Source organism: Lolium perenne, chromosome 6 (assembly GCF_019359855.2).
Source record: "Lolium perenne isolate Kyuss_39 chromosome 6, Kyuss_2.0, whole genome shotgun sequence".
NCBI classification, from domain to species: domain Eukaryota; kingdom Viridiplantae; phylum Streptophyta; class Magnoliopsida; order Poales; family Poaceae; genus Lolium; species Lolium perenne.
In genome coordinates, this window is record NC_067249.2 from 41641213 (window position 1) to 41712015 (window position 70803).

General features: G+C 43.7%; 5 protein-coding genes and 2 long non-coding RNA genes across 7 annotated transcripts in view; 3 read left to right on the plus strand and 4 right to left on the minus strand.

Moving 5' to 3' along the window:
- The window catches only part of LOC127308263 (uncharacterized), a 1778-nt gene extending 261 nt beyond the window's left edge, over nt 1-1517 (plus strand). Inside the window, exons 1-3 of the long non-coding RNA XR_007856377.2 lie at nt 1-374; nt 619-680; nt 829-1517. The exon at nt 1-374 is cut by the window's left edge and continues 261 nt beyond it. This is a non-coding gene — a long non-coding RNA (uncharacterized lncRNA). The remainder of the gene's footprint in view (nt 375-618; nt 681-828) is intronic.
- A 914-nt stretch (nt 1518-2431) lies between these two features.
- On the minus strand, nt 2432-3507 carry LOC127308262 (uncharacterized). The gene has a single exon (XM_051339044.2). It carries the CDS (start codon nt 3313-3315, stop codon nt 2734-2736), a length of 582 nt encoding a protein of 193 aa, XP_051195004.1. The 5' UTR covers nt 3316-3507; the 3' UTR covers nt 2432-2733.
- A 558-nt stretch (nt 3508-4065) lies between these two features.
- LOC127308261 (EH domain-containing protein 1) lies at nt 4066-8721 on the minus strand. Its single transcript, XM_051339043.2, has 16 exons — nt 8522-8721; nt 8326-8405; nt 8169-8237; nt 8007-8064; nt 7798-7850; nt 7653-7695; nt 7519-7580; nt 7207-7326; nt 6988-7090; nt 6819-6868; nt 6033-6161; nt 5697-5948; nt 5260-5339; nt 4834-4960; nt 4608-4751; nt 4066-4447 (listed from the first exon to the last, which is right to left on the minus strand). Exons 1-16 carry the CDS (start codon nt 8607-8609, stop codon nt 4262-4264), a joined length of 1644 nt encoding a protein of 547 aa, XP_051195003.1. The 5' UTR covers nt 8610-8721; the 3' UTR covers nt 4066-4261.
- Nucleotides 8722-38981: 30260 nt separating this feature from the next.
- On the plus strand, nt 38982-40651 carry LOC127310555 (uncharacterized). The gene is made up of 8 exons (XM_051341219.1): nt 38982-39061; nt 39144-39184; nt 39273-39287; nt 39391-39549; nt 39667-39845; nt 39923-40040; nt 40146-40249; nt 40355-40651. Exons 1-8 carry the CDS (start codon nt 38982-38984, stop codon nt 40649-40651), a joined length of 993 nt encoding a protein of 330 aa, XP_051197179.1.
- Nucleotides 40652-43002: 2351 nt separating this feature from the next.
- On the plus strand, nt 43003-46368 carry LOC127308259 (probable arabinose 5-phosphate isomerase). Its single transcript, XM_051339041.2, has 3 exons — nt 43003-43806; nt 44702-44925; nt 45871-46368. The coding sequence occupies exons 1-3, from the start codon at nt 43135-43137 to the stop codon at nt 46025-46027; spliced, it is 1053 nt and encodes a 350-aa protein (XP_051195001.1). The 5' UTR covers nt 43003-43134; the 3' UTR covers nt 46028-46368.
- Nucleotides 46369-46443: 75 nt separating this feature from the next.
- On the minus strand, nt 46444-50949 carry LOC127308260 (single-stranded DNA-binding protein WHY2, mitochondrial). Its single transcript, XM_051339042.2, has 8 exons — nt 50800-50949; nt 49344-49429; nt 49156-49253; nt 48972-49064; nt 48292-48386; nt 48123-48196; nt 47242-47330; nt 46444-46763 (listed from the first exon to the last, which is right to left on the minus strand). Exons 1-8 carry the CDS (start codon nt 50835-50837, stop codon nt 46638-46640), a joined length of 699 nt encoding a protein of 232 aa, XP_051195002.1. The 5' UTR covers nt 50838-50949; the 3' UTR covers nt 46444-46637.
- Nucleotides 50950-55958: 5009 nt separating this feature from the next.
- LOC127308258 (uncharacterized) lies at nt 55959-58504 on the minus strand. The gene is made up of 2 exons (XR_007856376.2): nt 58112-58504; nt 55959-56108 (listed from the first exon to the last, which is right to left on the minus strand). It is a non-coding gene; the product is annotated as an uncharacterized lncRNA (long non-coding RNA).
- Nucleotides 58505-70803: the final 12299 nt, after the last annotated feature.

Sequence of the window (70803 nt, forward strand, 5' to 3'; positions counted from 1 at the left end):
TCGGGCCACCCCTCCATCGGCCAGATCTCACGGCCGCCCCTCCCTCCGGCGCTGAGCCAACCTGCCATCGGGCGCAAGGCTCCGGCTGCAGGTCGTCCCGCCTCCGGCGCCAAGCCACATCGCCATTGGCCGCAGGCGACCCCTACTCCGCCGCGTCCGCGGAAGCTGCGCTCGGGCTCCCGCCGTGCGCCTGGACCCACCCGCTTCCCTGGCTTCGCTCATCCTCACCCCCCGCTAGGCAATGGCGGGCGTCGGCGTTCCTTCAAAAGAGCTGCTCCCGCTCGTCTTGCAAGAGGATGGGGACATTCTCAGCAACCACTGTCGACATGGGCACACCAGCTTATCATTGACAATGTTCAACACCATTTAACAAGGTGCACTGATATACATACCATTTTTTCCTTTATCAATTAGTTGATTTGGAAAGTGTGACATTTTATGACCTGCAAATAAGAAAAGAAAAACAAGTCACTGAATGTAATAGGCAATGCTCCTGGTAGGCGTCCTTAATGTCTGTTCTATAGTTTAAAAGATATTATGACATCCTGTTCTATAGTTAATTTGAGATATATGATCACATAAAGCAATATTTTAACCCATTTTGCATCTATACTGCAGGAAATGACTTCTTCCACTGTTCTATTGGTATTACTTCCACAATAGCCTACTTATGCACCCAGGTTTGTTTTATCCATCTTCCTCAATAAGGTTCTATTTTGTGCCAGATTCGTGTTTATTTCAGTGGTATAATAGACACTACATTTTCAGTACAACTACTTGATCGTATATATCTTGCAATCTGAATATGCTATTCCTTCTGAGATGCAGGACGTGTAACTGCTAACAGGGGCTACTTCTGCGGTTCTATTTTCTCCCTCAACGTGCTGCTCATCATGATCGATTCTACCCAAAGAGGATCCGTGAAAGTTCTTTTAAGAGGAACCTGGCTAGTGAAGACGGCAGGCTTGGCGACGAAGGTCTTTTTACTCGATGGCGACTTTGGTCAGCGAGATGAAGAAGACGGCTGACAGCGACTTTGGTCAGCGCGATGAAGACGACGGTCAGCAGCGACCCTGGTTTTGGTCAGCGAGATGAAGAAGACGGCTGACAGCGACTTTGGTCAGCGCGATGAAGACGACGGTCAGCAGTGACCCTGGCTGACAGCGACTTTGGTCAGCGCGATGAAGACGACGGTCAGCAGCGACCCTGGTTGTGGTCAGCGTGATGAAGACGACAGTGCCATTTCAAATTTGGATGGCATGTTAGTTGAGAAATAGTAGGTGTTTGTTGTGCCATTTGAAATTTTGAAAAGCTACGCCTAATGCCTAATGGTGTGGAGTTGTTTGTTATCGACGGGCTGGTATTTCTCCTCTTAGGATAAAGGCGTGTTAGTTGAGAAATAGTAGGTGTTTGTTGTGCCATTTGAAATTTTGAACAGCTACGCCTAATGGTGTGGAGTTGTTTGTTATCCACGCCTAATAGTAGAGATTAGTAAGCGTGGATGGGTTCTTTTGTTAGTTGCTTTTTTTCTTTGTGATGTGGGGGGTATTATTGTCCATCCTGAAAATGTGACACCAGGCATTCACCAGTTTGCTCTTAATAGTAGAGATAAGCCTTCAGTTCTAACCTCATGTTTTAGCCACGCATAAATATTGCTTCACCCTACCAAAAATGTGCACTCCCATCGGACTCTCAAGCAAAGTTGTATGATTTCCTGCTGCAACGGTAGCTTATTGCCAATCCAGATGTGATTGCTAGCTATACCAGATTAGAACCTTGATCAAGGAGAAAATGCCCCATTGTGGGACTCCACTGAAGTTCCGTTAACAGTTACTGAGTGTGTGGATCATCACTATCCTCTCAGTACTTTCTCAAGCTTCGGTGCAGGTGCTGTCTTCCGCTCTAATTTTCATCCGCCAGAAATTACGCAAGGTGGGCACGCACCTACACTGTAAGAACATGTCTAAACTGACACCTTGGGCACGTCTAAACTGCACGAACCTGCACTATAAGAACATGTCTAAACTGACACCCTGGGCACGTCTAAACTGAACCGGGAAATACACAGAGAGAGATTCAGAGCAGAGGCGTGCATCTGCTGCTTCATTTTGACTTTGGGTACTTTCAGGTATGGTATGCTCAAGAACATGTATGCATCGGAGGAGCATCATGATCCAAATCCTTGATACATTCTTACGGTGATCCGTGTGTACCTCGTGTCAGGCCAGAAGAGGAGAAGAATGGTGCAGCGATCGCTCTTGACAGATGGTTCTTGGGGATTAAGCTAAAACAATGCTGTGATGGAGAAGAGGGAGTTGAGGACAGACACTTTCAGTTCAGCTTACGGGCACAAAATTAGAAGCCTAGACAAGCATATAAAATCACGAGCAAGCAATTACGGAAGCAAATGATGCGGCTAGCACAAGTCTCATGTAAAAATTTCTCTTGCTTTCTTCTTCCATTACATATCTGATTAGCTGATACTATCAACGTAATAGCAGCAGGCCGTGGAATACATGATGATGATGATAAACTTATTCACATTATCACATAGATATTCAGATCTTTCGTGGCAAAAACTAGACCAAAAAAAATATCAAAACCTATGGAGATGGATCGTAGTAGCAGTCGGTCGGCAGTACGCAGCGGCGGCATAGGCCCCGTCATGAGTCCAGGAGCAGGAAGCCGACCCAGGCAGGCAAGGCGGGCGGGCAGGCAGGTACCGGCTTTGAATCAGAGGCGGAGCAGCGTGTCGCAGCGCCAGTCCATCTCGTCGTCGTCGTCGTCTGCGGCCGCCTCGAGGTTCAGATCGAAGGGCAGGGACGTGGAGGGGAGTGGGGCGGCGGCCTCGGCGGAGGCGCCGTCCTCGCACAGCGCGGAGGAGGAGGACCCGCAGTAGCTGCGGCAGTCCTCCTCGACGGCCGGCGCGCCGATCGCGGGGGCGCGGACGAGGACGGGCGCGCCGCCGCCGCCGCTCCAGGACTCGATGGTGCTGCTGTGGCTGGACGTGGCGGCCACCACCACCATCGGCGGGGCGGGCGCGGGGACGGGGGGCGCGGGCGGGGTGGAGGAGGAGGAGGAGGGGAAGTTGGTGCGGGCGGCGGCGCCGCGGAGGTCGCGGGCGGCGGCGTCGTAGGCGCGGGCGGCGGCCTCGGCGGAGTCGAAGGTGCCGAGCCAGATCGGGGTCTTCTTGGCCGGGTCGCGGATCTCGGCGGCGTAGCGGCCGGAGGGGCGCCGGCGCACGCCGCGGTACTTGACGGCCTCGTCCCCGGCGGCGCCCGGCGCCGGAGCCGTGGGCGGCCTGGCGCGCCGCATCGCGGCAGTCTGCTCCTCACCTCCCTCGGCGGGGCGGGGCGGGGCGGGGCGGGGCGCGGCTGGGCTGTGTGTGTGTGTCCCACTCGTCCGTCCGTCCTCGGCGACTCCGTGCGGTGCGCGCCTTGTTTGTTTGGTCGGCAGCGGCAGCAGGCGTCTGACGAGGCGGGCCCGCCCACGACCGGGCGTCGCGTGGGTTCGCGTTGTTTATGATTCCGGCCGACCGCGTCCGGGTTGGGTGGTCTCCCCGGGTCGGGGTCCTCATCCGACGACGCGTTCGCGATGTTGGGTTGGGTTGGGTTGATGTGGATGTTTTCACGCTGCGGAATCGTCATGGAGCGCCGTGTCGACCACTAGCCAGGCATATTCCACCGGCTGCGTGTGCCGTGGCTTCCCCCGTGGGAGAGGACGAATCGTGCGGTTGGATCTTGCTTCTCTGCTCTTTTTGAGCGCACGATTTGTGGATGAGATTGTTGGAGTGCAGAACCTGACACGATTTGCGGTTGAGATTTCTCCAGAAATGAGTAAACCGGTCAAGAACTTTCAGTTCAAGTGGGTTTAAAAGAGGCTGTGTGTCCAAGCCTCAAGGGACATAATGTATTTTTTTACACAAAATAAATCTAGCAGTTCATGATTCTTTTTTGACTTATATCCTCTATTTTTTCCAATCTTACCAATTCATCTTGGATCCTCCCGGCAAGTATCTACTCCAAGCAATCAACAAGGCTTATATGTTCTACAGCAGTTCACCAGTGAAGAAGAAAGGAAACAGCCAGCAGCAATGCATCTCTGAACAATGTAACACAATCTCTCGCTTTTCGCACACAAGAGCAGACATGATGACGAGTACATGGGGATCTCTCAGGCTCTGGCCTTCCCTTCCTTCATCATCAGTCATGGCAGCCGAACAACACATACACACATAGCTGACGAGAGGTCAACAACAAGATCACTGGTAAGGGTTGCTGAAGTTCTTCAGGAGCTCCGGGATGTCGTACGCAAGCATGTCATCCACGGCTTGCACCATCTTCGGCTTGATCTTCTCGAACTTGTCGATGCTGTACGTGGCCAGCACCTCCTTGAAGTGCTCCACGTCGGGGAAGTCACCGGCCGGAAGATGGTACTCCCTCTGGACCTGTTTCCGACAGATTTACAGCATCATCAGCGCCACCTCATTGCACGGAATCGACAAGACGAAGAGAAACAGTTTGAATTCGGATGCGACCACAGGAAGATCATGTATCAGGAATCCATCTGCTTACACCTCGCAATAGAATTACACTCTACCGGCGTACCTTTGCAAATTCGTCTTGTAAGTTGTCAATTAGCCGCTGTTGAGCCTTGGCTTTCCCCATCATTGCAGGCATCTCCTTCTTCAGATGGCCCATTATGAGGGCATGGATCTTCGCAGCTCTAGCACGCTTGACAAACTCGTTGACCTACGCATGGAAGTGGTGTCATTCATATCTGACGATCTGCACTTTCTCAAGGGATTCAGATATATGAAGCATGGTAACTTACCCGCCGATCACAAGCTTTCTTAGGTATGTCTACCAGGTCAGCAAGGAGATCCTCTTGCTCTTTCTCAAACAGGTCCTTTCCAATTGGTCCAACAGCTGATTCGTTCACGGGCTTGTCATTGAATGACCTGCATATATTAGTCTGGAAGTGAATTTCAGGTTATAATAAAGAACAAAGACCACCCTGTGCTGGATTCACACAGTATTTAGGTCTTCAAAAATATTTAAAATATACTGCTCCCTCCGATCCATAATACGTGTCATGGTTTTAGGTTAAATTTGAACTAAAACCACGGCACTTATTATGGATCTGAGGGAGTAGTATTTATTGTTGGTCTGCTAGAGCTGTACAACCTTCAGTCTATAGAAGCAAGATTACTAAGCATTACAGAGAAAAGAGTGATTAAGAACAGAAGACAAGTATTACCCAATGTACACGCGCATAACCTCAGGTGTGTTCAGAACTTTCCCAAGGGACCACATTAGCGCACCATACACTCTCATAAGCTGCAGAATGAGTAAGGGGTAATTTTGATTCATATAGTCACATGTAAATGAACAACAAAATAATAGGAGCCTAGAAATACTCCCTCTATCCCAAAATAGGATGCCTATAATATTTGGATGAAGACAAACTTCTCAAAGTTTGATCAACTATATAGAAAAAAGTGTCAACATTTATAATCTTAAATTAATATTTTTAGAACCATCATGAAATATATTTTCATACTATGTGCATTTAAAATTTTAGATGTTGATATTTTTGGTATATAGTTGCTCAAACTTTCAAAAGTTTGACTTTTACTGAAAACTATGGGCATCCTAATTTGGGAAGGTGGGAGTAGTTCGGAATATAACATATACCTGCTGGGTGTCTACTTGGTCTGCCTTGTTCAGCACCACACGTATTTTATCCTCATTCCCACGTAAAGATGAAATGACACGCTTGAACTCATCACTGATATCAAGCTTGTGAGGATCAAACAGTAGAAGAATAAGGTCACACTTAGCAGCAAACCATGAAGTCACACCAGTGAAATCATAGCTACGCTGGGTCCTTTGCTTTTCACCAGAAAGAACGCCAGGAGTGTCGACCAAGGTGATATGTTCTAGTAGCTTTAGAAAATAATAAGACAGCTATCAGTTTATATTCTATAATTAATGTATCACTTGCATCAGTAACTTGACCAAAAAGCTTACAGGATGTGGCATCTGAGAGCATTCAAACTTTGACAGAAATGCGCCCCCAAATGTATTAAGGCCATTGAAAGGCATATCGGCTTGGACAGCAATTGTGTTGCCAGGAACAGTCCTTTCATCAGGTCCTGACTGATGTGGGGGAAAAAATGAGATATCAATGCCATAAATCTACAAGTACATTAACAATAGCGGCCAAAAGAGAATGCAAACTGACTAGATTTGATGTCAAATGTCAGCAGAAAATACTGTTTTAAAAATGCATCCAGAAATATTGTGGATTCAATTCTAGCCGATAAAGGACTTTTCTATAAAGAGTATAGTGCGATGATGAGTGGGTTCAATAGAACAGCACTTATTTTCTGTGTCCCAATGTATTTCAGCAAACTAAGCACACAATGCCATCATGATATAAGACTATTTCTCAAACTCCTGTGTTATTACTATATTGCAGGTTTATTACCCGCCGTCATCAGCTTATGCTTTTGCTGAAAGAAACAGAAGCAGTTATTAAACCCCCGAGTCATGCTACAAAACTGATGAAGGTGGATAGAACAAACTCCAGCATCAGTTGTTCATATCTTAATCCTGCAACTTAGAAGTAAGCATGTACAATGTATGACATCCTCATATATTACCGAGGAAGGAACTAATGTTTTCCAACCAACAACATAATTCAGCAAACAAAGAACAACTTCTAGCACTTCAAGTAAATAAGATCAGGTAATAACTATCTGGAAACGCCCTTATCTTTTCTGCATGTAAATTAAATATTCATGCAACACTTACCATGACAACTATAAATCTGTCAGTAGTTGGTTCTGGTCCGACATGAGCTCCTGAAATTGGAATGGCCAACTGAAGTTAAGGACTGATGCTATAGAGAAATGTACCACCAAGAGAGATGGTGTGGCTACCACTGAAACTTAGGTGTTCTGTATTGAATAAAGACCCAAACCTGGATAGCTTGTTTTCAGAAGATGCTTGATAAATGTTGTTTTCCCTGTAGAATATTGACCCAGGAGCATAACCGTTGGCTTTGCATCGAAGTCGCTATTCGTCTGAAAAAATGGAACAACAAATGCAATTGTGTCAAAGTACTGGCAAACGAAAATAATCCAGATGAGAGATCATCTCTAACTTGAAGGGAAACTAAGTTGTTAACGGAATTCTATACCAGCAATGGGGAGGCAAAATCATTGAACCGGCATGCAACTTCTAAAGGCTTGAGTTTTTCGATGTAGAGTCTTTTCAAGCCATCAATTACAGAAGTAACAGCTGTCAGAGGCGTCTGCATCTGCAAAGCACCAAACAAAGATACAAGCCATAATCAACTTGTTGTAAATGCATGCTCTAATTGGCAAAGACAATTTTATGATTCAGAAAAATTACAGGAGTTCAGTCACATACCCCAAAAAAGCAAATTAAGACGCAATGTAATGATATAATTAGTAAAAATGAAAAATCACACATAATTCAAATACTCTACCTTCTTTGCTGACTTTGAGCTGAACCAATTGTTTGTAGCAGGTGCTTGAACCTGAGAGGTGCCTGAGCACAACAGAAATCATTAGCATTCTACATGATTCACCATTGGGGAAGGTACAGTCGCATATAGATTACCATTCTTTTCTGGCCGGACTGCATTCACAATTGCCATTGATCTCTACAAGAGAAATATCCATTGCAAAGCATCATTTTAGTGTCTGAGATAGCAAGTGCACGCAAATGACACACCAATAAGCTGCAGATCAAAATAACGACTTACAGAAAGTAGTTCATCAAGACCTTTCATCACAGGCGGGTCGAAGCTAGTCAGGTCTGCAAGAAAACAGCACGGGCAATCCGCTTCAAACATCACATACAGATAAAGTCGCAGGAGAATAAGACGAAAAGCAGATCAAGCTATCCAGTTCACAGCCCACATTGGCGCATCGTACATAAACAAGGGACTCTAAACAAGGTAACAACAACAACCTTCACGCTTGAGGCTGTCCTGGGTGACCTCGTTCCCCGCTTGCGCCAGAGACACGAGCTGCAGATGGCAACACAGAAAACCGTCAACATATCACCGCCACATCTTTAATTACGAGCAGCATAGATTGGGGAACTAAACGGAGAGGGGGAGAGTTGGCAAACCTGCATCGCGGCCGCGAACTCGCCGAAGCCGAGGAACCCCTGCCGCTTGGAGTCACAGATGGCCCAAACCTTGACTCGATTGGCGAAGGAATTGTTAGGCCGCATTCATGAGCGGTAACTCGAGACACTCGGGGTGGCGGCAGGGCGGGTCGCTTACCTGCTTGAGGTCGGCGCGGGAGAGGCCCGACATGGCGAAGAACTTGATGGCGTCGGCGCCCGTGACGCGGCCGTCCCCATCTGCGGGAGGGAAACCGAGGGAATCAAGCACCGGGGAAGCAGCGACGGGCGTCCCTCCGAATCCTCGGATTTGGGGGGCGGGGTCGAGGGTGGAGTGGAGAGACGACGCAACGCACCTGGGTCGGCGAGGGCGAACCAGTCGGCGTAGATCCTCTGCTGCTCCTTGGAGCAGCCCACGGCGGCGGCGGACCGCGCGATCTCCATCCACGGCCTCCCTCTTCGCGGCGGCGGCGGCGGCGGCGGGCGCGAGCAGGAGCTTGCTGGATGCGGCTGCGTGTCGTCTGAGTCGTCCCCCTCTCGGAGTGGTGGAATGGGGAGGCATTTGAAATCGGGGGACCCCCACCCTGCCCTACCCGAGCACGCGCCCCCGTGAATTATTTTCAGTTTTTTAGTGGGGCTCGACGCTCCCCTTTTAGTTTGGGCTGGACCTCGGTGGTCGGAATTGTTTCGACGGAAAAAGTTAGCTCGGGCCCTATGAGCTCACAAGGCCCGTTAGGGTTAGCCCTCGCCTGAAAACAGAGTGTGGTCTCTAGAAGAAGAGCAGGTGAAAGAAACAGTGGCCCAACATGGCTAACACAGAAAAAAAAAAAACGAAACATCAAGCGCACCATAGAGTCATAGACGCACACACTCGAATATTCTTACGATTTCTAATGGAAACTAGAATCACCGGATCAATGAAATCATCATCTTGTTGCTCGCCAACCTCACCTTGGTGAGACGATCAAGACGCCAATCACCATATTTGCTCTTTGGATCTCCATCTTTTTTTTCGCGAAATGGTTCTCCATCAGCGCAACTCAAGAGAGATGCTAAACTACTCTGCGAAGTCGAAGATTCTAGTTGGTTAAATGAATGCTTTTCATCACTTCCCGTATACGATGCTCGATGCCGAGCACTTAACAGCGGGTTTTCTACTAGTGCAAGAGCACTCTCTATTCGGCCCCTCTCTTTGGTCGTATTTTTGACAATCAATACCACATATATGTATAGTAATAAATAGTACATGGTAGAGATACACGAGTTATTTTCAGTGATTATTAAAAAATAAAGTCTAAAAGATACTAGTAAATTTTCAAGGTCTTCAAACACTTTCTTCTTTTAAGACACAAATTTGTACTTTCACAAAGATAGACCCATAGACCTGTAAATATCAACGAATGTTCAATCATAATTTAAAATTGAACCGCAATACCAAGGTTGTATGTACACGCACAACAATTAAAGTAGTTAATCAACATCGACAAGAGGATCAACACTAATAATTTGGGGAATAATAACCGACCAGCCTTGTCGACGTCGCAAAAAGATATGGACTACACATACAGAAGCCAAAGCTCTTACTACCTTCACAACACCAACAAGAATAGGCTGGGTATCGCTCTCACCATAATTTTCACTGGTTGTGAAGTGTTCTCCTTGACTGTTTCCTCAATAACTAACTATTTCATAATTGAAAGAACGAGGTATTTCATTTGCATTTATGATCTTAGTTAATTTTTTGTATGTGGGTTGCTCTCCACGTTATTGCCATTCCATTCAACCGCAAACGTGACATATACCAGTTTTGCTAAACATGGATTCTGTTTGAACTTTGGTTACGCAATTTTCCTACATCAAAACACTTTGAACTTGAATTTTTATTACAAATATATTCAAATGTCTTGCCAAATAAAATAAGATGACCAATTTGGCACAACACCAGAAATAAAAAAAATTATTTAAATATCATAAATTTTGTGATTGCTAAATGTAAATACAACTGTTGTCCAGGAGGCCAAAGTGAAGAGTAAAGACATCAAGTTCTGGCATGTAATATGTGCGCTGAGCACCATTTTTTACAACTACTTCCTACATAAATTCCTAGTGGCATTACTCATCAAGCTGAAGAATTAAACGATAAGCGCACCATATACTTTATTCGGAGATACTTCTCTGCATATTTTTGTTCCATCGAAAAAGACTTCATTATTTATGCATTATTATGCAAGTACAGTAGCAAGATACATCAAATGGCCTCTTGTAGATTAGAAACATAGTGCATCAACACTAAGAGCATGTCTAACAGACCCCTTAAAAGGGCCAAACCCGTATAATAACCGCCGGAATACGGGTTTCGGCTCTACCCGGCCGTCTAGCATGCCCCGTAAAAATGGCCCCCGCTCCAATTTTTGCTGTTTTCGATTACGGGGCGGGTCTTCGCCCCCTACTTGTGCGGGGTGGGAGCGGGGATAGAGGGCCAAACCAGTATCGCATTTCCGAAACCGCGCGCGGACATTTCAGTTCCCCCCACCCGTTTTCCCCGCGCGCCGCTGCCGGAATCCGATAGATCCGCGCCCCTCCGCCGCCCGCCGAGCCGCGCCGAGCTGCGTCGACGCCCGCCGCACCTCCTCCGCACCCCCGCCGATGATCTGCGTCCCTCCGCGCGCGCCGCCGCACCCCCGTCGTGGTCTTCTCCGCCGTTTTCGCCGGTGAGTGTTCCGTTGCGTTCTTCTTTGTTCTCGCCGGTAAAATGGACGTGTTTGGGGCTGATGTATGCTTCACCGTGGTAGATGGCTTCGGAGGATGTGCACATGGCGGATCTGGACGATTCGTCGACCGATTGGTCCTCGTCGGATTCCGACGATTCGGACCTCGACGAGGTGCTCAACGACGACGAGGCGACGATTCTTCACAACATGATCATTGAAGATGAAAGAGGTTTGAACTTGCCATGTTTCTATGACAATGTTGGCACCCGAGTGCAGCCCGAGAGGAACCCTGATCGAATTGAAGCTTTTCTTGCAGCTCATCGAGGCATTGAAAATGCCGAGACTCATCACCAGCTCACCCAAGATCTGATTGAACACTGGCAGTTGCATGGCCAATGAGTTATTACATTCATTTCCTATTGTTGTATGTGTGAAACATTCATTTCCTATTGTTGTATGTGTGAAACATTTGTTATTTGTTTAATTCTTCCATTAGAACATTTGTTGACATTTCCGAAAAATAGTATTGTAATAATTATGACGATTATTGTGTGATGTAAAATATTTATTTTATGTGAATGTTGTCTTGGTTCTAATATCCAATTTGTCAAAAAAAAACTTGTTTTGAGGGGTTGAAAACTCGTTCGAGCTAGCAGACTCGACGAGTTTTTGGCCGGCGAAAAGTAAATACAGGACCCTCTACTCGCGTTTTAAGGGGCGAAAAAATACGGGGCTGTTAGACATGCTCTAATATGTACACAAAATTTCCAGCCTACCGGACTTCAAAAGTCATTTAGAAACTTCTAAGAGTATCATCAACAATTCATATAACGACTTATAGAAAATCATAAGAAGATAAGTCTGGGAGACAAACAAGTGTTTGAAATAGAGATGCTATATGTTGAGCTTGATGCTCCAATTAGTGGAATTCAGGAATTTCATTGCAAGTAATTGTCCGGAAGCACAACATACACAATCAGTCAGCTAGTTCCATGGAAGTGAAGTTGACCAACATGTGGCCTCCATCGGAAACAAAGAAGAAGGTGACGAAGGGACAAAGAGATGCCACCGCCGCGCCCTCTGCTCATGACCTGAAAAACTCTTATCTAGCTTGTGATGAGTTGAAGAAGGAGAACTCCAGCAAGGAGTCATCCGACGTAGATGATGCATTATGGGATTAGTATGTTTAATTTAGTGTTATGTAATAGGGAAATCGTTTTTGGCTCTCATAGGTGTAGATGCACTAGTTGTCTAAAAACATATTTTAAAATGTCTAAAAATTTGAAAAATATTTTGGGTGTACATCTTAATATTCTATGTACACACTAAGTTTCGAAATAAAATATTTTTTATTGGCCATGTCAAAAAAAATGGTGATCTAAAATAGCTTTTCACGTGACATGTTTTTATTTTTTTTACGTAGGCCACATAAAATGCTTTTTTACCACAAACTTCCGTGAGTGAACATAGAATGTGTATACCCAGATTTTGTTTTTCAGATTTTTTTGGCATTTTAGAATAAACGTAAAATGTATTTTTTTTCTTAACAGGTGCATTTTGTGAAGGTCAATTTGTGTTCATACGAGGCGCATCAACTTGTGAAGGTCAATTTTGTTGGTCTGGCATCAGCGATTTATAAGCATTGTTACCATTGTAGTACGATAGATTCAGCAGGACACGTGAGGTGAGCCCGGAAATCATACCGCGTGGATCGCGTTTCTGGACGTAAGTGTGCCAACCTACCAAACCACACTAAACCACACAAAATATGGGCCTCTTTTTTTTCTCCGGCGAAAGGTATGGGCTTGACGGTAGATCTCCCTCAACATGATAGGCCCGCTGGATATTTGTCCTGCGTATTTGATTGCGTGTGCAGCACGTGGTACGCGTGCAAGGAGGGAGATAGAAGAACACAGCTGCCTGCCTTCAAGCATGGCAAGAGAGAACAAGTAGTCTGAGAGTATCTGTACCAGAGTCCGTATTTTTCTGAACCGAAAATGTAGGGTTCGGTCTCTCCAACTGTTCAGTTTAGATGGTTTTAGTGACGGTGCAGATTACAAATCGAACTCAATTGAAAACCGAAAATCAAACGTCGCGGAAAATGTGTTGCGATGATCTTGCGAAATTGAACTCATTCTTGCTCCGATCGAGCTACATTATAATTTACATATAACTAGCCAAAATACGGGGGCAGTCGAGCTACATTCATTAATTTGATACCTAAACTACTAGATTAGGACCCGGATTGTCACCGGGGCCGTTATTGCGGCGGCGGAGGGTTTTTCCGCGCCGACGACTCCTACGTGACGACGAGCGCGACCACCTCGAACGCCGCTGCCGAGCTCCCGCAAATGAGTGGCGGCCCGTCTGCATCGTATTCATCGTTGCCGTCGTCGTGCGGGGGAAGCGCCGGCAGCGGTGGGCTGCACGAGCCGGCGGGGGGGCCTCCTCGCACGCTGCCTGGCGCGCCAAAGCACGCGGCCACTTCTGTGCCGCCCGCTTGTTATCACCAGATTTTAACCAAGTCAGGAGGTGGGCCGTGATTGAGATGGGCTTGGAGAATATACACGGGAAATATTCATGAATCGGCTCCGTGCAAGAGTTTGGGCTAGATTGCCCGTGTATCTGTAAATTATAGTAGGTTACGTGTCGGTTAGGATTAAAAGATAGAGTTTAGCTCATACACGGTTGGGATTATTCCCAAGTTAGAGAGTCTACGGACTATAAATATGTATCTAGGGTTATTGAGAAAGAAGACGATCACGTTCACAACAAACCAATCTAGGCGCATCGCCACCCCTTGTTTCGAGGGTTTCTTCCGGGTAAGCGCTATGCTGCCTAGATCGCATCTTGCGATCTAGGCAGTATCTTGTTTATTCGTTGTTCATGTGTTGCTCGTACTGAAGCCTTTTTGATGGCGAGCAACACCGTTATCATAGATATGTTAGGGTTAGCATCGGTACTTTCTTGATGTATTTGCTTAGTCATGCTACCCCTGGATATCTAGCTGCCCTTACACCCGTCATAGGTGTAAGGGTAGCACCTTGCTTAGTCTTTATTTAGTAGATTCGATCTGTTACGGTTGTTCCTTGTTCTTCAAGGATTAGTTTAATATCCATATGGTTAGGCCTTGCAAACGAGTTGAATGATCCAGTAGTGCGTAAGGTACGGTTTATTGATCCTAGAAGGGATGTTCCGAGGATCAACTCCATGTTGGTTTTTAGGCCTTTTCTAGGGTTGGTTTTCTGTTATCTTTCGCGTCTGCCAGGCTCAGTTACGTGTAAGACATTCCGGTTATGTGGTGAAAACCCTAAATCGTCGTAGATCGTTTTAGCTTAGTATTGATCAAGCAGGACCACCATGTTATCGTAGATCCAATACGAATCATGGGTGGATCGGCTCCATGAGCCGATTCACAGGATAACCTGAGAGCCGATCGAGGCTCGTATTTAATGTTTACGTGTATGCCATGCAGGAAACTAGTCGAAGCAATCCATCACCTTCCTGACCAGGTATAGGTCAGGTGGCACGCCCTTGCACCAGCATCGGACGTGCGTGCCGGAGCATTGCGGGCCGTCGCCCGAGGGACCAGGGCCCACCAGCAGTCCTGGGAGCCTCCCGGCTCTACGTGTTGCCCGTCGCTGCTCGCCGGTGGGTTTTGGTAGGCAACACATTCTGGCACGCCCGGTGGGACCTTCAACTACATCAACATCTGCATCAACATCTGCATCAGAGATGGCGGAAGACCCAGTCACGTACGAAGATCTGACTGAGGAGTATAAGAAGAAGTATGACGAGCTTAAAGCTCTCTTCAAAGCCGACCTCATCGGCTCTTTCCAGATGACCCGCACACACGGCATCAGGTGGAAAGGGTTCTCAGCTGAAGGCGCTCTCGATGAAGTGGATTTGTCTACTTCTTCAGAAGAACGCACCAGAGCTCTGCGCCAGGAAGTTAATTACATGGTAGCTCATTCGCTACACCGTCATTCCGAGAGCCTGGTGAACGCTTTCGAGCGCGTTGCACTTCGCGTGGTCCAGGAAATCATGAAGCATCAGTACTCTCCGTCAGGACCTACACTGGGGACTCACCAAGGAGAGATACCATTCCACACCAGACCGCAGTTGCCATTCTCGCTAGCAGCTCCGGAACCGCCGGGTTCACCGGCGTTCGTCGTCTACAAGATTGGAGGCGATCCTGCTGATTACCAGTTCATGCTGGAACCGCCCAAGGAAATCCTGCATGGATACACGTGCATGTATGTACCTGACTGCAATAACTTGGCGCGCACGAACCAGATTACAGCAGGAGGAATTTCTGGAGCCACAGGAGGAATTTCTGGAACAGCAGGAGGGGTTTCTGGAGTAGACGCCGATAAACAGGCGTGGCTGGCTAAATATGCCACCGCAACGAATCAGCAAAGTTCAGCCCCTGCAGCTAACACTGTGGACCAGATCAGTGCAATCTTGAGAGATCAGTTCGGCATGGTGCCAAAAGAGGAGGGCAATCGGCTATTCCAAGCCGTACCCCAACGAGTATGACTTGATACCACTGCCGCCCAAGTATCGGCTCCCTGAGTTCTCGAAGTTCAGTGGGTCAGAAGGCTCTAGTTCAATTGAGCATGTGAGCCGATATTTGGCACAGTTGGGCATGATCTCAAAGATCGCATCAGCCTACGCGTAAGGTTTTTTGCGCAGTCTCTCACAGGATCGGCTTTTGGGTGGTACACCTCGCTGCCACCAGATTCAATCCGGACGTGGAAGCAGATGGAAGAGCAGTTCCACATACAATATCACTCAGAGGCTTCCGAGGCTGGCATTGCCGATTTGGCACAAGTACGACAGAGGCGTGGAGAGACGGTGTCAGAATACATTCAGCGCTTCAGGACTGTAAGGAACCGATGTTATTCGGCTCGTTTGAATGAAAAAGAAGCAGTTGATCTGGCAGTGTTGGGTCTCGCGTCGCCGATCAAGGACATGGCTTCCCAAGCGGAGTACACTTCACTGGCGCATATGGTTCAGAAACTATCATTGTATGAACAGCGCCACCCAGAATTGTACCAGGACAAATTCAAACGCCCGGTAAGCCTGGTTGAGGCAGAAGAGGATGAAGACTCGCAGGAGACCAGAAGTAGCCGTGGCTGAATGGGCTCGGGGGGCAAACCCTGTGTCCTGCAAATGGGTTAAACCACAAGGTCCTGCAAAAGGGTTTGACTTCGACGTGAGCAAAGCTGAGCAGATTTTCGATCTTTTGCTTAAGGAGAAGCAGCTGAAGTTACCCGAAGGCCATAGAATCCCTACGGCGCAAGAGATGAACGGAAGGCCATACTGCAAGTGGCACCACTCGTTCACCCATACCACCAGCGACTGCAAAGTGTTGCGTCAGCAGATCCAAATGGCGATAGAACAAGGCCGTCTAATTTTCAGCCAGTATGCCATGAAAGTGGACACGCAACCGTTTCCCGCCGTTAACATGGTGGAATGCAATCACCCCGTGAGACGCCAGCCAGACTTCTCGTTCAGTATTAACATGGTAGGGCCTGTATACCACCCTGGCAGGGACAAAGAAGAGAGCAGTCGTTCTCGTGGTAAGGAAAAGGAGGAGGCCGGTTCACGCGACCGGCCCCGATATGATGACAAACGGCATGTCACCGAGGAACAAGTAAGAAGCGTGCGGTATCAACGACCACTCTCCGAGCACCTTCTTAATAAATATGAGCGTCAGTATGACCAACGCCGGCGGTATGACACAGCCAACGAAAGAGATCGTCGGCCTAACGTAAACGACAGAAAGTATCGTCGGTATGATAGAGACGACGAAGGATATGAGCGCCGCGCTAAGGGAAGGTCAGGGGAGCAAGAAGACATGGACCGACACTGGGATTGTCCTTTCTTTAAACACTGCTGGGATTCAGGAATGAGCCGATTGCCTACAATCGAAAGCTGCCCAGAATGTAGACAGAAGAAGAAGGACGCAGGAGACGTGTCAGTGTTCAAACGTCTAGGGCCTCTCCCATCTCGGAACAAACAAGCTGAGTCCTCTCGAGTGGAAGATCTCGAGGAGTTAGAAGATGAAGAAGAAGAAGAAGAAGAAGAAGAAGAAGAAGAAGAAGATAGGTACCACCGGCCAAGGTGGTGCCCTGATGGACTCAGTCACTCTCAAATGCGCAGGGTTCAGCGGCTACGTAGCTTGGAGGAAGCTGAGAGGTTATACCTGCATACGTTGAGGAAGGCGCGGCCCGATCTGGCCGCGAAAATTCAGCAAACTTTGGACGAGGAGGGTCGTCCACAGAAGAAAGAATGGCGCCCCAAACCAAAGAAAGCCGATGATAAGGCATCGGCTGGCACAAACATGGTGTTCATACTTCCGTCGGAGTTTTGTGCGCCAAGACCAGAAGAGGCATCTGTAGCACAACTTGACTGCGGCCCACGGCCAGTTATCTTTGAAAAGCCGCGAGAAAGGAGCTACAGACATCTGAAGGCCATGTACTTGAAAGGTTATATCAACGGGCAGCCTGTCAACAAGATGCTGGTTGACACGGGAGCGGCAGTCAATATAATGCCATACTCCATGCTACGTCGCCTGGGACGCTCTAGCGCGGATCTGATTAAAACCAATGTCACATTGAGCGATTTCAACGGCCAAGCATCAGAAGCGCAAGGGGTTCTGAGCGTGGATCTGACTGTAGGCCGAAAAACAATCCCCACGTCATTCTTCATCGTCGACAGCAAAAGCACCTACGCTGTCCTGCTAGGGAGGGATTGGATTCACGCCAACTGCTGCATTCCATCCACAATGCACCAATGCTTGATACAGTGGGATGGAGATGAAGTGGAGGTCGTCCATGCAGATGACTCAGCCGAAATCTCAACGGCTGGCATGAACATTTGGGACGCGGTAGACCAAGAGCCACTCTCTGGAGTCGGTTTGGACGGCTGTGAGCGCATCAAAGTGACAAAAAACGGGGTGAGGCTGGTCTTATCCACCGGCATGACAGTATAGCAAGAGCAAAGCCTTGAGACGCTGGAGTTGTCCATGGGTAGTGCTGGGTCCTGGCTCTTCACTAGCCCTGGAAGTAGCTGGTTCGATGGATTCAGGGTCGAACGTCAGCAAGCTTGAGAGGTCATAACCCTGACAGACAAACAAGAACAACGTCAGTATGCAGCAAAAGAAAAGGGTAGAGCCAAGGGACTGAAGTGTACCTCTCCTGAGACCGGAGGGACAGCCGATGTTGTGGTGATCGGCTTTTCTGTGGGCTTGGCTAAGTTGGCCACCTTGTCAGCCACGCTTTTTGAGGTTGCTAGATCCAGGGTGGCGGATGGCATCAGTACCTCCTCGACGTCCCCACTAGAGGTGTCATCAGTCTACAAAGGAAGTGGTTAGCCGATGCGAGTAACGATGGGTTAGTATGAAAAATGAGGCAGGGGGAATAATTACGTTTGAAACCTCCTGGCTTGGTGAAGAAGCTTGCGGTTCTTTGCGAGCTCGTTTGACGCATCGGCTCTTTGTGTGTAGCCCTGTTTTGATTGGAGCTTGGGAGGAAGCAGGTTCAGGAGCTGACCTTTTCTTGGAAGCCGACGGTGGTAAGTCTGGCTGGCTCTGCGTGGTGGTTTTCCCAGAGTTGCCCGAGCTCGAATTCTCTCGACTGGACTATGTCTCCTCGCTAGAGTTTTCTTCAGTAGAGGCCTGTGAAAGAAATACAAGCATGTTGCAGAAACCTGGAAGGATAGATGAAATTAACCAAGGCATGGATCAGCTTACGTGCAGACTTTCTTGAGCGGGAATAGGGTTTTGGCGCTTCAAGGTCTTCCTGGCAGCTACTTTCCTTACTGCTTTTCTCGCCTTGATTGAGGCTCGGGGGGCAGCTGGCCCAGAAGATGCTTTGCTCTTAGGAGCCGATTTTGGCGAAATCGGCTGACTCTGCATCACAACCTTCTTCAAGGGTGGTGAGCTCTTGCAGAAGAGAACCACTGGAGCTGGTGGGAGGAATTTGAAGGGGGAGCCGTCAGCTTGCGCAGGTTCTTGACCATCTTGTTGCTGCAAGGAAACAGAGCCAGGTTACAAACAATCATTATGAGCCGCTGCAAGGAATTTGTGAGTAGTGGTACCTGTTCTGCATGGATATCATATTCAGCATCAAGTTGTTTCAGCAACGGTCCCAGAGCTCTCCTGAAAGCGTGGGTCTTCCACATTGACCACCAGGTTTCAAAGCCATCGGTTGACGAGATGAAACGGAGGTTGTGAGGGATTGGAATGGCTAGAGCATCAAAGAAGGAGTAACACCTTTGGCCGGTGAGGACATCAGGCAACTCAGCTCTGCTTTCTGTCAAGTGGTGAAGGAAGAAGTGTGGAGACACCTGCCCAAGACCAAACTGCCGGGCTACTACGACCGGCTGGTAAGACTCATAACCAGGTTTGATGATCCTGTTAGAGGTGCTCATGCCAACCGGAAGGAAGCATGGACGGATCATAATGGACTACAAGTGCCGAGTGCTAGGGTCATCGGCAAAGCTGTCTAGCCTGAAGGAGACTGGATTTTCAAAATTTCCAGATTCGGTGTAAGGAAAGAACAGGGGATTGTCCAGGCCTTCGAAGAAAATCCTGAACCACTCTGATGCTTCCTTAGGGATCAGTTTGCTGCCTGGAAGGCTGTATAGAGCTTGGCCGTAGCTAGTGCATCGGATCTGCTTCCCATTAGCATCTGGGAAGGTGCAAGTGGCCTAAGGTGGAGAGTTTGGGATTTGGTTTTGGAAGTACAGCTGAGCCCATAGCTGAATAAACCACCAGGGGCCTCTGCTTTTAACCGTCTTTTGGGAGAACAGTTTGACAGACATCGCTTGGAGAGATCGATAGACCTCTCCAAGGAATAGTTTGCCGATGCCAAGTCGTAGTGCCTTTGGCAAGTTCATAGGCCAGGGAAAGGTAATTCTTGGTTGGGGCGAGTGAAGGGCCACAGAATATGAAGTGTTCCAACCAGAAGTTCAGGAAGGCCGTGTGTTCTTTCTCTGTCACAGGGCCTTTGGTTTTCATATAACGTCTAAGGTAGGCACCCCAGCTTGTACACTCTGTTTTGGAAGAGAGTGTGAAAGGAACCTTTGGCAGCATAAAGGCAGAGGGGCTTGGGGATGCAATGTCTAGACCTGTGATCATGGCCACATCTAGCAGAGTTGGTGTCATGGGGCCATGGCCAAACATGAAGCAATTCAGTGCATCAGACCAAAAGTAGCCGATGGTTTTCAGAAGATTCTCACATCTTCTACAGGGAAGACAATGATAATGACAAAGCATCGGCTATCCCTATAGTTTCCCATGTGGCATGGTGAGTTTTGGATACTCTACTGTACCATGACACCCAACCCTCAGGAGGATTAGGCCAGGCTCGTAGGCAGTCGGCCCAAGAAGTCAGATCTAAATTCTGGTTTACGAAGGGAATTCTATTGGCCTCGCATGAAATTAAATGAGCAGGACTCTCGGAAGAACGGGGGCCAAGACAAAGAGAATTTGGGAGAGAAGGATGCGGCAGCAGAATGTCTGATACCTAAAATTAATAACGGAATAGGACATTAATTCAGATGTTTGTTGTTAATCCTAACACTTACTCGGATGGCGAGGAGCGGTTGAGGATTACCTTCAGACCGGAGACTGTAGCATTGGCGTTGGATGATTCCGCCATTGGATTCGCTGCGGAGTTGATTTGGCGCGGTTGAGATGTGATGTTCGTGTGGCCGTGAGTTGGATCTATTCGAGCGGCGATTTGGGGATCTGAGTTTACTCTTTCAGACGAGGGTTGCAGGTTACCGTTTGAATAGGCAACTGATTTGGCCTTACTCGCGTTTTATGGTAAAGGACGATGCGCTGCCATTGGCTCTTTGAGCGTTGACTGACTTTGACTATCGGCAAAATCGAGTGAAAATATTTTCTTCATTGATAGAAGGGGGATTTCTTACAGAGAAGAGCCGATTGCTCGAGAGAGGAAGAACAAAAGAGAGGTCTATTGACCAATCTACTACTACTACTAGTCCTATACTAGTAGATGCTACTCTATGGGCTGTTGCTGCCCTCGTCGTCGCCGTCGTAGCTGCCGTCGGCGCTGCTGCCAGCGACGTCCTCTTCGCTGCTGCCGTAACCCTCGGCAGGGGCTTCTTCCTCTTCATCATCATCGTCGTCGTCGTCCTCCGACCTGACGCAAAAGCGTTTTGCCGGCGGCTCGTCGGAGGAGGTGTCGTCCTCCTCTTCTTCCTCCTCATCGTAGGAGGAGAAGCTCGCCCAGGAGAAGAGGTCGTCCTCGCTCTCCGCCTCCAGTTCCCCGTCGACGAGGAACCGGAGGTCCGCCTCCCCGTCGGTCAGGGACAAGTCGTCATCTGACCCGACGATGGTCAGGGGTGCGTCGTTCACCCTGACGGTGAAGTCCCACTCCTCATCGTCCCAATGCTCGGGAGCCTCCTTCTCGTACTGCGCCATTAGATCGTCTTCTGGTATCGGCTCGCTGGAGGAGGAGGACTGGAAGGAGAGACCCGATGAGGCAGAGGAGGAGGAGGAGGAAGACATGGCTACAGAGGAAGGGGGGTTTTTTGCCGATGGCTAGTACGGAGAAAGAGGATGAAGAGGCGAACTGCTCGGCGCGGTTAAATAAAGGGGATATAGTGGAGATTTAATGCTACAGCGGTTTCCGAGGAAGTGGTGCCAAAAAACTGTCAAATCGGGCAGAGAAGTTGAGAAGGCAAGGCATCATGATGAAAGGATATTGCGACGGTTCTGCTCTGCCACGACATGACCCTACGAAGAAAAAACAGAGTGGTTTTGGAATTATCATTGCCAAAACCAGGGGGGCATGTGTTATCACCAGATTTTAACCAAGTCAGGAGGTGGGCCGTGATTGAGATGGGCTTGGAGAATATACACGGGAAATATTCATGAATCGTCCTCGTGCAAGAGTTTGGGCTAGATTGCCCGTGTATCTGTAAATTATAGTAGGTTACGTGTCGGTTAGGATTAAAAGATAGAGTTTAGCTCGTACACGGTTGGGATTATTCCCAAGTTAGAGAGTCTACGGACTATAAATATGTATCTAGGGTTATTGAGAAAGAAGACGATCACGTTCACAATAAACCAATCTAGGCGCATCGCCACCCCTAGTTTCGAGGGTTTCTTCCGGTAGCAGAGGTCGCCTAGATCGCATCTTGCGATCTAGGCAGTATCTTGTTTATTCGTTGTTCATGTGTTGCTCGTACTGAAGCCTTTTTGATGGCGAGCAACACCGTTATCATAGATATGTTAGGGTTAGCATCGGTACTTTCTTGATGTATTTGCTTAGTCATGCTACCCCTGGATATCTAGCTACCCTTACACCCATCATAGGTGTAAGGGCAGCACCTTGCTTAGTCTTTATTTAGTAGATTCGATCTGTTACGGTTGTTCCTTGTTCTTCAAGGATTAGTTTAATATCCATATGGTTAGGCCTTGCAAACGAGTTGAATGATCCAGTAGTGCGTAAGGTACGGTTTATTGATCCTAGAAGGGATGTTCCGAGGATCAACTCCATGTTGGTTTTTAGGCCTTTTCTAGGGTTGGTTTTCTGTTATCTTTCGCGTCTGCCAGGATCAATTACGTGTAAGACGTTCCGGTTATGTGGTGAAAACCCTAAATCGTCGTAGATCGTTTTAGCTTAGTATTGATCAAGCAGGACCACCATGTTATCGTAGATCCAATACGAATCATGGGTGGATCGGCTCCATGAGCCGATTCACAGGATAACCTGAGAGCCGATCGAGGCTCGTATTTAATGTTTACGTGTATGCCATGCAGGAAACTAGTCGAAGCAATCCATCACCTTCCTGACCAGGTATAGGTCAGGTGGCACGCCCTTGCACCAGCATCGGACGTGCGTGCCGGAGCATTGCGGGCCGTTGCCCGAGGGACCAGGGCCCACCAGCAGTCCTGGGAGCCTCCCGGCTCTATGTGTTGCCCGTTGCTGCTCGCCGGTGGGTTTTGGTAGGCAACACCGCTTCCAAACGCCGTCGGAGCACACCCGCCTCGCGCGGTCCGCCTCCGACCGTACACCCGGCGGACGCGAAGCTGGCTTCCCGCCGCTGATTCGGCCCCCTCACGTACCTACGCGTCTTGCGCGGCCCATTGCGGACAGAGGGGTGGTGGCGGCAGCGGCGGCAGAATTGCTCGCCGGAGAGGAGGGGAGCGGCGGCGGAGGAAGTGGTAGCGGCGGAGGGGAGTAGGTTTTGGAAACCGAACTCCTCTCTGCGGCCCCTTTTAATATGGGCCGGCCGCCGAGTTTCTCGGGCCCCCGAACTCGTTTTACGGGCTAGGCCACGAGTTCGGGATCCATTCTGGCCCACTTTTGGCCTGAACCCGTAAAGTCGCCGGACTTTTTCGGTTTCAGCCCGTTTTATAGGCTCTGTTAGAGTTGCTCTAACGGGGCGGCCTATCCTGTTTCTACCCAGTTTGAAATGGTCCGCGCCGACAGACGGACAAGGAGCGCACACTCCAGCAGGGTGACCAAAATGGACTAAATCGCGCATACCGATCCATCTGTTCACTAAATTTGGGTCATGGATGCCTCAGGCCAGACAACATGCGCGTCCTCCTGCGTCCTCCCGGGGCCTCCCTCCAATGGCCAGCGTGTCCTCCACTTGCCCACCCTGGGTCCTCCCAAAGAGGCTAGAACGGACCGAATGGGTTACGCTGTTAGGGGCATTGGCCTGGTAGGCCGAACATCAACCTAATTTATGTCCGCGGCGCGACCAAACCGGACAGAATTCAGAATTGATTTGGAAGCGCCGAACGATTCAAAAAACAAATGACTCCAAAAATCCATTTGCATGGAGTTTCTTCATGCGTTCCTTTCTAACATGACCTAAATGGCGGTTTCACAAATAAGTGGAATTCACATCATTTTCCTTCTGGCATTTTAGCATTAGTGTTATGCTTGTGTGTTTCACCATAAAGATTTATAATAACTTATCCATCGTACATGGAATACTGTCATAATTTGAACAACTCATTGTTTTCATTTGACCAGAACAAAACAACAATTATAAGGTTCTTTATTATAAATCTGAATGGCTAGGTAGAATGCCAACGACGAACATAATAACTCTTTATTTTTGTTCCAGACGTGCATTATCACCATATTCCTTATCAGTCACTTAGGCCATAATATTCTTTTATTGCGTTGTGTTGTATGACATCTCGTACCAACCAATATGGTACAAATACCCAAGAATTTCATTATGTGACCAAATAAAGAATACATTCATAACATGTATATCATCTATATACACCTGAGTTAGACTTTCTAGTCTTTTCTTTCTTTATGCCAAAAACTTTTGTAGTTTCTCTTTTGGCTTTCCTCATTTTTCAGAAAACACTTCAACATCAATAGCTTCTAGGTTTGTTGGTCAAATACCAATAACCTTGAGGTTCTTACTTTGAAGTTGATCATCACATGACAAGTGTTCTGGATTTCACTATTAGTAATTTTTTAATTGATGAAAAATTTCACTCATAATTTTTATCCATCAAATCATGATGACTTTCCAAGACCATGTTTGTACATTCTAGGCTCGTAAAGTTTAACCTTAGTATTCGCATGTGCAAATCTGGCTTGCACCCGTTGTATGCACACGTAGAATCTATAACACCCGATCATCACGTGATGCTTCGAAACGATAAGTCTTAGCAACGGTGCATACTAAGGACAATCACTTCATGGATATGCAAATATCGTTAGTGCCCAACTAGTTGGAGGATCGGGACGCCTAGCGTCTTCAACCTTCGTACATTCCCATAAAACTTATGAGTTTATGTAGTCTCACTAAATTATATTCTATCATCTTGCAATAAGGTCTTAGATATCACATATATCTCACACCGAATGAAGCTCGGTGATCACATGGGTACGCGAACACGCATCCAATGATCGACACGTGTCTAATGGCGTTGCTCGTCCATGAAGTGATAACACAGCACGTGATCCTTAAAAAAAGTTCATTCGTACTGATAGGCTTGTGTTTTGTCCGTGTCCCGCGCCGGTTACAGGAAAAGGTACAACTAATCCTGTGTCTCCTAATCGCTACCACTTAGTATTGATATTGAAAAAATATCTAGTCACTATGTGGTTTGTCATACTGATACGTCTCCAACGTATCGATAATTTCTTATGTTCCATGCTACTTTTATGATGATACTCACATGTTTTATACATATTTTATGTCATATTTATGCATTTTACGGCACTAACCTATTAACGAGATGCCGAAGAGCCAGTTGCTATTTTCTGCTGTTTTTGGTTTCAGAAATCCTAGTAAGGAAATATTCTCGGAATTGGACGAAATCAACGCCCAGCATCTTAGAATCCCACGAAGCTTCCAGAACACCCGAGAGCCACCAGAGGGGAGCCCTGTGGGCCCTAGATGACAGGCCGGCGTCCAGGGGGTGGGCCGCGCCCCCCTACTGTGTCACCGCCTCGTCGACCTTCCGACTCCGCCTCTTCGCCTATTTAAAGGTCCCTGACCTAAAACATCGATACGAAAAAGCCACGGTACGAGAAACCTTCCAGAGCCGCCGCCATCGCGAAGCCAAGATCTGGGGGACAGGACTCTCTGTTCCGGCACGCCGCCAGGACGGGGAAGTGCCCCCGGAAGGCTTCTCCATCGACACCGCTGCCATCTCCACCGCCATCTTCATCAACGCTGCTGTCTCCCATGAGGAGGGAGTAGTTCTCCATCGAGGCTAAGGGGCTGTACCGGTAGCTATGTGGTTAATCTCTCTCCCTATGTACTTCAATACAATAATCTCATGAGCTGCCTTACATGATTGAGATTCATATGATGATGCTTGTAATCTAGATGTCGTTATGCTAGTCAAGTGGATTTTACTTATGTAATCTCCGGAGACTCCTTGTCCCACGTGTGTAAAGGTGACAGTGTGTGCACCGTGTGGGTCTCTTAGGCTATATTTCACAGAATACTTATTCACTGTTATGAATAGCATAGTGAAGTGCTTATTTATATCCCTTTATGATTGCAATGTGTTTTGTATCACAATTAATCTATGTGCTACTCTAGTGATGTTATTAAAGTAGTCTATTCCTCCTCCACGGTGTAATGGTGACAGTGTGTGCATCGTGTAGTACTTGGCGTAGGTTATGATTGTGATCTCTTGTAGATTATGAAGTTAATTATTGCTATGATAGTATTGATGTGATCTATGCCTCCTTCATAGTGTGATGGTGACAGTGTGCATGCTATGTTAGTACTTGGTGTAATTGCAATGATCTATCATGCACTCTAAGGTTATTTAAATATGAATATCGAATATTGTGGAGCTTGTTAACTCCGGCATTGAGGGTTCGTGTAATCCTACACAATTAGTGGTGTTCATCATCCAACAACAGAGTGTAGAGTGGTTTTATTATGTGATCAATGTTGAGAGTGTCCACTAGTGAAAGTATGATCCCTAGGCCTTGTTTCCAAATACTGCTATCGCTGCTTGTTTACTGTTCTACTGCATCTGTACTGCCTGCAATATCACCACCATCAACCACACGCCAGTCGTAGCATCAAGCTATTTTCTGGTGCCATTACTACTGCTCATATATATTTATACCACCTGTATTTCACTATCTCTTCGCCGAACTAGTGCACCTATACATCTGACAAGTGTATTAGGTGTGTTGGGGACACAAGAGACTTCTTGCTTTGTGGTTGCAGGGTTGCTTGAGAGGGATATCTTTGACCTCTTCCTCCCTGAGTTCGATAAACCTTGGGTGATCCACTTAAGGGAAACTTGCTGCTGTTCTACAAACCTCTTCTCTTGGAGGCCCAACACTGTCTGCAAGAATAGAAGCACCCGTAGACATCAAGCACTTTTCTGGCGCCGTTGCTGGGGAGGAAAGGTAAAAGGTACTCACACTCCGGATCTCGGCTACTAAGCTATTTTCCGGCTCCGTTGTAAGTACTCGAAGCTATTTCCTTTAGATCCTGCAATTGCATCTTTTTGTTTCTTGTTTTACACTAGTTTGGCATAATGGAAAGCAACATGGAGCTTTTTATTCTTTTTCCTGAGTTAAAACATGGATGGTTTGATACGAAAATTAAAAAACCCATGGAACATATTAGTATGAACACTTTGAACACCATTGTTGCTAATGATATGGAAAATTCTAAGCTTGGGGAAGCTGGTTTTGATGAGCATGATCTTTTTAGTCCCCCAAGCATTGAGGAGAAAATTTACTTTGATGATATTTTACCTCCTATTTATGATGATTATAATGATAGTGGTCTTTTGGTGCCGCCTACTATGGAGAGTACATTTTATGATGATTATACTATGCCTCCTACACTTGATGAGAATAATAATGATAGCTACTTTGTTGAATTTGCTCCCACTACAACTAATAAAATTGATTATGCTTATGTTGGGAGTAGTAATAATTTTATGCATGGGACTCATGATAAGAATGCTTTATGTGATAGTTATATTGTTGAGTTTGCTCATGATGCTACTGGATATTATTATGAGAGAGGAAAATATGGTTGTAGAAATTTTCATGTTACTATAACACCTCCCTATATGCTGAAAATCTTGAAGCTGCACTTGTTTTATCTTTCTATGCTTGTTGCATTATGCTTCATGAACTTGTTTATTTACAAGATTCCTATGCATAGGAAGCATGTTAGACTTAAATGTGTTTTGAATTTACCTCTTGATGCTCTCTTTTGCTTCAACGCTTATTTCTTGCGAGTGCATCATTGAAATTACTAAGCCCATCTTAATGGCTATAAAGAAAGAACTTCTTGGGAGATAACCCATGTGTTTATTTTACTACAGTAATTTTGTTTAATATTTGTGTCTTGGAAGTTGTTACTACTGTAGCAACCTCTCCTTATCTTAGTTTTGTTGCATTGTTGTGCCAAGTAAAGTCTTTGATAGTAAGGTTCATACTAGATTTGGATTACTGCGCAGAAACAGATTTCTTGCTGTCACGAATCTGGGCCTAATTCTCTGCAGGTAACTCAGAAAATTATGCCAATTTACGTGAGTGATCCTCAGATATGTACGCAACTTTCATTCAATTTGAGCATTTTCATTTGAGCAAGTCTGGTGCCTCTTAGAAATTAATCTTTACGGACTGTTCTGTTTTGACAGATTCTGCCTTTTATTTCGCATTGCTTCTTTTGCTATGTGGGATGGATTTCTTTGTTCCATTAACTTCCAGTAGCTTTGACCAATGTCCAGAAGTGTTAAGAATGATTGTGTAACCTCTGAACATGTGAATTTTTGATTATGCACTAACCCTCTAATGAGTTGTTTTGAGTTTGGTGTGGAGGAAGTTTTCAAGGATCAAGAGAGGGAGATGATACAATATGATCAAGGAGAGTGAAAGCTCTAAGCTTGGGGATGCCCCGGTGGTTCATCCCTGCATATTTCAAGAAGACTCAAGCATCTAAGCTTGGGGATGCCCAAGGCATCCCCTTCTTCATCGACAAAACTATCAGGTCACCTCCCTTGAAACTATATTTTTATTCGGTCACATCTTATGTACTTTACTTGGAGCGTCTGTTTGTTTTTGTTTTTGTTTTTGTTTGAATAAATGCTTGTGTGGGAGAGAGACACGCTCCGCTGGTTCATATGAACACATGTGTTCTTAGCTTTTAATTTTCATGGCGAAGGTTGAAACTGCTTCGTTAATTGTTATATGGTTGGAAACAGAAAATGCTACATGTAGTAATTGGTATGATGTCTTGAATAACTTGATACTTGGCAATTGTTGTGCTCATGATTAAGCTCTTGCATCATATACTTTGCACCTATTAGTGAAGAAATACATAAAGCTTGCTAACATTTGGTTTGCATGATTGGTCTCTCTAAGGTCTAGATATTTTCTAGTAAGGTGTTTGAACAACAAGGAAGACGATGTAGAGTCTTATAATGCTTGCAATATGTTCTTATGTAAGTTTTGCTGTACTAGTTCATACTTGTGTTTGCTTCAAATAACCTTGCTTGCCTAAACCTTGTATCGAGAGGGAATACTTCTCATGCATCCAAAATCCTTGAGCCAACTACTATGCCATTTGTGTCCACCATACCTATCTACTACATGGTATTTCTCCGCCATTCCAAAGTAAATTGCTTGAGTGCTACCTTTAAAATTTCCATTCTTTATCTTTGCAATATATAGCTCATGGGACAAATAGCCTAAAAACTATTGTGGTATTGAATATGTACTTATGCACTTTATCTCTTATTAAGTTGCTTGTTGTGCGATAACCATGTTCCTGGGGACGCCATCAACTAATCTTTGTTGAATATCATGTGAGTTGCTATGCATGTCCGTCTTGTCTGAAGTAAGGGCGATTTACCATGAGTTGAATGGTTTGAGCATGCATACTGTTAGAGAAGAACATTGGGCCGCTAACTAAAGCCATGATCCATGGTGGAAGTTTCAGTTTTGGACAAATATCCTCAATCTCATATGAGAATATTAATTGTTTCTAAATGCTTAAGCATTAAAGAGGAGTCCATTATCTGTTGTCTATGTTGTCCCGGTATGGATGTCTAAGTTGAGAATAATCAAAAGCGAGAAATCCAATGCGAGCTTTCTCCTTAGACCTTTGTACAGGCAGCATAGAGGTACCCCTTTGTGACACTTAGTTAAAACATATGTTATGCGGTGATAATCCAGGTAATCCGAGCTAATTAGGACAAGGTGCGGGCACTATTAGTATACTATGCATGAGGCTTGCAACTTGTAGGATATAATTTACATGATACATATGCTTTATTACTACCGTTGACAAAATTGTTTCTTGTTTTCAAAATCAAAGCTCTAGCACAAACATAGCAATCAATGCTTCCCTCTGCGAAGGGCCTTTCTTTTACTTATATGTTGAGTCAGTTCACCTATTTCTCTCCATCTCAAGAAGCAAACACTTGTGTGAACTGTGCATTGATTCCTACATACTTGCATATTGCACTTATTATATTACTTTATGTTGACAATATCCATGAGATATACATGTTACAAGTTGAAAGCAACCGCTGAAACTTAATCTTCCTTTGTGTTGCTTCAATGCCTTTACTTTGAAATATTGCTTTATGAGTTAACTCTTATGCAAGACTTATTGATGCTTGTCTTGAAAGTACTATTCATGAAAAGTCTTTGCTATATGATTCAGTTGTTTAATCATTGTCTTTACCATTGCTTTGAATCGCTGCATTCATCTCATATGCTTTACAATAGTATGATCAAGATTATGTAAGTAGCATGTCACTTCAGAAATTATCTTTGTTATCGTTTACCTACTCGAGGACGAGTAGGAACTAAGCTTGGGGATGCTGATACGTCTCTGACGTATCTATAATTTCTTATGTTCCATGCTTGTTTTATGACAATACCTACATGTTTTGTTCACACTTTATGATGATTTTATGCGTTTTCCGGAACTAACCTATTGACAAGATGACGAAGTGCCAGTTCCTGTTTTCTGCTGTTTTTGGTTTCAGAAATCCTAGTAAGGAAATATTCTCGGAATTGGACGAAATCAACGCCCAGCATCTTAGAATCCCACGAAGCTTCCAGAATACCCGAGAGCCACCAGAGGGGAGCCCTGTGGGCCCCAGATGACAGGCCGGCGCGGCCAGGGGGTGGGCCGCGCCCCCCTACTGTGTCACCGCCTCGTCGACCTTCCGACTCCGCCTCTTCGCCTATTTAAAGGTCCCTGACCTAAAACATCGATACGAAAAAGCCACGGTACGAGAAACCTTCCAGAGCCGCCGCCATCGCGAAGCCAAGATCTGGGGGACAGGACTCTCTGTTCCGGCACGCCGCCGGGACGGGGAAGTGCCCCCGGAAGGCTTCTCCATCGACACCGCTGCCATCTCCACCGCCATCTTCATCAACGCTGCTGTCTCCCATGAGGAGGGAGTAGTTCTCCATCGAGGCTAAGGGGCTGTACCGGTAGCTATGTGGTTAATCTCTCTCCCTATGTACTTCAATACAATAATCTCATGAGTTGCCTTACATGATTGAGATTCATATGATGATGCTTGTAATCTAGATGTCGTTATGCTAGTCAAGTGGATTTTACTTATGTGATCTCCGGAGACTCCTTGTCCCACGTGTGTAAAGGTGACAGTGTGTGCACCGTGTGGGTCTCTTAGGCTATATTTCACAGAATACTTATTCACTGTTATGAATAGCATAGTGAAGTGCTTATTTATATCCCTTTATGATTGCAATATGTTTTGTATCACAATTCATCTATGTGCTACTCTAGTGATGTTATTAAAGTAGTCTATTCCTCCTCCACGGTGTAATGGTGACAGTGTGTGCATCGTGTAGTACTTGGCGTAGGTTATGATTATGATCTCTTGTAGATTATGAAGTTAATTATTGTTATGATAGTATTGATGTGATCTATGCCTCCTTCATAGTGTGATGGTGACAGTGTGCATGCTATGTTAGTACTTGGTGTAATTGCAATGATCTATCATGCACTCTAAGGTTATTTAAATATGAATATCAAATATTGTGGAGCTTGTTAACTCCGGCATTGAGGGTTCGTGTAATCCTACACAATTAGTGGTGTTCATCATCCAACAACAGAGTGTAGAGTGGTTTTATTATGTGATCAATGTTGAGAGTGTCCACTAGTGAAAGTATGATCCCTAGGCCTTGTTTCCAAATACTGCTATCGCTGCTTGTTTACTGTTCTACTGCATCCGTATCGCCCGCAATATCACCACCATCAACCACACGCCGCCGTAGCATCAAGCTATTTTCCTGGTGCCGTTACTATCGCTCATATATATTCATACCACCTGTATTTCACTATCTCTTCGCCGAACTAGTGCACCTATACATCTGACAAGTGTATTAGGTGTGTTGGGGACACAAGAGACTTCTTGCTTTGTGGTTGCAGGGTTGCTTGAGAGGGATATCTTTGACCTCTTCCTCCCTGAGTTCGATAAACCTTGGGTGATCCACTTAAGGGAAACTTGCTGCTATTCTACAAACCTCTGCTCTTGGAGGCCCAACACTGTCTACAAGAATAGAAGCACCCGTAGACATCAGGCGACGAGGCGCCGTCACTTCAGAAATTATCTTTGTTATCGTTTACCTACTTGGGACGAGTAGGAACTAAGCTTGGGGATGCTGATACGTCTCCAACGTATCGATGATTTCTTATGTTCCATGCTACTTTTATGATGATACTCACATGTTTTATACATACTTTATGTCATATTTATGCATTTTCTGGCACTAACCTATTAACGAGATGCCGAAGAGCCAGCTTGTCATTTCGCTGTTTTTGGTTTCAGAAATCCTAGTAAGGAAATATTCTCGGAATTGGATGAAATCAACGCCCAGGGGCCTATTTGTCCACGAAGCTTCCAGAACACCGAAAGGGAACCGAAGTGGGGCGACGAGGCACCGCCACACTAGGGCGGCGCGGCCCAGGAGGGGCCCGCGCGACCCTAGCGTGTGGGGCCCCCGTCAACCCTCCGACTCCGCCCTTCCACCTACTTAAAGTCTTCGTCGCGAATACCCCAGTACCGAGAGCCACGATACGGAAAACCTTCCAGAGACGCCGCCGCCGCCAATCCCATCTCGGGGGATTCAGGAGATCGCCTCCGGCACCCTGCCGGAGAGGGGAATCATCTCCCGGAAGACTCTTCACCGCCATGGTCGCCTCCGGAGTGATGTGTGAGTAGTTCACCCCTGGACTATGGGTCCATAGCAGTAGCTAGATGGTTGTCTTCTCCTAATTGTGCTATCATTGTCGGATCTTGTGAGCTGCCTAACATGATCAAGATCATCTATTTGTAATGCTACATGTTGCGTTTGTTGGGATCCGATGAATATGAAATACTATGCTATGTTGATTATCTATGTGTTGTTTATGATCTTGCATGCTCTCCGTTATTAGTAGAGGTTGTGGCCAAGTCGTTACTTGTAACTCCAAGAGGGAGTATTTATGCTCGATAGTGGGTTCATGCCACCATTAAATCTGGGACAGTGACAGAAAGTTCTAAGGTTGTGGATATGCTGTTGCCACTAGGGATAAAACATCAATGCTATGTCTAAGGATGTATTTGTTGATTACATTACGCACCATACTTAATGCAATTGTCTGTTGTTTGCAACTTAATACTGGAGGGGGTTCGGATGATAACCTGAAGGTGGACTTTTTAGGCATAGATGCATGCTGGATAGCGGTCTATGTACTTTGTCGTAATGCCCAATTAAATCTCACACTACTCATCATAACATGTATGTGCATGGTCATGCCCTCTTTATTTGTCAATTGCCCAACTGTAATTTATTCACCCAACATGTTATTTCTTATGGGAGAGACACCACTAGTGAACTGTGGACCCCGGTCCATTCTTTACATCGAATACAATCAACTGCAATACTCGTTCTACTGTTTTCTGCAAACATCATCATCCACACTATACATCTAATCCTTTGTTACAGCAAGCCGGTGAGATTGACAACCTCACTGTCACGTTGGGGCAAAGTAATTTGGTTGTGTTGTGCAGGTTCCACATTGGCGCCGGAATCCCTGGTGTTGCGCCGCACTACACTCCGCCGCCATCAACCTTCAACGTGCTTCTTGGCTCCTACTGGTTCGATAAACCTTGGTTTCTTACTGAGGGAAAACTTGCTGCTATACGCATCACACCTTCCTCTTGGGGTTCCCAACGGACGCGTGCTGTACGCGTATCACATACTCATGGGAAATTCAAATTATAAATGTTCATTAATTATCTTTAGTTGAATTTTATTTGCCTATTTGTTGGAAATATTTTTTTAGCACATTATGGGAGAGTAATATGATTTTTGCATATCACAAACCTAGAAAATGTCAACATATGAGGTAGTGCCACTAAGAGTTCATACTTCTATTTATCTTATTCCTAGGTGGCATGTTTTCTTAAACAAGCTCCACGTTTATTAAAGCTTTTATTGATCATATTATTGGATCTTTGTTTGAGTAAGAGATTCTTGGTGCAGTTTTTTTCTTCTCAAATACACATCTCTATATCTTATTTGGGAAACAGTTTGCTTAAAGTTATCGTAATAATTGCTTTGGATGGTTGTGTATATCAAGAAACTCTATTTTGTGCATGGTTCTTAATTCATATCTTTTATCATATGCCTCTTGTGAAGTTGATCATAAAAATTCTAGCAATATACCACTGGAAATAGTTCCAATATGTTCATTGTACTTGACAATTGATATCCTTGTATGTGGTAGCTCTTGTGAATCATCTTCACTTTGGATTGCCTCTTATTGCCTTATTCTTCTTGTCAAGAAATCCTTGTTTCTCCCATGTGTCTTCCTTGACTCTTTAAAAATATCTTTGATAAAATGTCTTGACTTATATCAAGTTTTCATTCTTGGAAGACAAACCTTTTATTTTTGGTACTTTGTGCCATTGTGAAAGTGTATAGATTTTTGGTTTCTTTGTTGGAATTTTGCTCTTTTGGGATTTTTCTATCTCATTCTTTTTATTTACATGAATGGGATAATCATTGGGCCCATACTTGACAATTATATACTAATGTTTTCATTGAGTATTTGGTTGAAGGAATAGCCCGTACGTTTTGCTTGAAGACCATATGTTGGATTCAATATAGTTGATGTCAAGAGAGAAGCTTTGGCTCGAAGTCGGTGTCACAATCCTCCAGGACTCATGAGCTGAACTATTGGTGACGAAAACTTAGGACATGCAATCAATTTAGGTGTTCCGGCTTGAATGAAGCATGAGCGTTGCCATCAAGCTCAAGCGAAACACGGTTAATTCTCTCTCCCTCTTATGGTGTCGGATCACGATGTGAAAAGGGAGAGGAAGAGCGCTACAAGGCAACTCGAAGACGCAGTTCGGAAGAGCGTGACAAATAAAATCAAATACGGAGTTCGGAAGAGCGCAACAAGGTAGTCTCCCTTTTTTGGTTTTTCTTGAGTATAGGACCCCACAATATTAAGAGGGGATCAAAGCTTTTATTTGGTACTTGGCTCAAATCATTTTCTCTCTACTTCCATCAAAGTTTTCCGTATTTTTCATCAATGATTTCCACATACATCTTGGTGTTTCTCTGTGTGAGGTTCTTGAGCTTGTTTCTAGCTTTTCAACAAGCTCAATTTCATAGAAAATGGAATCCGCATGCATATTCTATTGCGATTTCGAGTTTGGAGTTTTATCGGTTTATCATTTTAGTTAGGTAAAATATTTCTTATTTATGTTATTACTACGTGGTTGGACTATTATTTTTGTACAACCTATTCACCCCCTCTAGGTTACCGACATTGAACTTTCACGAGTAATCCACCTCGTCGTTGGCGGGGAGGATTGACTCACTCTCGTTGGTAGGTTTGGCAGTGCCAGAGCCAGATCCAAGATAGCCAACGAAGTGGTTTTGCTCTGAGTCGATAGCTTCAACTAGTAAGGCAGACTGAGATCAACCATCCATCTCGTTCTCCGATGCACGAATGGGTAGGTAGAATTTTTGTAGATCTAGAACTCAACCACCTCCGTGGAAAGGGTGGATCTTGATCTGGCTTTTACCGTGATCTCCATTGCAAGGATAGGTAAAGTGTTGCCAGAGTTGTGGTCGGCCTCCTCGCCGGTCCAGCCAATGAAGACGTGGAACCGCCAAATGAGACCACCGTTTAGGCGGTAGGGTTGATGGAAGCTGGAATCCAAGTCTCATTAGCTGACACGAAGGGTGTGTTCCCGTAGTTCATGGCACGACTAATTGCGATGTTGTCACCTATGCCGCCAACAATAATCCGGCCCCCAAAAATCGGCTAAGGACTTTTAGGCGATGAAATGCGTGAGCGCCTGAAGTTGGCTGGATTTTACATGGGGGTGGATTATCCGCCTGCTTCGAGGGCCAGAATATCTACCCCAAGGAAAGACCAACGGCTCTATTTCCCGGAGGGGTATAAATACCCCCTCCCTTCATCACCCTCACGCTGCTCGTTTTTCCCAAGAAGAAACCCTAATGTTGAGCCACCAAACCACTAGATCTCCCCCCTCATACATCCGAAGCTCTTCATCTTTGGAGAATCGAAGGAGAAGACCAAGATCTACATCCTCGCCTAAGCGATATGAATTTCCCCCTCATTTAGTTGAGGGCCCATTGGCTAGTGTTTCCTTTGGAAACCTAGTTGTTGTTTACTCCATTGATAACTTGTTATTGTGTTCTGATAGCCTTGATTGGGAGCCTCCAATTCGGATGTGGGTGCGTGAAGAACCTTGTAAAGGCCCGGTTTCCACCTAGAGGAAATCCCTTAGTGGACAAGTGAGCTAGGACTTTGTGCCAGTGCTCACCGGAGAATAGGACGAGGCCTTTGTGGCGTTGGTATGGCCTTCGTGGCAACCACACCCCTCCAACGCACACGTACTTCCCCTCAAAAGGAAGGAACTACATGAATCATCCCTTGTGTCTCCGCTTGCTCCACTCTCGGTTACTTCTATCCTTTGTGGCCTTTATTGCATTTTGCTTAGGGGTAGCTTGCTTAGATGTGTAGCTTGTCATCTAGGTAATTTCACTTAGTTGCATATCTAGAGATTTTACCTTTTGTGTCAAGCCTAAATTGAAAATGAACTAAAAATTTGTAGCACCTATCCACCCTCTCTTTAGGTGCGCCATACGATCCTTTAGTTTTCAATCTGACGTTACATCTCAGAAAAATCTTGGACCTGGACCAGGTTCCTTTGGATTTCATGCAGTTGCCACCGCTGTCGAAGAAATTTTCCAAGTCCATGTCAAACCTGGCTTACTCATACCAAAAGCGCTCCTAGTGTTTTTGGATGTTGGATGAGCTTCACATATGTTGACCAGGAAGGATACATGTCGTCGGCAAGATAATATCCCATAGTATAGTCACGGTGTTTGGCGGTATACTTACAAGATAGAGCATCTCCACTAGCAAGCGTAGCAAATAGATGAGATCTGTGCAAAGCGTTCATGTCATGAGAGATTCGGGCGGCCTAAAAAAACAATACCAAATACACGAGTTATCTCAGGCCACAGCTTCAACCACAATAGCTGAATCACGATGGTGTATTGTCCGTGCCAAGCAGCAGGGCAGTTCTTTAACCTCCGCACTGCACGCTCCCAGGCATGCCCGTCCATACTATTTCTTATTGTGCCATCAACCTTTTTTTATCCTCCTCATTGGGAGCTCAAAGGTGTTGGGACCCCAAACCCCGGATTAAAACTTTGGCAAACAACCGTACACGCTTGAGCGATGTATCTTCTCCAATGAAAATATACTCATCGATGTAATAATTTTTAATGTCGTAGGCAATCATCCTCATTGTGGCCCAGGGGCGGAGCTCCCCTTTGGGCAAGGTATGGCATCTGCCCTACCTTGAATTTTTGCAAAAAATCGCATATATATATATGCATCTATACCTATACAAACAGTTTTGTACAAGCTGTGTTCGTTTCTGAAGAAAAAACGAAAGGAAAAAAAGGAAATGGGCTCAACGGACGCGAACTGGGCTGCTGCTACCTAGCTGGGCCGGACGTGTGATCGCTGCCGGGACGTGCGATCGCTGCCAGGACGTGCCATCTGGTCATCTGGCCATATACGATACATCGATACGGAACGAGATCGCTCCAGCCTGCAGGAAACCAGTCGCGTCTCGCGTGCCTCGAGGGAACAGCCGGCCGCCGCGTCTTCGTCTTCGTCTCTTCGACCCGATCACCGGATCAGGCGAGTACCGAGTACGCCGCAGGATACTGGATACAACACTCCGGGTTTCCGACTCTCTGTCCTTCTCGACGTTTTTCATTTCGCCTCCGTCCGCACGTCCCTAACCGTCTACCGCTGTTCTGCTGCAGGCTACAGAATACGGATCACCCGGCGCTTCTGTAGGTATCTACGAGATTTTGCAGTTCAAAGTTTGAACAGTTTATCGCTGTGATTTTGTGGTCGAGGTTCGAGAAGAACCAAGATGGACAGGAAAGGGAAGAACGCTGCAGCTAAAGGGGAGGTATAATTGTAGATGTTTTTATCAATTGGATAAAATTTCAATTTGTGAATTGTGAGCTCGGTAACATGGCCAAACTAATATATTATATGTTTTCAAATTTCAATTGCAGATTTGAAGAGATATTTTGTGTCCATTGCTAGTAGTAGCCAATCTAAACCAAACACCCATGAGGAAATTGCAAATGTTATCCCAAATCAAGCTGAAGAGTAAGTGGAAGAAAGGACCGAAAATAGCTCTAACCCGAGCACCCATGAAAGTGATATAGCACACCAAGAACAAGAGCAAGAACAAGAACTGGAAGGAGGACAGGGGACTTCGGAGCATGTGTTTATAGAAGATGGAGGTATAACTGATTTCGTAGAGTATATAAAACTTGATCCCGGACTTCGCATTCAAGTTGATGAATTCGCTCCTAATGTTAGAGAAGATGTTGGATTTGCTTATCTTAAGAATGGTCCAACACAACCATCTCAGCATAATTTCCCCCCAAATAGAGATAAGAGATCCTTTCTACCAAAATGGTTTAAGCAATATGATTGGTTGGAATATAGTGTGGACAAGAATAAGGCTTATTGCTTCTATTGCTATCTTTTCAAACATATTGGGCATGAAAATTTGGGGCATGATGTCTTCAACAAGTTGGGGTATGATAATTGGAAAAATGCGACGGAAGCATTCCATAAACATGTCGGTGGGCCATGTAGCATCCATAATATTTCAAGGGCAGCATGTGATGATTTTAAGAATCAAAAGGCAAGTGTGAAAAGCAAAGTAACAACTTATACCAGTGAGTCACTTGTAAAGTATGAAACTCGTGTGGATACTTCTTTGGGTATTGTTAGCTATCTAGCATTGCAAGGTGAACCATTCCATGGACATGATGAATCTGCTTCTTCTTTAAACAAAGGAAATTTCTTGGAGATGCTTGATTGGTATAAAGAAAGAAATAGGGAAGTGAAGCTTGCATTTGATGAGCTATGTCCTAAAAATGCCAAAATGACTTCCTCAACTATTCAGAAAATACTTGCGAGACATTGTGCGCAGGCGGTCACAATATTCATCAAAGAAGAGATGGATGGTTGTCTTTTCTCTGTTCTTATAGATGAATCCCGTGATATATCCGTGAAAGAGCAAATGGCCGTGGTTGTGAGGTAAGTGTCGAAATATGTTATTTTTGTCTTTACTTATTTTCTATGTAGTGTCATTAAACTGATTTGTAACATTTTTTTGTAGGTATGTGAACAAAAGTGGAGATATTATTGAAAGATTTTTGGGTATTCAACATGTCCCAAACACAACATCACTAGCTTTAAAGAAAGCACTTTTGGAGGTTTTCGCTAAACATGATCTACTTATTGCAAGACTACGAGGGCAAGGGTATGATGGAGCATCTAATATGAGGGGAGAATTTAATGGACTTCAGAAATTAATCTGTGATGAAAACCCAAATGCTTTTTACGTTCATTGCTTTGCTCACCAGTTGCAGCTGATTGTTGTTGCTTTATCGAGATGCTGCAAGGTCTTGAGGATTTCTTTGATGATGTGAAAGAGATTGCCAATCTCTCTAGTTCATCTTGTAGGGGGAAGGATATATTGCTTCATAAGCACAAAGAGATTCTTCTATCTAAGGTCAAGAAAGGTGAAATGCCCACAGGAAGGGGGAAAAATCAAGAAACATCTTTGTGCCGTCCTGGAGATACAAGGTGGGGTTCTCACTACACAACTTTATGTCGTATTGAATCAATGTGGGATGCAGCGATAGAAATTTTGAGCATTGTTGAGTATGATTCTCGTAATCCAACTAAGGCGGGTGGATATGTTCATAAAATGGAGACTTTTAGTTTTGTGTTCCACATGAAGATGATGTTAAGATTACTTCGTATGACAAATGATGTATCTCTTCTATTGCAAAACAAGGATCAGAATATTGTGCAGGTATGCGATAATGTTTAGTTGTTCTACTTTCCCGATGTATATTTTTTTGAATTAAACTTCTATTTGTATCATTTCAGGCCATATCTTTGGTTACGGATGTGAGAGCACTTTTGGTCAATTGGAGAGATCATGGTTGGGATTCACTCTTGGAAGATGTCAAATCATTTTGCATTGAAAATGAGATCATAATCCCAAGTATGGATACCATGGTAACAAAATGGGGTAGAACAAGAAAACGGGGAAATTACGCGGTCACCACTGATCATTTTTATCGTGTTGACACCTTTTATGTTGCCATAGACTCTATTATCACAGAGTTTGATCATCGATTTAATGAGGCATCTTCAGAGGTTATTCAGAATTTCTCTTGTGTTGATCCGAGAGACTCATTTCCTAGGTTCAATGTGAGTAAGCTTGCTCGTCTTACAGAGATTTTTCGTGATGATTTCTCGGATTATGAGCGAGATCATATAGAAGATTCCCTTAAGTTATTCCTTGTTCATATGAAGAGAGTTGAAGATTTCAGAGTTTGTATTGACATTGCAAGCCTAGCTAAAAAGATGGTTGAACTTGAAAGGCACATCATGTTTCCTACAGTTTACCGCCTTATTGAGTTGGCAATGCTTTTGCCGGTGGGGACGGCAACAGTTGAAAGTGCATTCTCAGCTATGAAGATTATCAAGACAGAGTTGCGCAACAAGATGTCTGATGGTTGGCTTAATGATTTGATGGTGTGCTACATCGAGCGAGGGATATTCAAAAGTCTTGATCTTGGTGAAATTAAAAGATTTTCAAAAGGAAGGTAGAGCTTTGCCATTGCCTGGAACTTCTAGACGGCAGTAAAGCTTCATTATCGGTATGTCTGTAGGTTCTACTTATATTTGAACATGTTGCTATTACCATATTACTGAGAGACTATGCTTACCATCATATAAACTATTAATGTGTCAAAACAGTTTATTCTTTTGCGTCATTTTTTTAACGATTTAAAATTTTGCCCGACCTCAAATTTTTTTCGTCCTTCGCCACTGTTGTGGCCGATATCTTTTGACACAGACTAAATCCTAGGAGACCGGCAACATTTCTCCAGCGAGTGAAATACTGGGAATTTTCACAATTTTGAGAAAATAACGCCTACAATAGATGAGCCAGGTAGGTGCATACCTCGGTGAAGTAGTCTCCCATGAGCATGGAATGGCCGAGAACTCGATTGCGAGGAATGCTAATTAAGGCATCCAGCCGTCGAGCCTCAACGCTTGTTCGCGCACACGGCGAATCGGGGCAAATCAACAGCCGGGCCAATTCTAGCTAAGAGCGTCGTCATGGACGGTGGCGGTGGCACCCCCTTGATTCAAGCATTGTGGTTCGCCTCGGTGTTTTCTATGGAGCTCGGTGATAGGCCCATGGTGGCGACGCGGTTTTTTTCTACGGAAAGCCATCATGGCGGATTTTGTTACTAGGGCATCAAAGATACATCATGTGTTATTACATCCACAATAAAATCAAGAGGGTCATCAGTCCAGACAATTGATTGAAACCCCTCCGAATGACTAGCTAAAACATGTACTGCCATATTGGCTTCCCTAGGACAATGAAGAAATAAAACACCCATCTGCTTGGATCTTTTTTTTTAATAAAAAACACCCATAACTCGCGTTTAGTTTTCAGGCAGGGCGGCCGATACCGCTAGAGTTGGGACAAGAATTTGGTGCACATGAGTGCCAGTGCTCCCTCCACTTTCAGTTTTTTTTTAATTTAAAATCTCACATTTTATGTTTCTTAAAATTATGGCATAAAATTATGGCATTAAATATGTAGATAGATATGTTCATGAGAAGTGTATACAAAAAAGTCCCGGTAAAAAATACTTTAAATTTTGGGAAATACAAAAAACAAATTTCTAACAAAAGGATACACTATTATAATACTATTTTACTACCATTAACTGTCAGAAATTTGTATTTTTATAGTGTTCAAAATACAAAATATTTTTTAACGGGACTTTTTTGCACACACCCCACCCGTATATAATCTAGCTATATATTTAATATCATAATTTTTTGAGATTTAGAAACGTGAGATTTTAAAATTTTCAAAAAATCTAAAAATGAGGAGAGTACTGGTGCCCATGTGTCAAAGACACTTTCCGCTAGAGTTGCACCTAGAGCTGATGCAGCTGCTCCTGTATATCCGCGTCAAAATCCCCCAATTCGTTCGTGATCATCACGCGAACCGTTTCGCCTCTCTCCTCTCCCAGGCGACAGGGCAGGCGATCTAGATCCCATGTACAACAACGCCGGCGCTGGCCCCCTTCCCCTCCGCTTGCCGCTCCGGCGACAGGAGGGGGAGGGGAGCTCGTTCCTCCGTTCTGTAGTTAGGGCTTGTCTGCTATGGTGCGTCGTTGGGGTGGTGGGAGCGGCGCCCGGGCAAATAAATCTGCCGCAACTCTACTCCCACACCGGCGGCCATCTTTACGGTGGCGTCTCGGAGTTGTTGGCAACATGTGCTTGTCGATCCTTCAGATCGGCGGCTTGGTCTTCTCGTCGATCTTCAGATCTGGCGAGATTAGTTTCTCGGCGTGTCGGCGGCGTTAAATGCGTTTTCTACGGCGGCGCCAGGGGCCGGGGCGAGATGGATGCTCTGGAGCGAGGATGTTGGCCCGGAGGTGGTGGGTCTATCGCATTTCCCCGACTTCATCGGTGGGATGCGGTGGATCTTGGTTCAAGGAAGCACGGGGACGTCCCCCGGTCAACGTGCCACAACGATATGTGCCTTGCTGCTCGCAGCGGGCCTGTTCATTGACTCACAAAGCCTCTTTGGCAATGGTGCTTATTTGGATCTGGCAATGGTGGAGGTTCGGCGTCTCTTCTAACGTATGTCTAGGCGGCGTTGGAGTTTGGCTACGTCATTGCTTCGCGAGTGTGAAACCCTAAGAATGATTATGTATTTTTTTTAGGGTTTTACTTGTAAAGTTTTCAGGACAACTGTTTTCTCCTGGTCTATCTTTCAGTTTCCACATTTGTGTGTTCATGTAACTTGATTTTCAATAATTGAAATATATGTGGTTGCTCTCGAAAAAAAAAATCGTTCGTGATCACATCACATCACGCGCACGCCACTGTCCCTGAATAAATAGCGCCCATACGAACACGAGCAGGCTCATCATTCTTTCCTTCCTTCCTTCCTTCCCCGGTTAATCCCACATCGCCCGCAAACACCCTCCCGTCTCTCCCGCACACAAATCCTCCTCCCATCGCCGCCGCCCAATTTCCGCGCGCTGCTCGCCGCCATGGGCTCGCTCCCGGTGCTCTCCTCCTCGCCGGAATGCGCACCCGATGCGCAGGTGCCCCACCGCGTGAAGGTGGCGGCGTCGGACCTGGCCCCGCTCTTCGACGCGCAGCGCCGCCACCTGGACCACTTCTTCGACCGCCTGGACCTCACGCAGGCGGCGGCGTTCGCGCAGGCGCTGCTCGACGCCCCGGGGGCCGTCTTCTTCACGGGGGTGGGCAAGTCGGGCATCGTGGCCCTCAAGCTCGCGCAGACGCTGGCCTCCCTCGGCTTCGCGCGCGCGGGGTTCCTGTCCCCGGTCGACGCGCTCCACGGCGACATCGGCTCCCTCTTCCCCGGGGACCTCCTCGTGCTGCTCTCCAAGTCCGGCGCCTCCGACGAGCTGCTCGCGCTCGCGCCCTGCGCGCGCGCCAAGGGCGCCCACCTCATCTCCCTCACCTCCGCGGCCTCCGGCGCCGACTGCCCGCTCGCCGCCGCCTGCGACCTCAACGTGCACCTCCCGCTCCAGGGGGAGGTCTGCCCCTTCGGCCTCGCGCCCGTCACCTCCACCGCCATACAGATGGTCTTCGGCGACACCGTCGTCGCCGCCATCATGGAGGCGCGACGCCTCACCAGGGACCAGTACGCGTCCAACCACCCCGCAGGAAAGATCGGCAAGACACTCATCTTCAAGGTATAGTATATACATTCCTTCACAAACAAGCTACTACCCTGCATTGCCAACACTAGCAAATTGGGAGTAATTCTATCTGAAAGTTCCCCTAATCTATGGGCAAACTGAACATGGGGATCCTCTTTTTTCGACAACACCGAACATGGGGATCAGATCTTACCATTACTAAATTTCACTTCACACAATTTCATGTCAGTGTCAGTGTGTCTTGTTATGATTACACATGAGTACAGGGCACATGCTCGTTATGATTTGGGAATTTGGTCACTATCCAACAAACATTTTTGTTTCTCTTTGTGGTTACCTCTGTCCCTTTCATGAGACCTCGTGGAATTAAACTATTCTGTCCGTTGTTGGTAGGTCATTTTCGCCTTATGTTCAGCCGACCGGGAAAAATACTTAGTGCTCATATTTCGCGCAATAATATAGTCTTGCTAAAAAATGACGAATATACTAGTACTATTATTCTTGTCATTTCTGTTAGTGTGGAAACACAATGTACCAATCAAATGTTGTTATGTCAACATATTTAGCTGATCAATCTTCATGTAATAAGTTGAAACTGTCACCGTTGTCTCCATTGAGTTTTACCAAAATAAAGTTTTTCGGGAAATCAAGCTACATGATTACACAAGTGAAAGACTCCACTTGTTCTATCATTAGAAGTTATACTCCCTCCGCCTCATGAAAGTTGCCTTGGATTTTTCTAAATTTGGATGTATCTACTCACTATTTAGTGTCTAGATACATCCAAAATTTGACAAATCTAAGAAAATTTTCATGAGACGGAGGGAGTACTATCCTTCAATTATCAAATCAATTGGTTCTTTCCTTGTACCTTTGGAATGTTCTCAGTAAACAGTGTAAAATCATAACTTAAAACACTACCTTGCAGGTTAAGGATGTCATGAAGAAACAAAATGAGCTTCCATTGTGCAAGGAGGGGGATATGATAATGGATCAACTTACTGAGCTCACTAGTAAAGGTTGTGGCTGCCTTCTTGTGGTTGATGATGAGTATCATTTGATTGGAACTTTCACTGATGGTGACCTCCGGCGTACACTCAAGGCAAGCGGGCCAGCTATTTTCAATCTCACAGTTGGGGAGATGTGCAACAGGTTTGTCGGTGCTCAGTCTTTGTGTTGTCTTAGGCCTGTAACTATAATTAATTTTTTTTGTAGAACCTTTTTTTTTGGAAAAGCTTTCTAGAATGATACTCTGGAAAATGGTTAACTGGACCATACCATCCATGGGTGCTTTGGTTTGAAAAAAGAGAACAACATCCATGGCTGGCAAAGGCACCTTTGAAAATAATATGAAGTAGCACACATGTTAAAAATAAAACCAGTCATGACAAGACAACTTTCTTTAATTCTTCAATACAGATAGTTTGTGATCCCAACACCCTCATATTTCCAACAAATTGATTCGAAATGTGCTTTAAGACAGCTTGCCTTAGATCTAGTGACCCTCAGAAGTTGTCGTATGCACTAGATCGGCAACACCATAATGTACCTCTTGTTAATTGCCATGTGGTGCTATACGATCTGGTGACAGAGTTCTGTCAGTCCTTGAACAGTTATGTTGTCGTAATAATGGAACACTGCTCCCATGAGGCAGTGTTGATATGTGTCGGTGACAACAGGAGTATGATAGTTGCATGTAGCCTGAGTTGAGATGTTTTCAGCTGTCACTGCCAAGGTAGTGATGCGCCTTGGAGAATCCAGGATTGCTCACATGCCCAACTGTCAGTGCTTGTTCGTGTACCTGGTGCAGTGAAGTTCAGTGAGTGCTGTTATGCAGATACCTTGAGATTTCTTCCAAAATCCGAAGTACAGAGAATATAAGTTCGAAGTTATTACAGATTTAGGCAAGAAATCATTGTGTTATCAAACTGGGTTCTGGCACCTTGCCTGCTTTTTCCTTCTGATTTCTTAGTTGAAATTACTGATTTCATTCAGTTTCTTGCAAGCCATCTTTATACTTGTGATTTCATCTGTGCTGTGTAGCCAGTTTTGATTATGATCTACAGCCGTCTCTGACACCCCTGCTTGATGTCCCAGGAATCCCAGGACAATAACTGCAGATGCAATGGCAGTTGAAGCCATGGAGAAGATGGAGTCACCCCCTTCACCCGTGCAGTTTTTGCCTGTCGTCGACCACAAAAACATCGTGTCTGGGATCATCACATTACATGGGTTGGTCTCTGCTGGATTATAAGCAAGCCTTCACATATCGGCTGCCCAGTTCTTTCTAATATGTTATGCCCTAGCTGGTTTTTTCTGATTCTTTACACCTGCTTGGTCATCTGAGAGATTACACTGGAGAAGTTCTCGTGACAACATTTCATCGCTGTAGAAGCATCTGTAGCCTGGACACTTGAGAGATTATGTGGAGACACCACCGGTGTCCCCAATTTGTAGTGTCAATAATATGTTTCATTCTCTTTGTTGTGCCAATGTGACGTGCTTGTGCGTCCATACAAGGATGTAATATGGTCAATATGTATCAAGCACTAGAGAATAATTCTGTTATTTTGCAAATAAACATTAGATCACGTATGCATCAGATTTGCACCGCAGTAGACAGCAAGCACAGGATACCACACTCAAATAATGGAGGGTAGAGGCATGCACTGAACAAACGTAAAGGTTTGATGGTGCTTGGTCCTAACTTCAGTCCCTTCAATACCATAAAATCCGATACAAACGTTACACTAAGTTGATCATGAAGGAAACACAAGTAAAGCATTCCATATTTCCGTACGATCTAGTGGCGACTTTGCAGTGGTGTTCGAAACCCTACGCCGATCTGGTGCTACGAGGAAGCTTCACCTGTCCCATTCGGAATCTGGGTTTGGGCGCTCCACCCTGGGCCTGCTAGCTGGAGCTGATGAGGGGCTTTGAGGGTGGCTCGTTAGGGCCTGATCCCAGCCCATGATGTGCGGCAATGCAAACTGCACAAATACATATACAAGTTGTCAAAACACAGTGCAAGTGAAGATCTAATCCTCTAAAAAAAATCAGCATGTATATTGTAGAGAAGCAATATGATTAAGAAACAAGTTGCTTGTGACTGGTTATTACTACTCTGTCGTCATTACAGTATGATATACTACTAGAAAAGTAAACCTACTTACAAAATAACAGGAATGAGCATCATGGGCCAATGACAAAGAACTTCGTGGAAGAGAATGAACCCATGCAGTATGACACAAACATGATGCTAAAAAATAGAATGCCCTTAGATAGAACTATAAAAGCTCAGCAACACCATATGATTCATAGTTACACATCAGAGGTATGTCGGTTATTAGGGCTAAATAATATGTCAGCGATTCAATCTATCACCAGGATTTAGATTAGTTGGACAAGATAACCTGACGGCGACTAAGACAGGATCGATAGATGAGAAATGGCAACATGGAAACTTACACTCAATGCTGTGCGCATAACTGCAAATTCAGCTTTTGTTATAGGGACTGACATGCGTTCATTTGTCTTCTGCCCATTGTTCATAACAGCTGAAAAGAAGAATCGTCATGCATCTCTTGAAAATAAGTCATTCAGGGACAACAGAAGGAAAGTATTAGCAGAATAACATGATATATAGAAACAATACGAACCAAAGAGAATATATTAATATAATATGTACAGTGTTGGATAAATATGGTAGATATGATGATAACTATAGAGCAGACATATTTCTCTTTTTCCAGCCAGGGATATTAAGAGATAAGACATAAATCTCTCACAAGCCAAATTAATGCAACAGGCTGTAACCATAGCATGCAGGCAATGCACCAGTATAAGTTTTCACAAGTTGACTAACTCCCAGGATTCATTGAGCATTATAGATATAGACTATGGCAGGCTGGTGGCAAAGCTTGAGCACTGTGTCATCTACAAATGTCAACTGGCCATAGGCAGGAAAGTTGACTAAACCAGGCTTCATTGAGCATTGTAAATTTTGGGCTATGGAAGACTGGCGCCTTGAGCACCATGTCATCTACAAATGTAAACTGGCCACTGGCAGGAACAAAGCTTTGATGTTGTGGAAGGCACACTGGCGCCTTTAAGAAAATACAACAGACGCATATAATGAAGATAACTATTTCATCACCACTCTGAAAATGCTAAGGCACTGGCCTGGCTAATTATGACCTTATGGCCAGTTGATAAAATGATTTTTCCTTCCAGAGCAATAATCCGCTAACAATGCTTGCTCGGTCCATGCAAGATAAAATTGGAGAGGGTCGGGATTTGAAACTAAAGATACATTTAGAACATAGAGAAGCAATACAGAAGTCACTTACATATGTTAAGGAAGTATCCATTGTCACTGCCAAGAGGAGTGATTGACAGCGTTTTTTTCACTTGGCCTTCATTACTAGTAAAACATTGTTGAGGTTAGAAGGTTAAATTTAAAAGCAGGAAGTATCTGCATGCAACTTTTTTGTTTGTTTGCATAGTAGTATTACAAACCTTGATTTCATGGAAGGATCATGGAAAAATTCACAAGATTCAGCAGGCCCAAGACTTATCAAGCTTCCGACTTCAGTAGGTGACAAAGCGAAGAGCTGTACAACAAATGTTCCAAATCAGTTAATCCCAATGCAGTACAGAGTATTAGACTATGTACTCCTATGTTGATGTAAATAACAAATGCACAAAAAGGAACTTAAAGAAAAAAAAAAGGCACCAGAAAATAAGATACATCTGGTCTTCACTGACAGCTATGAGCCTATTACCAACACTAGGAAAAAGGGAGTATAAATGACCTTTCAATGATAGAACTGAGAAGAGGACAAGCTCTCCTTCAATGTTGACTAGTTGAGTGTACATACCTACTTCATTATTCATGTCAACTGCACCTATTACTCACATCCTCTAATTGTAGCAAATATCGTGCAAATGTGCTTGCATGGGCTTATTAAAAATGCATGTTGTATACCATTTTAGTTGAATTGAGTTGCTATCCAGCATAAAAGTGCATGCTAGCAATGGCAATGGAACTATCTACTTTGGTTTTCATGAACAACATCACAGTATGAATTCAGTCTTGAGTCCATCACCAGAGTATGAGACCATTTGGGTATAACTAGGAATTAGCCTGTCTGTACCCAGTATTTATCACTAGGAAATACCAAATACACACCACTTACCTGCTTCTTTGCATAGTCATACTTCCTTTGTCCAACAGCCGGGAAAAAGGTCAACATTACTGACCCATTTCTGTTCACTCGAGATGCTCCAGACTGATAAAACGGAAATATTATATATAGTGCAAGTAAGGCATTGAGTGCTGTAAGCCTAGAAGTAGAACATAAAACAAAAAAGTAAACATACCTCAAGTTTGCTGAACACAGGAAGAATAGGGCTTATAGAAAGTGCAGCCTTTCCCTTGAACACGGTGTAGCTCGCAAACTTCCTGGCAGATGCATTCTCTGCAAATAAAGATATTGATGCAATTAGCGCTCAAAAACCATAGCAGGTTGAGTAAGAATAAGTGCGCAGAAGGCAGACTAACGCTTTACCATCATAATTTGCTGCTGAAGTCGAAAGAGCATGCTCAAAGGTCAAGGAACCACTCCAGAGAACCTCTTTCAGGTCAGAGACTCTCCTAAAAACAGAAAAGGAACTTACTATAAGCTCATCGTAAATGTTTTTTTTTTTTTTTTTTGAAGAACCATACTATAACAAAGGAATTTCTTAGGTTTCTAATTAAAAGGGGTAATTTTCCATTTGTTCAATTCTATACGACGGCCACACGTTTCAAGATTCATGATTTTAGACTAACAATTAGTCCACAAATAGGAAGGTTATGTGATTTGTATCTAGAAGGACTTTGTTTATGATCATTACGTTGTAAAAGAGACACATCGAACTTCACTTTTTGAGGCATGTACCAAGCCAAACTGCACTTGTACAAACCAATGTACTGAGTAATATTTAAGATGTGGTCATATAAGCTTGTAAACAAATACAAGAGGAATCAAGTGAACATGTCAAGCAGACTGAAAAGCTGAACAAGAAAACGGATTGGGTAATATTTAAGGTATGGTCCTCTATGTTCATACATAAATACAAGCGGAATCACAAAACATGTTAAGCAGAATGAAAAACTGAACAAGATTAAACTTGATCAGGTAACAGCACAATCCTAATTTCCAGCTGAACAAGATTAAATTTGATCAGATTAAACATGTTTCAAGTTTCAACTCTTATGTTCTTTTTCCAAGGTTGTGACAAGCGCATCAAGTTGAAACAATAAAGATCCTGGTAGATGGTAGCATTAGTGTGTTACTTTGACATAAATACAAGAGAGATCACAAAGCATGTGAAGTAGAACGAAAAGCTGAACCAAATAAAAATTGACCAGGCAACAAACATGTTGCTTGTTTCCAGCAGTAATTTTCTGATTCCAAGGGTATGCTAAGCAAGCATCGATTTCAGACCATAGTAAGATCCTGGCAGCATTAACTTTCACATTAAGAATGTACCATCTCAGATGATCATCTCTATTACATGAAGGACAAATGTATGTACTCCGAGCACCAATTAGCATCAGAAAAGTTCCCCAGCAAAGGAAAGGCACACGCTCGGACTGGAGCGCCTAATACTCTAATAGCACCAAAATCCACGCCTAGAAACAGCAAGGGCACATCCTGCATCGCTTATGCGCTATAAGGGGGTAAGAAACCAATCGGTAAACAACCAGCGCTCTGAACATCCGCCAACGCTTAAACCCTAGAAAAAAACCCCAGTTACCTTCACGGCGTGTGAAAAATAAAATCCCATATCGGTTCGCGCTTACTGGCTAGGGGATTCAGCACACAGATAAACACGCGCGCACGGACTCCATCAACGGGCCGATTCGCATCAGGAATTCAGGATACACGAGTGGTGCGGCGGCGGCGGCGGCGGCTAGGGTCTCCCATCTGGTGCGCGAGGCGGCGATGGGGAGGGGGATAGGGTTTGGCGGCTGCTGACCTGGAGGTGGAGGGGAGGAAGCGGGAGAGGCGGAGCATTGTTGCCGGTCGTCCGTCGTTGGTCGCGCCGGAGTCGCCGGTGGAATGGAGTGTGGGGGACAGGCAAAGCAGGCGCCGTTCGTCTCGGGAGGAGCCGACGGCGTTTATAGGACCAGAAATGGGCTGTGGCCTGTGGCCCAGCCCAATACCTAGAACCCACGACATTTTTCTTTTTAACGCTGATTTTATTTTTGGACCATTTTTCAAGAGTGATTAAGGTCTCTTCTTGATAATTTTACATTATTATTTATTTTAGGGTAAAATTGTGGTGACCCGGCATACCACTGCATGGTGTAGTATGCAAGTCTGATATAACACCAATGAAACACAGTTCCACGGGTATTATATCGCTCAGAGTGGTACAACAGAAACATATGCGGGTCCAAGGCATGTCTATAGAATTACAACATCGACTCTTTACAAAAGATCCACACAGCCTCCTACTTTACAATGAGGTAAAACTGCAAATAAACTACAGAAGAACGACTCGTGATCTAAGCCTATCACGAACTCTATTTGTAGAGTATTTCACTAACTACAGAGGCTAAGAATAGACTCTAGCTAAATAGGAGCTAGGTTTAGGAAGCTAGTTCCCTTCTATGGCTAAACTAGGTTTTCTTCTTGTTGGATGTGGTATTTGATTCCTCTGACAGGTTCCTGTATCTTGAAGTAGTTGTTGACTCCTCGTTCTTCGAGTTGCACTATGGATCCTCCTTCGATGCCTCCATATCTAAGCAGGGGATTTAAGAGTGGGATGAGTACGAGCGTACTCAACAAGTTCATTATAGGAAAGAGGTGTTTAATGCACTAGCTACAGCATTAGACCAGAAAGTCTAATACCAATGCAAGTTTTCATAACCATTTCTTCAAAAGGTTGCTTTTATTCAGAAGAACTATGTCCGTCAGCCTTCACCGGTTTACTAGAACTTCATGGAGCTCCTTTCCGGCAGCGTTCGCAGTTCCATATCCCGGAACAGGGAGTGACAGGTCACGGTTCATTACACTCTGCAGAGGTGTGTTGCTTTACCCATAAGAGATCTTAACCTTGGTGCCAACCAAGTCTAGTTCTCGTCCACACTTCCTTTGGTGTGAGGCCCGGTATAAGGTCTAGCCAATCATGTTCCTCCGCTACCTCGAACACCCACCCTTTGTTGCATGCGCCGACCCTGGGTCCACGTCGGTCCCATTATTCCTGTAGATTTCAAGGTGGACCCCGACCACGACAACAGTGCTGGGCTCTACCATACACTCCTACGCCGGTGGCTGCAACCCATCATAGACCGCAATACCGTGGGGACTTAAGGCTTCCCCAGCCTACCGCTTGTTCTTCGAACGACAAGTGTCTACGGACTGTGCCGTGGGGACTTAAGGCTTCCCCAGCCTACCGCTTGCCGCTGACAGATACAAGTGTCTACGGTAAAGCGCATCCATTGATGAACGAGAGGTGGAAACACTTTTGACTACTCCGTCCCGCTCCGGATCTTATGGTTAACACGGGTATTACGGCACAAGAATCACTGGCGACATTTGTTGTTTAATCCTAGATGGATATAAACCCGTGCAATGGAACCTCCACCATATCAACACAATCCATGGTTCCATTGCCCACCACATAGTCATATTCATAGTTATGAAAGTAGTGGTTTTGATTTTTGTGCAATAGTGATAACCATAATACTTTGCAAGTAATTTGATAAAAATACTCAAATGACATGAGCAAGTGATGAACTTGCCTTTCTTGACTGCAAGATTATGCAGGCAAGGTCTTCGTTACGCAATAACTCCAAATTCTGAAATAGCATCATCGTCTGGTAAGGACGATGTTTAAAAGATTGGCCAGGATGCAATAATGCATAAGTATGAGATGCAATCGCTCTAAGCGTGACCTAACCCCGATGATTTAGGATCAGTGAGTTGTAATGATTGGTTCAGGGTGTGTTGCACTTTTAGAATGATTCACAAACAAGGTTCTTATTAAGAATTGGTTGCTTGTTATCATAAGCAGGTGCTGTAATAAATCATAATAACAACAATAATAGCACACAACAATAAGGTTTGGTGTAATCCTAACAGGTACTGAATAGTGGTTAGTTTTAGTACTATATGTCATGGTTAATGATTGATTATTATATACTTCAAAAGAATAACTTTTGAAGATCATGTTCTTTAACAAAGAACAAGTATAGTAATCAGGGTTATGGGGCCTTATGGTTTACTATGGTTCTAATTGGTTTCTGGAGTAGGTAGTAGATGGATCACAACCTAGTTGGATTAATCAACACTTAGGGCTTGTAGGGTTGAGTTAAGCCTGGCATTCTAAGCAATTATTCATACAAGGTTGCTATCAAGACTGGTTCATCTTGTTGGTGATAGCTAGCTAGGGTTTATAGGTCCTTATAAGCAGGGTTGATGATGATTCTGTATTTTCTTCAAAAGAATAACTTTTGAAGAACATACTTCTTAAATAATAAGAAGTATATCAATTAGGTTGAGGTTGTTTGGGTTTGCTATTTAATTCCCTAAGTAAAGAATGGTTGGTTCCTAAATAGGATGTTTGATAATTATCTAACACTAGTAGAGTTTAGTGGAATATGGTTAGGTAATGCTCAAGATTTGGTATAGTTGCTCCTGAGGTTCATCACATTAGTGTGATGCTAAGCATGGATGGTTAAGGATGATTGTTTTGGTAATAGGATCTAGGGTTTACACTTGGTTAACCCTACTTGATCCTCTTGGTTTAAGTGTATGCATAAATGGAATACTACATGGCTAGTGATAGGGTTCTACATTTTATGTGGACATAGGTATGTATTTAGTTGCTACTATGGAGCTATGAATGAAAAGAAGATACCATGATCACATGCTCTAACCTAGAGTTTAGGTTAGAAGTAATTTAGGTTTCATATTGATTATTGGAGCTAGGGTTTGGTGCATAATTGAATTAGGGTTTTAGAGTTTCCCATGAAATGATAGGATTATAATATCATTCAAAATGGAATTAGGGTTTTCTAATTACCATATAGGTCTATGATTAATAACTTCAATTTAAAGTTGAAGTTATTAATAATTTTGAAATAAAAATAATATTGAATTTGGCATTTTATTATTTTTAAATAATTAATAATCAAGATAATTATTAATCAGGATTTAATTCCTATTAATAAAGATTTAATAAATTCCAAATAAAGAAAATTAGTTTTATTGTTTTCTATATTTATTTCACTGGTTTTTATTTATTTTATACCTTTTTCCTAATTATTGAATTTTAATTGAATTTAGAATTAAAATTAAAGGCTTAAATAGCAAGTATTAAATAATTGAATTTTTATTAAAAATAAAAATTTCATTTTATATTTTTATTGGATAGAGTTTACTTTTATAAGAATTTTGATATCTTATATTTATTTTTCTGAGTTTTTATGAATTTTCTAAGCATTTGCAAAGTTTCAGCAATTTTCTGTATTTAGAATTAAATGAAAACACGATTTCTACCGTGGCCTACCCTAGCTACTGCCACTGACTGGTGGGGTCATGTCCACCTCAGCTGCCACATAGGCGAAGACTAGTCAAATTGACTCCAGAGTTGACTAGCCACGTCACCTCGCCGGAGAGAGCTCCGGCGATCGACGGCGACGCCGATACTGAGCTCCAGAGGTGGTGAAAATGATCTCGTTCGAACCGGTACTCGATGCGGAGTCTTATGGTACCATCGCCACCAACTAGAAGTCACCGGAGTAGCTCCGGCGAGCTCTACTGCGGCGGTGCGATTCCGGCGATCTCGGAGAACATGCTACGGTGGACCAAATCATGCAAATAAATAGTCCAAAGATGCGCAATCATACCCTGGTGGCGTTGGTGTGGTCGATGGCGCCATTCGTGGACGGAAACGAGCTCAACCTCACCGATACCGGCGATGAGCTACGGAAGGAAATCACCAAATTCGCCCGTCTCGGGCCATCACTGGAAGCTATCTTCCTCCCAGAGGGAATAGAAGATGGGGCGCAGCTCCAGGACCTCACCGCTGGGCTTGAGACGGCCCCAATCGGCGGCGAGCCGAGATGGCCGGAGAGCTAGGGTTTCGGGATGGGGAGGAACTGGGGCAAAACGAATGAAAATGGAGAGCTCCCGCGCTACTTATACGTCTCCAGGCATGTGCTGGCGGTCAACAACGTCGGCGGCGACGCGGGACGTGGCCCTGGTGGCTCGGTGGCGAGCTCCTGTGCTCCCAGCGAAGGGAACGAAGACGACGACGTCTCCTTCGTTCTTATCCGAGGCGAATGGGTATTGGGCTGATTTGGGCTGTGCTTCAGGCTGGGCCTTGGGCTGCTCCTGGGCTGCCACGGCCAGGCTGCTGCTGGCTTCTCTGCAGGCTGCTGCTGGGCTGCGAGCCAGGTAAGGTCCAGGTGAGTTTTTCTTTTCTTTTCCTTTTCCTGTTTTTATTTTTCCTGTTTTATATTTTCTATTTGAATTCATATTTGAATTAAATTTCTATTTGCAGGTATTTGTAATTATATTAATTCAATCAGGATATAGTATACTGACTAAAGTACCAGTATTCTATTTGGACAAATATTTTATTTTGAGGATATTGCATACTTTTGGGCTTATTCAGAATATCAATTAAGCATGAATATAGGTGTTCTTTAAGTTCCTTTTTCATTTGGAATGCAACTCCCTTTTTACTGGTTATGGTTGATAATTCCCACTTCAATTAATTTTAGAGGTTATCCCAGTATTTGAGGTTATAAAAGTAGAGGAAACAGATGTGTGCATTGCATTCATGCATAGAAAATCCGGTGAATTTTCGCGCTTTTGCTTAAACCCATCAAAGCGATCGAGGTTTCTCTTACGTCGATGGAATTGAATTAGCACATCGATGTGAGTGCAATAAATTTCGACATGACCTTTGTTAAATTCTTTTGGTTGCGGGAGAAATAATTTGAATTCAATTCAACACATGAACTCAAATAATAATTTGAATTGGAATTTGAATTCTAAACATTATACAAAATACAAAGTAAAATCAAATAGGAATGAGAATCAAATATTATAAATAATAATTCACATAAGCATATATTACAACATTTATGAAAATTTAAACAAGTATATCAATACAATAAGTAAGGGCAAACACATTTTGATAATTCATAACAAATAAACAATTTAAAACTTATTACAATTCAATTATTTACAAGATACAAAAGAAAAAGAAGAGTACAAAGAAATAACAAGAAAACCTAAACTATTCCACATCTTCATATTCTTGTGTACCTGCAAAACCAATAACAAAGACAAAAGGAATTGTTTGTGTTAATGTTAAAATATTTGCCTCACTTTTGGTGAGGCAATGTTAATATTGGAAACTAGCTAAATGGAAATTAGGAACTTGTCCTAACCCCCAAATGGTGATTAGAGGGAGTAAAACAGAATTTGGCATCAACGAGGCATTATCATAGAAAACCAGTGATCAAGAATGCAACCAGGAACACAAGGCATCATTAGATGATCCATCTCGAGGACAAGGCAACACATGATGCTCCACTAAATATAGACAAATATATTTTCCCTCTAATCTAGCTAGAATCTGTGAGGCACCACAAAATTGTTTTAATGAATCATTACTGACATGGAAAAGTCAGTATGATCCTAAGCCACTAGTTAATAATTACATGTATATAAGCAGGACTGAATTTAAATGCACACTTAGTTAAGCAAAATGACCATTAAATAAAGCCATATAGAAACAGCAGCCAACAGAAGTATTTTCACTTAATAGTACCAAAGATAGACAGAATAGGATAAGTACAAGGTTGAGCAATGGCTTGCACATGAGGCAAGGAAAGTCAAGTTGGCAACGTGCACATGGAGGGGAAGCAGCCTACCTAGCAGCTCACACACACATGCAATCTCTGTGTTGTCATCACCACGATGAGTTAGCCCAAAGACTATAAAAGCAAGGGCATCGCAGCCAGCCAAACCATTTGGCTCAGGTTTCACCAAAGTAGAATAACAGCCATCTAATAGCTAGTTGCAAGATCGACCAGACATGATACATCTCTCCATTAGCACAACATCAAGAATTAGTTCAGCAGCCATATATCAGTAGCTAGATCAATATGAAGCAGATCAAGAAGCTAGGAGGAGCAGGCATGTCACCAGAAGCAAAGTATCACAGAAGCTAGAAGAATCCACCAGATATCAAGCTAGGGAGCAACAGGTAGAAATCAACCAGTAGCTTAACTAGATCATAGTTTATGTATCTCTAGATTGCATACACATATGTGGGAAAACAAATGGAATAAAAAAGTCATTCCATCTAACAACCCTTCAACTAGGTTTTCACCTAGGAGGATAGAAAGATGGATTTCTCTCGATGTGCATAGGATGCTATGCAAGAATCATCACAGAGAATTAAATCACATATTTTAGCATCTGTTCTTATCACAAGTTTGGGCCTCAGCCTTTGCATCATTGGCAGGGCTACAAGATCAAGCACAAGCATCTGTTCCTATTAACCAGCAGTGCATCAATCATTGCATCACTGGCAAGACCAAGGAAGCAAGCTAGATCTGTTCTTATCAGTTTAATCAATCCAAAAATATAAAGATATAGCAACCAGTAACATCAACTTGTCTCTGGAATAATTCCTGGAGATCAATGGATCATATATATAGTACATCCCTTCACCGAAATCCACTAGCTGTAGAAGTATACTTAGGGTCCAGGAAATCACTCCTAGGCCAACTAAGTAGAACCGAGAAAGCAAGCAAAGCCACAAGCTAACCATCATATAAAGTATACATTTATAAGCCTCATATATGGCCAGAGTGAATTCTATATACACCACCAAGACAAGCTTGTCCAGGATCATATATATACACATGATCTAGGTATGAGTAACAACATCCTGGAATTAAAAGCACAAGTAAATGGGGGCACCAAATCACTATAAGCATGCTTCTAAGCTCATAGTCAAACCACCAAACAAAGCATCAAGTAAATAGTGCATGTTGTAGAGTATATTCAGTTTCATCAGTAAAATAAATACAACCAGCCACACATGCCTGGATGATTAATCATCCAAATAGAGGCATAACATTAAACCACCTCAACTGAATTTAACATTCAGTTTTGACAAGAAGAGTAAAATAGCGAAGCCACCAGAAAGCTAGCCACAATATTTAGCTCCACTATAACACTTTTGGGGCACATATTCACCAAGCAGGATAGTGTAGCATATGGCCATAGGCAGAGAAGTGGAGAAGTTAGCTCACCATGATGTAGAGGTGCAGACGAGATCGACGCCGGGGTTGCGTCCGCGGCACCATCCAGCCGAGGTTGCGCCTACGGCACCATCCTGCCGGCGTCGAGGACGAAGTAGCCACCACACCACCAGTTCACCGTCAACACAGCCGCACAGGCAGCAGCAACACCACCACGAGCACCCCACCCCCAACAGCACACCACCAGGACACCACCACTTGAGGAATCAGAGCAGCCGGGCATGGCAGAGCCGAGCTGGGGCTCGGGGCGCTCAAAGAAGAGGTCCAGTTCGCCAAGGAGAGATAGCCGGAGGAGCGGGAACGCGAGCACCGTGTCGGCGACCTAGCCGGAGCAAGCTAGGGTTAGCCACAGGGCTGTGTATGAGCGCAGGTCGGCGTCGTGGCGGCAGCTTCAAGGAGAGGCCAATGGCGGAGCCACACCGACACACGACGGTACCGCCGAGGCCGGCGGCGGCCAAAACCATCAACGCCGAGCTAGGGTTCCCTGGTTGGGCGCGGGTGATTAAGACCGCGTGGATCAAATCGACCGGGAGGAGGCGGTAGAGAGCAGCGAGACGGAGCTGGGCCGGCGTGCGGCGGCGACGGACTTGGTCGGCGGCGGCCGGAAAGGCAGGTGGCGGCGGCAGCATCACGGAGGCGTGCTGGGTGTCGCGTGCGTACGAAGAAGTGGGGACGATAGGAGAGTGTGCGTGACGGCGTGAGGGCAAGGTCCTGTGCGTGAATGCACTTGACTGGGTCCGATCCATTCAGCCCAAGAAATATACGTATATGCTATGGCTCAAAAAGCTCCAATCCTAGTAACTAATTCGTTAGAACTACGTATGGCCCTAGCAAAGTTAATCAAATTAGAATATGCAGCATACCTATTTTAGTGTAATCTAGTATCATTCATTGATTACAATTTAAAAACTGTAATTTTTCTCTACACAAATGCCAAATTCATGAACTAATTTATAACCACTTAAAATATGGCTTAAACCCTAGAAAAATATTAAAAGAGATTAATAGTGTTTCTCTTCAAGTAAATTTAAGTATTAATAAGGTAAATTCCAAACTCAATAGTAACTTAAACTTAAGATTTATTTATTAACTTCAATTTGCTCATCAATTTATTTAATGACAAATAGGAAATCCTAATTCAATAATTCCAAATGCAACCCTAATTCTATTAGGAATAAAACCCCAACTCCATCATTTTATGTGAAACTCTAAAACCCTAGGAATTGTGAAATGTGATCATATGAACTTAACATTCACTCATAGATCTATAATTAGCAACTAAATAAATATTCTTGTTCTCATAAAATAGTAGAAGCCATATTACTAATAAGTTGGTATTTCATGTACTCATCCTAATGAAAACCCAGATGATCAAATAGGGTCAATTAAGTGTAAACCTTAATTCCTATTCCAAAACCATCATCCTTAATTAACCTTAGTTAGCATCACACCATTGTGATGAACTCCAATAGCAACCATACCAATAATGTGCATCATATATCATACTCCACTAAATCCTACTAATGTTAGATAATTATGAACCATACTATTTAGGAACTAACTATTCCTTACTTAGTGGATCCAATGGCAAACCCTAGACAACCTCAACCCTAATTGATATACTTCTTATTACTTAAGAAGTATGTTCTTCAAAAGTTATTCTTTTGAAGTAAATAAGGAGTAGCCATCAAACCTGCCTAATAGGATCTATAAACCCTAGCCAGCTATCACCAAAGAAGGTATACCAACCTTGATAGCACCCATGTTTAATAAATTACCTAAGACATGATTCCAACCTTGTTAGGATCCGTCTAATCCTTACTCCAGAAACCAATTAAAACCATAGTCAACCATAGAACCCTACCAACCTAATTATCATCCTTGTTCTTTATTAAAGAATATGTTCTTCAAAAGTTATTCTTTTGAATTATATAATAAGTAATCATCAACCATGCACTATAGGACTTAAAATTGACAACTGCTCTTTACTTATTATACAACTACTATTCCTTGGTGGGTATGATTGTTACTATGCATTTTTACCACTTGCTTATGATTCTAAAACAACACAACCCTGAATAAGAACCTTGTTTGTGAATCACTCTAAAAGTGCAACACACCCTGAACTAATCATTACCACTTACTAATCCTAAATCATCGGGGTTAAGTCACGCTTAGAGCGATTGCATCTCATACTTATGCATTATTGCATCCTTGCCAATCTTTTAAACATCGTCCTTACCGGACGATGATGCTATTTCAGAATTTGGAGTTATTGCGTATCGAAGACCTTGCCTGCATAATCTTGCAGTCAAGAAAGGCAAGTTCATCGCTTGCTCATGTCATTTGAGTATTTTTACCAAATTACTTGCAAAGTACTATGTTTATCACTATTGCATAAAAAAGCAAAACCACTATTTTCATAATTATGAATATGACTATGTGGTGGGCAATGGAACCATGGATTGTGTTGATATGGTGGAGGTTCCATTGCAAGGGTTTATATCCATCTAGGATTAAACAACAAATGTCGCCAGTGATTCTTGTGCCGTAATACCCGTGTTAACCATAAGATCTGGAGTGGGACGGAATAGTCAATTGTATTTCCACCTCTTGTACATCAACGGATGCGCTTTACCGTAGACCCTTGATCCAAGAGAGGACAAGTGGTACCCTTGATCCAAGAGAGGACAAGTGGTAGGGTGGGGGTCCCGATAAAGTCCCCACGGTAATTGCGGTCTATGATGGGTTGCAGCTGCCGGCGAAGGAGTTCATGGTAGAGACCGAATCGTTGTCGTGGTCGGGGTCCGTCCCTAAGGGGTGTAAGTGGACCGACGAGGACCCAGGGTCGGAGTTTGCAACAACGGGTGGGTGTATGAGGCAGCGGAGGAATATGATTGGCTATGACCTTACACCGGGCCTCACACCATAGGAAGTGTGGACGGGTTGCGCGCCCGGTTGGCACCAAGGTTAAGATCTCTTATGGGTAAAGCAACACACCTCTGCAGAGTGTAAAGAACCGTGACCTGTCACTCCCTGTTCCGAGATATGGAACTGCGAACGCGGCCGGAAAGGAGCTCCATGAAGTTCTAGTAAACCGGTGAAGGCTGACGGACATAGTTCTTCTGAATAAAAGCAACCTTTTGAAGAAATGGTTATGAAAACTTGCATTGGTATTAGACTTTCTGGTCTAATGCCGTAGCTAGTGCATCAAACACCTCTTTCTTATAATGAACTTGTTGAGTACGCTCGTACTCATCCCACTCTTAAATCCCCTGCTTAGATATGGAGGCATCGAAGGAGGATCTACAGTGCAACTCGAAGACCGAGGAGTCATCAACAACTACTTCAAGAGACAGGACCCTGTCAGAGGAGTCAGATACCACATCCAACAAGGAGAAAACATAGTTTAGCCATAGAAGGGAACTAGCTTCCTAAACTTAGCTCATAATTAGCTAGAATCTATTCTTAGCCTCTATAGCTAGTTAAATACTCTACAAATAGAGTTCGTGATAGGATTAGACTACGAGTCGTTCTTCTGGAATTATCTGCAGTTTTACCTCATTGTAAAGTAGGAGGCTGTGCTGATCTTATGTAATAGAGTCAATGTTGTAATTCTATAGACATGCCTTGGACCCGCATATGTTTCTGTTGTACCACTCTGAGCGATATAATACTAGTGGAACGGTGTTTCATTGGTGTTATATCAGACTTGCATACTACACCATGCAGTGGTATGCTGGGTCACCATAGTTGGTATCAGAGCAAATGCTTTGACCCTAGGATTAAAACCCTTTAAAGGAGACCTATAGGATTGGTAGTGTCTATAGGAAGTTGTCTTAGATAAACCAAAATCTTCTTATGACTTAAGATGGGTATTCACTTGAGAATAATCCTGACACACTTGAGTCATCCTTTCGTACATATATTTCCTAAGTAAAGTTAGCTAGCAAATCCCAATTATGTAGCACACCATTACATCCCTAAAACAATAGATGAGTAGACCATAGTTGGTATACAATACATGGTAGTCCAAAGAGAGGATACGACCATAAGGAAGATATCCTATTGGAAGATGTGTACCAACACCTGTTAGAGTTAAGTAAGAGTTATTTAGACTTGTAAAAAGAGTAATACCAAGTGATGAAGATAGGTATATAAGAAGATATCCTACTAGCAGGTATAATTAGACAAGTAATGGGTAAGTAAAATCTATCCCAACTTGTGAAACGTTGGATAGTAAGTGGTAAATTAGTATAGACCATGATGAGTCAATCATGGGAGGCAAGGAAGAGAGATATGAATAAAATATGTCTACTTACATGGTAGAGTTGTTAATCATATATGATTCACCTGAGAATCGTTATGTGATGGACTAGAACATCATAAATAATTAAGAGGAGTACAATAAGAAGTCAGGTCTTCAACAACATAGCAAGATTTGTGTTCCAAAACCATGGGAACTGTGTCAAGTACATCAGAACCCTAGTAACATGGTAAGAACACATGAAAGTATAGGAGCTATATTCCAATAGTTATGTGTTTAGAGTAACGATGTTGGAACCTAAAGATATCATGTGAGGTATTCCTCAACAAAAAGGGAAGCTAAATTAGTACTTCCAAAGAAAATTAGGTTAACCTTAGCTATCCTAGACCACTTTGTTTCAAGTTTATCTCATTGCAAATGTGCAATTAAGATAAATGTTGAGACAAATAGTAGAAAAACACATATTCGTGCTAAGTATCACGATACAAACCTATCTTATGTGGTGTTATACTACACATCAGAGCCTGGTGTTTAGAGATGTCTTACTCAACTATTATATTCAGGCTTATGATGATGTGTATTATAAGCACAAAGCTGAATCTTCTTGGATTTTTATTGGATTTTAACTGATTGACTAGATCCATACATGAAGTTTGACTTTGATATGCAAATGCATGTTGCAATATCAAGTTCTTACTTGATGTTATAGATCTAGAGGGTAATGGTAAACGTGTGAGGAAGTGACGAATTCTAAAGATTCTGAAGACAAGATGAAGGTACATCACAGAAAGGAAGCAAAGTGGTGGGAAGTAACCACAATACCTCAAGGAAGTACCAATCCAAAACTCATGCTTTACCTCAACAGAGGAGTACTTTAGTACAGGAGAAGCATGAAGGTGAGAAATATGATGATTATGGTGAAGTAGAAGTAGAACCATAGTCATTATGGAAGAGGGAATGCATGGGAAATCACTTAGGATACTATATTCATAGTGTCAGCTAATGGTTTTCTTGCAAAATAAACCCTGAATGAAGGAAGATGATATATGAAATCATAACAGATATAAGAAGACCACAGATGGTATCAGAAGACCACAGTTGGTATAGGATCAATACTGTGAGATAAAGTAGAAGATGTCCCGACCAATTTCTCAAAACCTATAAGAGAGAATACTTTTAGAGAACAAATAGCAACAATTGGTATCAAGTAGTCCATAATTGGATTATTCGTACCAAGTAGTTGTGAACAAATAAAAAAATTTGTCAGCCAAATAATTATGACCTTTCAAACATTGAGTCGATGGATTCATGATGGATGTCCACAAATTGAGTGGATAAACCACAAAGATACTTCGCGAAACCTTAGAAGAAGTACAAACCATAAACTAGACCTAGACCAATATTCTAACCATAAATACAATGGTTGGAAGAAAAGGAGTTGAAGACCATAAGAAAACTCCAAGGGGTAGAGTAAAGATTGAGTTGGATGTACAAGGACTCAATACTTTGAGCAAAATAGAAGAAGTAGGTCTTAAATGAGAGGTAATTCGATCTTATTTTTCATAAGATTATCAAACACTACTTTCGGAAGGATGTCGGACCGAAGCCGAGGTTCATACCTCGAGGAAGTAATAAATTGGATTATCACTTGAGCAAGTGAGTAATATTTACTCAAGTACTTAAGCTCAAGTCAGCTAATGTTAATAAAGTTGGACGAAGAAAATACCGTAGACCAAATACAAATGAGAAGGCCAAAGACCGAAGGATATTGACTATACCAACACTAAAGTCCATTTGAAAGATTCCTTTCATGGAACCTAAAGAACCCAAAATAGTTTTAGGTACCAACCATAATCCATGATTGGATAGACTAAGTGAGTCTAAACCATTTTTAGGAAATAAACCATCAAGACCATTTTTATGGTAAGTACCTTACTAAGTACCATTATTGCAATTTTGGTAGTAAGGAAAACAAAGACCTATTCTACCAATTAAGAATATGTTATCAAATTAGTCTCCAGTTAAGACTAGCAGCACCAGAAGTTGTCCCAATCATTGAATCCTCAATGAAAAGGAAAACAAGATTATAGTATTGAAAGAAATTATGGATTTGAAATAAGACGCCATGGTTCAGAGGCAGATATTAATGGATTCCAGGAAGAATCTGGACAAGGGATATATTCATATCCAACAAGTTCATCATGGAGTTCGAGAAAAGATGTAGTCTGCACAAGTCAGATCCACACTCGGAAACGTGAGAGAGTGCAAACTTCGAGGACGAAGTTTAGTTTAAGGGGTAGAGACTGTAATATCCCAGTATTTGAGGTTATAAAAGTAGAGGAAACAGATGTGTGCATTGCATTCATGCATAGAAAATCCGGTGAATTTTCGCGCTTTTGCTTAAACCCATCAAAGCGATCGAGGTTTCTCTTACGTCGATGGAATTGAATTAACTTTTATCGATGTGAGTGCAATAAATTTCGACATGACCTTTGTTAAATTCTTTTGGTTGCGGGAGAAATAATTTGAATTCAATTCAACACATGAACTCAAATAATAATTTGAATTGGAATTTGAATTCTAAACATTATACAAAATACAAAGTAAAATCAAATAGGAATGAGAATCAAATATTATAAATAATAATTCACATAAGCATATATTACAACATTTATGAAAATTTAAACAAGTATATCAATACAATAAGTAAGGGCAAACACATTTTGATAATTCATAACAAATAAACAATTTAAAACTTATTACAATTCAATTATTTACAAGATACAAAAGAAAAAGAAGAGTACAAAGAAATAACAAGAAAACCTAAACTATTCCACATCTTCATATTCTTGTGTACCTGCAAAACCAATAACAAAGACAAAAGGAATTGTTTGTGTTAATGTTAAAATATTTGCCTCACTTTTGGTGAGGCAATGTTAATATTGGAAACTAGCTAAATGGAAATTAGGAACTTGTCCTAACCCCCAAATGGTGATTAGAGGGAGTAAAACAGAATTTGGCATCAACGAGGCATTATCATAGAAAACCAGTGATCAAGAATGCAACCAGGAACACAAGGCATCATTAGATGATCCATCTCTGAGGGACAAGGCAACACATGATGCTCCACTAAATATAGACAAATATATTTTCCCTCTAATCTAGCTAGAATCATGAGGCACCACAAAATTGTTTTAATGAATCATTAATGACATGGAAAAGTCGGTATGATCCTAAGCCACTAGTTAATAATTACATGTATATAAGCGAGGACTGAATTTAAATGCACACTTAGTTAAGCAAAATGACCATTAAATAAAGCCATATAGAAACGACCAACAGAAGTATTTTCACTTAATAGTACCAAAGATAGACAGAATAGGATAAGTACAAGGTTGAGCAATGGCTTGCACATGAGGCAAGGAAAGTCAAGTTGGCAACGTGCACATGGAGGAAGCAGCCTACCTAGCAGCTCACACACACATGCAATCTCTGTGTTGTCATCACCACGGTGGTTAGCCCAAGACTATAAAAGCAAGGGCATCGCAGCCAGCCAAACCATTTGGCTCAGGTTTCACCAAAGTAGAATAACAGCCATCTAATAGCTAGTTGCAAGATCGACCGGACATGATACATCTCTCCATTAGCACAACATCAAGAATTAGTTCAGCAGCCATATATCGGTAGCTAGATCAATATGAAGCGAGATCAAGAAGCTAGGAGGAGCGGGCATGTCACCGAAGCAAAGTATCACGAAGCTAGAAGAATCCACCAGATATCAAGCTAGGGAGCAACAGGTAGAAATCAACCAGTTAGCTTAACTAGATCATAGTTTATGTATCTCTAGATTGCATACACATATGTGGGAAAACACATGGAAGAAAAAAGTCATTCCATCGACCAACCCGTCAACTAGGTTTTCACCTAGGAGGATAGAAAGATGGATTTCTCTCGGTATTGCATAGGGATGCTATGCAAGAATCATCACGAGAATTAAATCACATATTTTAGCATCTGTTCTTATCACAAGTTTGGGCCTCGGCCTTTGCATCATTGGCAGGGCTACAAGATCAAGCACAAGCATCTGTTCCTATTAACCAAGAAGTGCATCAATCATTGCATCACCGGCAAGACCAAGGAAGCAAGCTAGATCTGTTCTTATCGGTTTAATCAATCCAAAAATATAAAGATATAGCAACCGGTAACATCAACTTGTCTCTGGAATAATTCCTGGAGATCAATGGATCATATATATAGTACATCCCTTCACCGAAATCCACTAGTGTAGAAGTATACTTAGGGTCCAGAAATCACTCCTAGGCCAACTAAGTAGAACCAGTAAAGCAAGCAAAGCCACAAGCTAACCATCATATAAAGTATCCATTTATAAGCGGCATATATGTCCGGAGATAAATCTCAATACACCACCAAGACAAGCTTGTCCAGGATCATATATATACACATGATCTAGGTATGAGTAACAACATCCTGGAATTAAAAGCACAAGTAAATGGGGGCACCAAATCACTATAAGCATGCTTCTAAGCTCATAGTTAAACCACCAAACAAAGCATCAAGTAAATAGTGCATGTTGTAGAGTATATTCAGTTTCATCATAAAATAAATACAACCAGCCACACATGCCTGGATGATTAATCATCCAAATAGAGGCATAACATTAAACCACCTCAACTGAATTTAACATTCAGTTTTGACAAGAAGAGTAAAATAGCGAGAAGCCACCAGGAAAGCTAGCCACAATATTTAGCTCCACTATAACACTTTTGGGGCACATATTCACCAAGCGAGGATAGTGTAGCATATGGCCATAGGCGAGAAGTGGAGAAGTTAGCTCACCATGATGTAGAGGTGCGGACGAGATCGACGCCGGGGTTGCGTCCGCGGCACCATCCAGCCGAGGTTGCGCCTACGGCACCATCCTGCCGGCGTCGAGGACGATAGCCACCACACCACCAGTTCACCGTCAACACAGCCGCACAGGCAGCGGCAACACCACCACGAGCACCCCACCCCCAACGGCACACCACCGGGACACCACCACTTGAGGAATCGAGCAGCCGGGCATGGCGAGCCGAGCGGGGCTCGGGCGCTCAAAGAAGAGGTCCGATTCGCCAAGGAGAGATAGCCGGAGGAGCGGGAACGCGAGCACCGTGTCGGCGACCTGGCCGGAGCAAGCTAGGGTTAGCCACGGGGCTGTGTATGAGCGCGGGTCGGCGTCGTGGCGGCAGCTTCTGAAGGAGAGGCCAATGGCGGAGCCACACCGACACACGACGGTACCCGCCGAGGCCGGCGGCGGCCAAAACCATCAACGCCGAGCTAGGGTTCCCTGGTTGGGCGCGGGTGATTAAGACCGCGTGGATCAAATCGACCGGGAGGAGGCGGTAGAGAGCAGCGAGACGGAGCTGGGCCGGCGTGCGGCGGCGACGGACTTGGTCGGCGGCGGCCGGAAAGGCGGTGGCGGCGGCAAGATCACGGAGGCGTCTTTGGGTGTCGCGTGCGTACGAAGAAGTGGGGACGATAGGAGAGTGTGCGTGACGGCGTGAGGGCAAGGTCCTGTGCGTGAATGCACTTGACTGGGTCCGATCCATTCAGCCCAAGAAATATACGTATATGCTATGGCTCAAAAAGCTCCAATCCTAGTAACTAATTCGTTAGAACTACGTATGGCCCTAGCAAAGTTAATCAAATTAGAATATGCAGCATACCTATTTTAGTGTAATCTAGTATCATTCATTGATTACAATTTAAAAACTGTAATTTTTCTCTACACAAATGCCAAATTCATGAACTAATTTATAACCACTTAAAATATGGCTTAAACCCTAGAAAAATATTAAAGAGATTAATAGTGTTTCTCTTCAAGTAAATTTAAGTATTAATAAGGTAAATTCCAAACTCAATAGTAACTTAAACTTAAGATTTATTTATTAACTTCAATTTGCTCATCAATTTATTTAATGACAAATAGGAAATCCTAATTCAATAATTCCAAATGCAACCCTAATTCTATTAGGAATAAAACCCCAACTCCATCATTTTATGTGAAACTCTAAAACCCTAGGAATTGTGAAATGTGATCATATGAACTTAACATTCACTCATAGATCTATAATTAGCAACTAAATAAATATTCTTGTTCTCATAAAATAGTAGAAGCCATATTACTAATAAGTTGGTATTTCATGTACTCATCCTAATGAAAACCCAGATGATCAAATAGGGTCAATTAAGTGTAAACCTTAATTCCTATTCCAAAACCATCATCCTTAATTAACCTTAGTTAGCATCACACCATTGTGATGAACTCCAATAGCAACCATACCAATAATGTGCATCATATATCATACTCCACTAAATCCTACTAATGTTAGATAATTATGAACCATACTATTTAGGAACTAACTATTCCTTACTTAGTGGATCCAATGGCAAACCCTAGACAACCTCAACCCTAATTGATATACTTCTTATTACTTAAGAAGTATGTTCTTCAAAAGTTATTCTTTTGAAGTAAATAAGGAGTAGCCATCAAACCTGCCTAATAGGATCTATAAACCCTAGCCAGCTATCACCAGCAAGGTATACCAACCTTGATAGCACCCATGTTTAATAAATTACCTAAGACATGATTCCAACCTTGTTAGGATCCGTCTAATCCTTACTCCAGAAACCAATTAAAACCATAGTCAACCATAGAACCCTACCAACCTAATTATCATCCTTGTTCTTTATTAAAGAATATGTTCTTCAAAAGTTATTCTTTTGAATTATATAATAAGTAATCATCAACCATGCACTATAGGACTTAAAATTGACAACTGCTCTTTACTTATTATACAACTACTATTCCTTGGTGGGTATGATTGTTACTATGCATTTTTACCACTTGCTTATGATTCTAAAACAACACAACCCTGAATAAGAACCTTGTTTGTGAATCACTCTAAAAGTGCAACACACCCTGAACTAATCATTACCACTTACTAATCCTAAATCATCGGGGTTAAGTCACGCTTAGAGCGATTGCATCTCATACTTATGCATTATTGCATCCTTGCCAATCTTTTAAACATCGTCCTTACCGGACGATGATGCTATTTCAGAATTTGGAGTTATTGCGTATCGAAGACCTTGCCTGCATAATCTTGCAGTCAAGAAAGGCAAGTTCATCGCTTGCTCATGTCATTTGAGTATTTTTACCAAATTACTTGCAAAGTACTATGTTTATCACTATTGCATAAAAAAGCAAAACCACTATTTTCATAATTATGAATATGACTATGTGGTGGGCAATGGAACCATGGATTGTGTTGATATGGTGGAGGTTCCATTGCAAGGGTTTATATCCATCTAGGATTAAACAACAAATGTCGCCAGTGATTCTTGTGCCGTAATACCCGTGTTAACCATAAGATCTGGAGTGGGACGGAATAGTCAATTGTATTTCCACCTCTTGTACATCAACGGATGCGCTTTACCGTAGACCCTTGATCCAAGAGAGGACAAGTGGTACCCTTGATCCAAGAGAGGACAAGTGGTAGGGTGGGGGTCCCGATAAAGTCCCCACGGTAATTGCGGTCTATGATGGGTTGCAGCTGCCGGCGAAGGAGTTCATGGTAGAGACCTGAACTGTTGTCGTGGTCGGGGTCCGTCCCTAAGGGGTGTAAGTGGACCGACGAGGACCCAGGGTCGGAGTTTGCAACAACGGGTGGGTGTATGAGGCAGCAGAGGAATATGATTGGCTATGACCTTATACCGGGCCTCACACCATAGGAAGTGTGGACGGGTTGCGCGCCCGGTTGGCACCAAGGTTAAGATCTCTTATGGGTAAAGCAACACACCTCTGCAGAGTGTAAAGAACCGTGACCTGTCACTCCCTGTTCCGAGATATGGAATCGCTATGACGCGGAAAGGAGCTCCATGAAGTTCTAGTAAACCGGTGAAGGCTGACGGACATAGTTCTTCTGAATAAAAGCAACCTTTTGAAGAAATGGTTATGAAAACTTGCATTGGTATTAGACTTTCTGGTCTAATGCCGTAGCTAGTGCATCAAACACCTCTTTCTTATAATGAACTTGTTGAGTACGCTCGTACTCATCCCACTCTTAAATCCCCTGCTTAGATATGGAGGCATCGAAGGAGGATCTACAGTGCAACTCGAAGACCGAGGAGTCATCAACAACTACTTCAAGAGACAGGACCCTGTCAGAGGAGTCAGATACCACATCCAACAAGGAGAAAACATAGTTTAGCCATAGAAGGGAACTAGCTTCCTAAACTTAGCTCCTAATTAGCTAGAATCTATTCTTAGCCTCTATAGCTAGTTAAATACTCTACAAATAGAGTTCGTGATAGGATTAGACTACGAGTCGTTCTTCTGGAATTATCTGCAGTT

What these genes read in the sequence shown, in the direction of transcription:
- LOC127310555 (XM_051341219.1), top strand. Translation starts at nt 38,982, where the DNA reads ATGGATGGTTGTCTTTTCTCTGTTCTTATAGATGAATCCCGTGATATA. An exon ending in AGGATCAGAATATTGTGCAG is followed by an intron (nt 39,846 to 39,922) that starts GTATGCGATAAT and finishes GTATCATTTCAG; the next exon opens with GCCATATCTTTGGTTACGGA. An exon ending in AAATGAGATCATAATCCCAA is followed by an intron (nt 40,041 to 40,145) that starts GTATGGATACCA and finishes ATGTTGCCATAG; the next exon opens with ACTCTATTATCACAGAGTTT.
- LOC127308262 (XM_051339044.2), bottom strand. Translation starts at nt 3,315, where the DNA reads ATGCGGCGCGCCAGGCCGCCCACGGCTCCGGCGCCGGGCGCCGCCGGG.
- LOC127308261 (XM_051339043.2), bottom strand. Translation starts at nt 8,609, where the DNA reads ATGGAGATCGCGCGGTCCGCCGCCGCCGTGGGCTGCTCCAAGGAGCAG. An exon ending in GCTCAAAGTCAGCAAAGAAG is followed by an intron (nt 7,327 to 7,518) that starts GTAGAGTATTTG and finishes GGTGCTTTGCAG; the next exon opens with ATGCAGACGCCTCTGACAGC. An exon ending in GCTCTCAGATGCCACATCCT is followed by an intron (nt 5,949 to 6,032) that starts GTAAGCTTTTTG and finishes TATTTTCTAAAG; the next exon opens with CTACTAGAACATATCACCTT.
- LOC127308260 (XM_051339042.2), bottom strand. Translation starts at nt 50,837, where the DNA reads ATGCTCCGCCTCTCCCGCTTCCTCCCCTCCACCTCCAG. An exon ending in CTGTGTTCAGCAAACTTGAG is followed by an intron (nt 49,065 to 49,155) that starts GTATGTTTACTT and finishes CCGTTTTATCAG; the next exon opens with TCTGGAGCATCTCGAGTGAA. An exon ending in TGGATACTTCCTTAACATAT is followed by an intron (nt 47,331 to 48,122) that starts GTAAGTGACTTC and finishes TCTTCTTTTCAG; the next exon opens with CTGTTATGAACAATGGGCAG.
- LOC127308259 (XM_051339041.2), top strand. Translation starts at nt 43,135, where the DNA reads ATGGGCTCGCTCCCGGTGCTCTCCTCCTCGCCGGAATGCGCACCCGAT. An exon ending in GCAAGACACTCATCTTCAAG is followed by an intron (nt 43,807 to 44,701) that starts GTATAGTATATA and finishes ACTACCTTGCAG; the next exon opens with GTTAAGGATGTCATGAAGAA. An exon ending in GTTGGGGAGATGTGCAACAG is followed by an intron (nt 44,926 to 45,870) that starts GTTTGTCGGTGC and finishes TTGATGTCCCAG; the next exon opens with GAATCCCAGGACAATAACTG.